The 72,089-nt window shown below is 36.4% G+C and overlaps 2 protein-coding genes, 1 long non-coding RNA gene and 1 pseudogene across 4 annotated transcripts; 2 read left to right on the forward strand and 2 right to left on the reverse strand.

The window, feature by feature from the left end:
* The first annotated feature begins 1,686 nt into the window (after positions 1–1,686).
* On the forward strand, positions 1,687–31,169 carry LOC141836958 (fatty acid amide hydrolase-like). The gene is made up of 5 exons (XM_074724443.1): positions 1,687–1,751; positions 6,971–7,035; positions 8,845–8,906; positions 13,537–13,632; positions 30,894–31,169. The coding sequence occupies exons 1-5, from the start codon at positions 1,693–1,695 to the stop codon at positions 30,966–30,968; spliced, it is 357 nt and encodes a 118-aa protein (XP_074580544.1). The 5' UTR covers positions 1,687–1,692; the 3' UTR covers positions 30,969–31,169.
* Positions 31,170–40,207: 9,038 nt separating this feature from the next.
* LOC141842208 (UPF0481 protein At3g47200-like) lies at positions 40,208–41,708 on the reverse strand. Its single transcript, XM_074730431.1, has one exon. The coding sequence runs from the start codon at positions 41,690–41,692 to the stop codon at positions 40,247–40,249; it is 1,446 nt and encodes a 481-aa protein (XP_074586532.1). The 5' UTR covers positions 41,693–41,708; the 3' UTR covers positions 40,208–40,246.
* Positions 41,709–46,045: 4,337 nt separating this feature from the next.
* LOC141840981 (uncharacterized) lies at positions 46,046–48,074 on the forward strand. 2 transcript variants are annotated; one of them, XR_012602767.1, is made up of 3 exons: positions 46,046–46,345; positions 46,436–46,857; positions 47,856–48,074. It is a non-coding gene; the product is annotated as an uncharacterized LOC141840981 (long non-coding RNA). The 2 variants fall into 2 exon arrangements; XR_012602768.1 differs by lacking the exon at positions 47,856–48,074 and having other exon boundaries at positions 46,436–46,603; positions 46,707–47,821.
* A 19,216-nt stretch (positions 48,075–67,290) lies between these two features.
* LOC141837030 (UPF0481 protein At3g47200-like) lies at positions 67,291–69,072 on the reverse strand (annotated as a pseudogene).
* Positions 69,073–72,089: the final 3,017 nt, after the last annotated feature.

Here is a 72,089-nt window from a genome sequence, read left to right on the forward strand (position 1 = left end):
AAGGTGGCGGAGGAGGAAAAAAACTATGGCTCTGATACCATGTAAAATAATATGGAATCTTATTTTATTACAAGAGATAAACTCTTATTTATACACGAATATAGGGACCTATTCTAGGAGAATTATTCTATAAAGAAAAACAGAATATTTATCCCTAACAGAATATTTATCCCTAAATATTCTAATAGTATTGATGGGAAGTGATAGATAAAATAGAAGAGATGACCTAAACATCACCTAGTATATTACTTTGGTTTATATTTAAAAAATATTCTAGGACTTATAAACTCCTATTATAATCCTACATGGGCATACAAACTAATATGATACCAAATTTATATTTAATTATTCACAATTTTGTATATGGGGCTAACTTAAGGTATGGTCTAAAATCTTGTACTAAATCAGGGTTAGAATGAGATAGTCATGTGTTGTATTGGAGTGTACTGAGATACAATGATGGAATCATCTAGGAGAAGGAGGAGAAAAGGGGGAAAGAGAGTAAGAGAGGGAAGGAGAGGAGAAAGGGAAATAAGAGGAGAATAAAGCAGATTACCTTGTGATGACTATGATCACTCAAAGTGAGGGCAAGGAGCGATAGGTGGAACTCTATGCACGTATATGGTTACCTGCAACGTTGGAGCATGTATGAGAATTGGATGGCAACATCAAGGTGTGCATGAAAGTTTGGGCGGCGCTTCAAAATTGATCCCAGTTTGAACCCATGTGATCTTAATCATCTACTCGACTCCTAAAACTTAATTTGTCACATTAGCTCAACTCAAATAGTCATTAAAAAAAATTGAAAATGTAAAAAAAGTTAAATTTGATAAAAATTTAGTATCTAACAATATTCTTCCATGTGGACCAAATTAGAGATTCTAAAATTTACTTCTTCCTGAAAACCAATTGCAATAATATCCTAACATGCATGATGAGAAAGTAGAAAAGACAATGTTCATTGGTACGTACCTAAACTGCATACATAGAAATTGTTAATCACAAAATACTTGTGGAAAAGGTAAATGTATTTAAACATGTTTTTTCGAAAGAAAGAAACAGATATTACAGTGAGACATAACCACTATCAATGAATAACAAATTATTGTAGTTTTAGAAAGAAAAAACTTCAAAATTGTTTCAGAAACTACAAAAGTTTAATAACCATAACAGTTCTCAATTTCAATTTCTGGAAAATAAACTTTTTAAAGAAAAAGACAGGAGGTCTGTAGTGCACATTAAACAATCAAATATGGGTATGAAATGTAGTGCACTACTGACCATACGAATATTAAAAATTAATTATCATTGTTAATTAAAGCCTATATTGAATTTTAATCAAGTATTTGACAATTTATATTAACCAACAATTATTGATATTTTTATAAATATGTAAACATAAATCTTTTATTGGTTCTTGGTAATATTAATTACCATATATATTGGAACTGTATTGTATCATATGAGAAATATATATTATTTTAATATTAAAAGATATATTAATGTATTTTCCCTTTTCTATTTTTTCTTGGAAGTTTTTATTTCCTGATTCTGATCGACCGATTTGATACAACCAACTCAGTACCAAGTTAAACCCTGGATTTTGTCTTTCGTTGAATAGAAATATAATTTTTTTAATAGATGATTTATCTGCTACATTTTTGTTTATTTGACAAATGCAGGAGAAGGAGCATGCACTATTTCTTGGAAGCTTTCAAGAAAGTTGACATAATAGTCACTCCTACAACTGGGTATTATTCTTTAGTTTATGTTGAACTTCCTACGTTTATTTTGAGCTTATTTTTCCCATGCACAACCTCTAGTGATTTTACTTTTGAAAAAAGATTTGAGTGAACCAGGAAAGTCCACTCATATATATATATATATATATATATATATATATATATATATAGCACGCTACAGAAGTCTATTTGAACTACAATGATAGCACAGCCTTGAAATATCTCAGCACAAAAGGAGTTAATCAGTGCTGCAGTGAGTTGTCCAATTCTAGCATGTAGTTTTGACCTGAATTTTAATGAGCACTCTAACTCTCGACAACAAGAGAATATTCACCCAAATTTGCAAGGAATCAATTGGATCAGCCTGGAGGATGCTCCTGCACCAATGTGCAGAGGGTGCTCCTGGGGGACGTTTCAGCTTGTCACACTTAAATCTCTGTTGTTAACTGATCAGGCCTAGGTAAGATGCACTCAGATAAATCTTCCTCCAGCCTGTGATGAGCCCAGGGCAAAATAAGAGAAAGTGCACCATAGTTTCCTCCTCAAATCTGGAACAAATAACACAACAGTCCCAGATTGGAGCCCATTTTCTACATAGCACATTGTGCATATTTAATTACCATGTAACTATTGTCAACTGAAGAGCTTGACTTTGATGGTTGCAAAGGGCTTCCATATAATGTCATTCCAGTAATTTATGTGACTGTCATGTATCAACATTTGATATGCTGATCTACTAGTACATTTTCCTGCCGAATCCCATCTCCATTGAGCAGCAAGGACCACTGGGGAATCTGTTAAAGTGCTTGCTACTCGGTGCAATTCCAGCATTTCCCTACTTCTAATAAGATGTCTAAACGTGATACTGAGTGTAGGAGAGGCAATGCCAAGCTGTCACATCTAAATACCCTGAACATCACAGATTGAGAATAGATGAGGGAGCTGCCATCTTAGAATAAAATTACCATTCTAGCTGCTGTGCTAAAAAGAAGCATCAGGATTACTACTTGCTGTAATGCTTATTCAAAGATCTCTTAAATACCAAATGTCTTTCCTAGTAGAAGATCACATCCGGTTTGGAGAAGCTTCCCAAGGCCTTGCAATGAAATATGCATTTTGTACTATAGGTCTTCATAGTGCTCCCGAGTGCATGATGAAAAGCCATAATCAATGACAAAGAAGAGCCAAGTTGTAGTGTTTCAAGCTAATAATTCCATGACCACCCACAGATGTAGGTTATATACCAAATTCCAGGAAGCCAAGTGTTGAATCATGGGAGAGCTAGTGTCGTGACCACAATGCCAAAAGAAGCTCCTAAGAAAATCCAGTCTTGAAATAACCCAAGCTGGTAAATGGTATACAAAGCAAGGGTATACACATGAGAGAAGTTAGGATGCTGTTGACTAGGGTCAATCTGTTGAAAGCCATGCTCACTATCAAGGATGTAATCTGTCTGTGATTTGAGCAATCAACTTCTCCCAATAAGATCTATTCACTTGGCCAATGCCAAGTTGAAAACCTAAGCAATTGCAAGGAAGCTCTACAAGGGAACCTTTTAATATACTAGAGAGAAGTGGTCCTCGATCGTTGAACTGATCAGCACATACTAGAGAGTCTTAGATAGGTTAAGCTTTAGACCCATTAATACAAGGCACCAATAATGATCCTCAAATTCAGTATAAACTCATATTTAGCTCGCAAACAAAGTCGTTTGCATATTGTAGAACATCAAAACTTGGGGAATACTCTCTAGCCAACCCCTGAATAAGACCTTTGGATTGAGCTCGAGCAAGAATATAGTACTAGGCATCAATCAAAATAATGAAGAGATGGGGGATAAAGGGTTGCCATGCCATAGTTCTTTTCTACATTTGAACCACTATCCTACTTGGCCATTCACAATAACTCCTTGAGCGCTGGATACTAGGCTTATGATCACAATAGCTAAGGGAAGCCCCTAATGTAGAGAACATATGCAAGCACATCCCATCACAACTCCTTTCAAAAGGCTTGTCATAGTCAAGTTTGAGCACCACAAATTCTCTTGCTTCACACTATTTTAATGTCTTCAGAGACACATATAGTAATCTTTAGCAATTGTATTCTTTACAAAGGTAAACTGAAGCTCACTTAAGTTGGAAATATATTACTGGAGCCTAACCGCCAACACTTTAGAGATCAACTTGACCAATCAGTGTTCTAGGGCAATAGGCCAATAGTTATCTGGCTTTGATGCTCCCTTTATCTTTGATACCAAGGTGATATAGAAATAGTTGATGCTCCCATGCAAAGAATTCTAGCATAGAATTCCCAAGAGATTTACAGGGTCTACCTTGATGAGATCCCACATGCCAATAGGAATTCTTTGTTGAAGTTGTTTGGCCATGGGCTTTTTAGTTTCCAAGACCCAGAAGAGCATCATGAATCAATGAAAGGTGAGAAAGGCTTGTGATGGAAGGATCAAATAGCATGAATGAGTTAGTGTTGGATTACCCATTCACTTCAAAATGTGCTCTTAGAAATCTAATAGTATATGATTGGTATCTTGAAGTTAAAAATCCTGACTCTAAGTCTTTAAGAGTTTGTTCTCTAAAAAATGAAAAAGTAAAAAATAAGTGAATATAAATCAAAGATAGGTTTTCATTTTTCTATCCCATCACTTTTTCATGCTATGAAGAAATGTACCTTGAGTGAATGAAATTGAAAAAAAAAAATATTGATCCCAATGTTTCAAGTGCCAAGCCATGTTGGTTGGCACTAGTGGAATTTACCATTCGGTTCATCGATTGGCATGCAAAATGCTCGACGCTAGTCAAAACTTCAACAACAACAACAACAACAATAATCTTTTTATGCTATTGGACTATATCCTCTACTATATTATATCTATACTTAAATAAAATTTATCTTGTTTTATTATTGCTAACTAAGTTTTTTTTTGTCTTCCTCTTCCTCGTTTGATGTGTGTATTTGTCATAGTTTCACATCACCTAATTGGAGCATTTATTGGTTGTCTAAATACATGTCCGTACTATCTTAAATGTGTCTTTCGAAGTTTTCTCTCAATAGATGCAATTTCGACTTTCTCTCTAATGCTCTCATTTTTTATTCTGTCTATTCTTGTATGTCTACACATCTATCTTAACATCTTTATCTCTGCAACTCTCATCTTTTGCTCATGTGCTCGAGTCATAGGCTAACATATAGTGCCATATAATATAGCAGATCTAACAACTGTTTTGTAGAACTTCCCTTTAAGTTTTAAAGATACTTTACGATCACATAAAACACTCGACGCTCTCTTCTATTTCAATCATCCTGCTTGTATTTTATGTAAGACATCTCTCTCAGTCCCTCCATCATCTTACAAAAATGATATTAAATACTTAAAGCTCTCAGTTTCAGACAGTTCATCATCTCCTATCTTAACAATTGTCTCATTATGTCTAATATAACTGAACTTAAATTCTATATATTTTGTCTTTTTTCTATTAAGTCTAAAACCTTTCACTTCTAGTATTTCCCATTAAGATTTTAGTTTAGCATTTACTCCTTCACATGTTTTATCTACTAAAACAATATCATCTGCAAATAGTATTGTACCTTGAATGTGTCCAGTGAGTTCGTTCATGATTAATGTAAAAAGATAAGGATTTAGAGTTGATTCTTAATGGAACCCTATGCTTATTGGAAATGCTTCAGTTAATCCGCCTGAAATTTCACTCTGGTCATTACATTCTCATACATATCCTTAATTAGTTCAATATATGCTATGCTAATACCTTTCTTTTCTAGAATTCTCTATATAATTTCTCTTGAGACTGTATCATTAGTTTTTTCTAAGTCAATGAATACCATGTGTAGATCTTGCTTTAGCTCCCGATATTTTTTTAATTACTTGTCTGAGAAGATGTATAACTTTTATTATTAATCTTCTAGTCATGAATCCAAATTGATTTTCGGTTACTGTGGTCTCCTTAATTTTTTTTCAATTATTCTTTCTCAAAGTTTCATGGTATGACTCATTAATTTAATACGCTTATAGTTTGCACAATTTTGTACGTTTCCCTTATTCTTATATTAGGGTACTAGAGTACTTACCCTCTATTAATTAGATATTTTTTTCGTTTGCAATATCATATTAAATAATTTTGTAAGTTATTTAATACCTTTTTCCCTAGGTACTTCCATACCTCTATTGGAATATCATCTAGTCCAACGATTTTTCCATTTTGCATCCCATTTAAAGTTTGTTCTACATCTAAAGTTTGAATTTTACGATAAAAATTTAAATTTCTATACTCATTTGACCTACTTAAATTATCTAAGTTAAGTTGATCACCTAAATCTTCATTAAAAAGTTGATGAAAATAACTCTTCCATTGCTCTTTTATTTCTCCATCATTTACTAATACTTTATTGCAATCATCTTTAAATTTAAATTTAAATTTCTATACTCATTTGACTTATTTAAATTATCTAAGTTAAGTTGATCACCTAAATCTTCATTAAAAAGTTGATGAAAATAACTCTTCCATCGCTCTTTTATTTCTCCATCATTTACTAATACTTTATTGCAATCATTTTTAAATTTAAATTTAAATTTACTAATACTTTATTGCAATCATCATTTTACGATAAAAATTTAAATTTCTATACTCATTTGACCTACTTAAATTATCTAAGTTAAGTTGATCACCTAATCTTCATTAAAAAGTTGATGAAAATAACTCTTCCATCGCTCTTTTATTTCTCCATCATTTACTAATACTTTATTGCATGGTATAATAAGATACCGAAACTATATCGTTCCGGTCCGGGATCGAAACCTCGACACAGCTCGATATTTTAAACCTTGTAATTGATAGTCCATAATCTCTACCATTGATAATATTTGGTTGTGCAATTTGTTATGTATAATGAATTTGGTGAGGTACCAAGGTTAACAAGATTGTGGGGGTGAGTTAGTAACCTTAGAGCAATCACGTCTTTTTTTGTTTGGAAATTATTTTGTTGATGTGCCAGAATATTTTATGTATCATGAATTGAGATTTTAAATTATATTTATATGGATGGCTGATAGTTGTGGAACTGCCTAATGAATGAGATCCAAGCAAACAATTTCATATAGTCAAATAATTTGTATCTACCACATAGTAAGTAAACTTATTATTTGAACTCACATAAGACTTCTTTTCTGTACCTAATCAATTTTCTCATTGTAATAGTATCACAGGTCCAGTGATAGCACCCAGTTCTCTCAAATTTGGGGAATCAAATTATGAGGTCCAAGGTAAGCTGAAAATTTCTTATAATTGCTTTAATAAATGCAATGCCTCTTTCCTTTGTTCAATAACTGATAAATTTACCTATCTTATGTAACAAGAGTAGGGAGAGAGAGAATACATGCGAGACTATGGGGGATGGGGGAGGATTAGGGGAGGAGAGGTTAAGTTGTGAGATGAGAGAATCAGGGAATGGTGTGAGAGTATAACAAGATGAAGTGAAATCTATGAAAACGGATAAAAAGAGAATAGGTAAATATAACTAAAAGGTTTTCATTTTTAAAAGCTACTTTATAATGGATAATTGATAAATTCATTATACTTGTTTTTTTATTATTATGGTTCTTGTTAGAGGTACCTCCACATTCTTACATTTAAGTTTAAGGTCTTTTATGAGTATATATGCTCATGTGATAAACTATCTCATAAAGAAGCAATATGTTATTTTGCTTTTTGTCAAATTCTCTTTTCAGGATTAGGTTTTCAAAGAGATATTCCACTGATGGAAGGTCTACCTCCTCCTCCTTCAATCCTTTATCTTCCCCTATGTCTCTTGTCTATGCAAGGCTATTGTCTTTGTTGTCGAACATGCATTGTGCTCGCTTATGACACCTAAACACCACCTTGTATAAGCCCTCCTTTGTGCACGAAGTGTTCTTCCTGATATGAAGCCATTGCCTTGTTACATCGTGAGACTGAGTAGAGTAGTGAAGGAATCATGTTGACGGAGATTGCAAGATTTCTTTTAGCGAGCGTTCGATCTCCTTTGCACATAATTCCTTTATATGATTGGTTTGGCTGCTAGTGATTTGATGTTACTATTCACGATCAAATCTAGCCGTTCAAAACATAGAGACCTCCTTTTCATGGCTCCTTCCTCACATGAGCATCATGCGAGCCTGCAAACATCTCCTTTGTGTAAGCACCTTGATAAGGAGAATGTCCTGTTCTCATGTGACTAAGTCATGCAAATGGTCAAGTTGCATTATATGTTGATCCATCCATCCATCCCTCTCTAAGAGCCTCAATGTTTGGTTGTGCACTTATTTAAGCTCGTAGGAATTATCAAGTCTTTGCTCCATTGGCTCACTAAGTTCTTTTTTGTTATGTGAGTGGTATCCTTTTATGTTTATTAGAGTTTCTAGCTTATGCAACAAGTTAGACATAGTTAATATCTATGCACTAACTTTGAAGAGAAGTCTTAGAGCAATTTAAGAATGATTATTTTTTACTTTTTCAAAATTCTACAATCCCAATACATGGATATAATGATTGGTCATGTCAGAATTCCAATGCCCACTCCCATATTATATAGCTAATGCAAAAGTCTTTCTTTTTTATTTTTTTGAAAAAGAAACTGGTAGAACATGTGTCCACCCAGTATTTGCTAAATAATCAACAATGACAAACATTTAGCTAGTCATTTGTGACTTTTCGAGACGATTAACTGTCCGATTATACTATGAAATATTTACTCCACGCATTCTTTATATTACAATGCTAAGAACTTTAGATTGGCTTGCTCTGCTCAAAATTCTAACCAAAGACTAACAGCCAAAATGCTTTGCTTGGCAACCTACATGTCTAATTTGTAATATCCTAATGGAGCTATCAAGTGACTCCTTTTTGCTAGTCCAACTTAAGTTAAAGATTATATTATTTCTGATCCACTAAACAACATAAACAAGAAACAAGAAAACAAGGAGAAGCAAGAGTTTTATTTAATGTTATGTTTGGCAGAATAAAAAAGTTTAAAAATTATTTTCTATTCAATATACTATTAATTGGTTGATATCATGACTCATTTTGTTATGCAGCATACCTCATGCGGTTTGTAATAGCAGGAAATCTCCTTGGGCTCCCAGCTATATCAGTGCCAGTAAGTCAACATTTTTAAAATTTTTTTTTTATAATCTCAATCATGAAATTTCTCCTTACACTTAGGTTGATCAACTTTTGAAATTAACAGTGAAGTCAATTATTATTGGAGTTGCATCCAATCAATACATGACATAAAAAATACATTTTTTTAATAAATAAAATATTTGATTTTTAAGTATGATGCTAATGATTATCCTAAGCAGATACAATAGTGAAATGTAGATTGCCTATTTGTAGGAGAACTTCCCTTTGATATGAAGACCTGTAATTATGAAATAAAAATACCTTGGAGCACTCTTGCGGTAAGCACACAATGGTCATGCCATATAGTAGTATCTATCGGTTTGGTGCTTAGCATGCTAACCTTCTTGAGCATCACTTGAGGTTATACTAAGTGATATTTGAGATGAAAAGAATAAAATTTCTTTTATTGAAAGATGGAGTATATTTATATACAAGACTAAAAATCGATCTTAGGAAACTATTTAAAATTATGTTAGCTAATTAACAGCTAACATAATTGATGCTAATAGACATATACTACTATATATATATACAACTAATATGGTATCATATATATACAATTAATACTCCTCCTCAAGTTGGAGCATAGATATTAATCATGCCTAACTTGTTACAAAAGATAAGCAATTCGAATTTCATTTAAAGTTTTTGTGAAGATGCCCTCTAGTTGTTCACCAGTCTTCACATATCCTGTAGAAATCAAGTTTTGTTGATTTTTTTTATGAATAAAATGACAATCAATCTCAATGTGCTTAATTCGCTCATGAAACACAGAATTTGATGCAATATGAAGAGTAACTTGATTATCACACCATAGTTTTGTTGGTATTGAAAGCTTAAGTCCTACTTCAGTTAAGAGTTGATATATCCATATTATCTCAGATACAGACTGTGCTATAGTCCTATATTCTGATTCTGCACTAGATCGTGACATAACATTTTGCTTCTTACTTTTCCATGAGACTAAATTTCCTTCAACAAAGATACAATAACTTGAAATAGATCTTCTATTCATTTTGGAACCTGCCCAATCTGCATGTGAAAAACCTTCAATATGAGTGTGTCCATGATTTGCATACATGATACCTCGTCTAGGTGCTCCTTTCAAGTAACACAAAATTTGCTTTACCACTGCCCAATGATGAACGATTGGAGATGACATAAACTGACTTACAATACTAATCAGATATACAATATCTGGACGAGTTACTATAAGATAATTTAACTTCCTAACCAATCTTCGATATCTCTCAGTTATTCTATTGCTTCAATACTTGAGGCGTATATACAACATCACTAACTTATAGGTAGTTAAATTTTTTTTTCAAGAATGACCTTCTAATCTTTACAAATCTTTCTATCATTATTCTTAATTATAAGAAAGTCAATTTACGATTTATTATTCTCATTTTTTAACGTGACTAAGTGTTCTTCTCTTTTTTTAAAAAATATATTAGCTAGTATAAGGTCATATGCTATTGTAAAATCCAATATAGTTTTCCTTTCTTTATTTTTTGTTTCAAACCTATAACCCCATGCATCCTATCATATTCATTATTTTTCACTCCTACGTGTCTTTTTAAATCTCCTATTAAAATCATTCGGTTTGTAGAATGTTTTGTAATACCTCATTTAGATCATCCCAAAATCTAGATTTAGTGTATTCATCTAATTCTACTTGAGGTGTATATAAATTAATTATATTAATAGTTTCTTTCATCACAATTATCTTAAGAGGTATAATTCTATCTCCTTTCTAATTACTATTTTATCCTTTAGTGAACTATCAACAGTAGTACCTACTCTTTTTTTCTCCTTCCTATATACCATAACTTAAAACCCAAATTTTCTATCATCTTTGCTTTCTTTCCTACCCATTTTGTCTCTTGTACACATAAGATATTAATTCTTTTCCTAATCATCGCATTTGCTACCTCCATTATTTTACTAGTAAGCATTCCTTGATTTCATATTCCAAATTTTAGACAATTAATTTTCCTTTAATATTTGTGCTTACCCAATTTATGGTGTAATAACTCTTGCATATTTAACACTACACTCAAGTTCTCATAGAGATGTAGTGGTCCTTGCCGAGACATTACAATCAGATCTTGCAACGCATTTATTTCGGGGAACATCCTAGCATATTAACAAAATAGTTTGATGAATCCATTCATTGAAATTTGCCTGAAAGCCCACGCTAGCTGACAATTTAACGCGCAACTCTCGTCCTTTTTCATCTGGGCTTGGGATCGACATTGACGGGTTTTCATGCCCTAGCCTAATATAAGCAATTACAAAAACATCTTCTAACATAGTTGGTTACTGCAAGACAGCAAAAGAAATCTATTCATGTCTTAACCTTTCCTATTTGTTGATGATTAGGGACTGTCTTGTCCGGTATCTAGAGAATATGCCTTTTGTAGATGATTATAGATCATCCTGCCCTATATCTAGAGATATGCTTTATTCGACGTGGATAACTCCTTTGATGCAGTGGAATCTGAATGCTTCACAAAAACCCATTGTCAAACACATTTTCCTTTTGTGCACCATAAACCTATTTTCTTCCATAAAACATCCACCCCATAAACCTATTTTCTTCCATAAAACATGTGCCACTTCCTTTTCCCTACTCCTAAGCCTTACTCTTTCGTGACAAACCAAGCACCTAGGTGTTACTGTTGCTTTTGCTAAATCCACTTTGTCCCCAATGGTAGCATTGAGTTACCCAACCCTTTCTAATCGGGATCGTCACTGCTTACAATGCTTGGGGCTTACTAGAATCCTGAAGCTTTTCCAAGTTCATGCTTGAGAGCAAGCACACTTTTCTGTGGTGACTGATATTATGTGCTACTTCTCTGACAACAACAATTAATTGGGTTCCATATCAGCAAAAAATTATATTTGTTCTTAGTCATATATTAGATTCATTATAATTTTAATTAGTTTAAATAGGGAGGCAATCATCATGGATCAAATTACCACAACTAATTTTATTTATAATTAACTTTTTGATAGAATTCCACCAAATTAGTTGTATTGTAGACCAAATTTATTGGAGCTGCACAATTTCAAGTCTGATTGTATGTCTGTAAAAGATCAACAATGGAATCAAGCAAGTTTGATTTCAAATATTTATCACTCTCCTTCCTCCTCTAAGAAGATCCAAATTCTCCCCTCGATGAATCCATAGAGATTTGGCATTCTTCCCGTCCCAATCAATACTAGCTACTTTCATTCTTGGTTTATAATAATGCGATTCTTAACTATCATTTAAAATTAAGAAATGAAGCCAGCTAAATCACATGAATCTTTGACATACCTCATCAGCATATTTCATCATCTCATGACTATAAACATATACAAAATGGCTTCCGTCCTTCAAAAGACCAGAAGTATTACTCATTTGTTCCTATTACAAACATTAATGGTGAACTATGAAATCAGTTAAAATTTTGACAACAAACCTCAAATCCCAGAAGAACAGTCAAAGAAGAGTTTAGCTGACTGAAACTCATTCTTGTAGCATGCCAATTTGAGGGGAGGATGGAGGTAAATCAAGGAAGAATGTCAGAAGAGAAGTTGGGAAGGGAGAGGGAAGAAGAGTTTTTCTTTGTTTTGTCTACTTGGAATGAGAAGAAAAAATAGAAAATGACCCTATCTTGGCCATCTTTATGGCGTATTTATTTGATGGGCGGAAGAAGGGAAAGAAAGGAAGAGTGCTGGAAAGGGAAGAAGTGAAGGAAGAGGTTTTCTTTGTTTTGCCTTCTTGAAAAGAGAGGAAAGAAGGAAAAAAATGAGAGAAAATGATAAAATTAGACTTTTCATTTTGTTTTTCTCAAGTTATGGAATTAATGTTTCCATCACTGTTCCTCCTTTCTTCTTCTCTTCCCCCCAATTTTGGACAACCAAAAATGAGGAATGGAGCTCTAAATTGCTCTCTTTTTTCCCCTGACTTTGCTGTTGTACCGAAATAGACAAAGGAATTGACTCGTCTCCTATTTGGGTTCCTTTCCTCTTAAGTAGTCAATCCTTTAGTCACTGTTGACACCAATAGATCTGCTGTCACTTGCCATCCTTCAGTCACACACCTCTACACAATCCAATTTTACAACAAATCAACCAACAATACCATTGAAGCATGAGTTTGATCTCAATCCAATTTTACCTTGAAATGGAAATATTTCACCTGAGATCAGATAAGTTTGATCTCCACTCTAGCTCTATTGATTGCTTTACTTTTGTGTTGTGACCTCTTCCTTTGGCAGTCAAGTCTGATCCAAGCCTAAAAAATTCAACCAAGTCATAAACAAATTTCTTGGTCTAATTTAAGCAAAAGGATGTCAATTAGTGTCTCATTAATTTCTAGGTCATAATAGAAACTTCTTGGTGCAATGAAAATTTAAAGGATGCTATGACTGAGCCGACTGAGAGCATAATTTAAAGGATGCACCTGCTATAATGGATGTAAATGAATAACCTTGTGGATGCAATGAAAGTTGGAAACAGTTCAAACATTCTGCTTATATATATATATATATATATATATATATCCATTTTCTTGTTATCTGGATGCATGTATTGGCCACTTGATTTTGCAGATTGGACATGATAAAGAAGGACTTCCTATTGGATTGCAACTGATAGGACGCCCATGGAATGAAGCCACCATTCTCAGAGTAGCTGCTGCAGTGGAGGTATAACCTTGACAATACTGATGCTTTAAAATTATTAACTTATATATATTTATCTCAATTTGTTATTTGATTTTGCCCGGACGCTCATCTAAAACAGAATGGCTATTGTTGACTTGCATAATTCTCAACTTCATTGAAAGCTTCCATTGTGGGTTCGGATAATTCAAAATCCATTAGGATCATTGTGGTTTCTAGAGATGCAATGCAGTGTCTGTTAGGCAAATGCACTAGTCTTTAAAATAATTTGACTCATATAATGAAATTTAGTGTTGACATATATAGATGATTTGAGAACTATCATTCATATAATAGGTTGGACATTTCCAAAGTACTTGCAATATGTTTGTAATTTGCACACGTTACTGATGAAAGTTCCTTTGGTATTTTAAATATTAAGGATTAATCTCCGTTTCCAAATGAACATCCTGAAATAAACTAGACAAAAGACAAGTAAAACAGCAATAAAAGGAAGAAAAATATAAAGTAGATCCAGGAAACCAGTTAACTATGAGAATTGAGAAACTAAGTGGAAGAGAATGTAAAACAAACAGTGTCCTGTGCCTCAGATTGCATATTCTTACCCGTTAATACAAGATTTTCTCTCTCTCTTCTGTCCTTTCCCATGAATGCATGATTTGTGCAATATTTTATTATCTGTTTTGATCAAATCTGAACCTATATTCATGTTCATCTTCATATTTTTAACTCAAATTCATGTTAAAGAATAAAGCAGGTTCAAGAATTGGTACATGCTCCTTCAAGTTGGTAAATGCTAAGTTCATGTTCTAGTTTGATAGTTGATAGGTTTTTGAATTCTTTGTCATTTATAGCTTGAACATCCAGTTCTGAAAATCCATGATTTACATTACCAATAATCTTATATTCCATAAGCACACTTAAGGATATAGACAGATTTTTTACCTTAGCGATTTTGCTTTCTCAAAGAAGATTATGACTCAGTCAAATCTCTGCCAATGAATAAATTGTTGATAACTTCACTTTGCACTTCAGAGTTTTTAGTTTCGTTAAGCATTATAATAAGAGCTAGTGCAGTTCATTACTAAATTGCTAGACTAATTTAATTGAGTTGCTTAATGGGCTAGCTAGCTTCTTCTCTCTCACTCTCACACACACATGTTTCTCATGTCATAGTCATAGTATTTTGAAAATTTCAAACTTGCTAATCGCTCAAGTATGCTTTTCATCTGCTTTGTCAAGACTTGTACTTGAATTGGCAACATCATCAGTACATTATAATTGTTCTAGTGCAAGTCTAACATGTTGTTGAATCTACAGCAGCCTTTGGTAGATATTGCTTTTGCATTTTCAGTGGATGAACTTATTAGCCATATTTAAAATAAACTTTGACGATAATTGTTACTTTTTCACAAAAGTAGTCTGATAAATGTTTAAATTAGTGTATTAAAAGTGGGGAAAATCTGTAAATTTTGTATTTATGTTAAAGGGAGGTGGGATTTGATTTGATATATAAATTGTCTATAATGAGAGAACTAAGGGTATTTAAAATAATAGACAATATTTATGAGTAAGAGCTTTTATACATCTTGACTATGTTATACTAAAATTAGAGAAAAAATTGTTTACAAAATGAACTATATATCTAGGGTTAAGTAAGAATTTGTTGCTAGTTAGTGGGTGGAAGGATATACAAAAACCCTCAACATTATAGCTGAGATGCGAGCTATCATATCCCAAATAACTCTTTTGTCGTAGATGAGATGAGTACCGCTAGTCATTGGACAATTCCATTAGTGTCGCACCCAGAGTTGTAATTTCCATGTATTAGAAGGTACACCACTTAGTGAATGTGATAAAAGGGAATTAAGAGCCATACAAACAATTACTAATTCAAAATAATCAAAAAGCTCAACAATATAGATGTGTATTCAATTTTTCTACAAATATAATGAAACTATACAATGAAAAAAGATCATATAAATTTGCCAAGTCAGAATATAATGAAACCAAAGTCGGAATCACTAGGTCGAGATCTCAGATCAACTATAAGTACTAGTTGAAACCAACTGTAATCTCAAAATGATACCTTTGCCTACAAAATTGAAGCCTATGAAAAAACAAAAATTAAGTACAAATTTGCTAAATTGGTAAATAAGATCTTAATTAAGAGATCAACATAAATCATGCAAGTTAAAATTATATATGTATATATAACTATTATTTTTCTTCATTTCAATTATTCATCAACATTTACAGTTACAATTGTTTCTCTAAATTATCATTCTTTTAATAAAAATATATTTTTTAATTATCACCATTTAATCATCCCTTGTAAATCTATCACTAATAATATATCTCTGATAAATCCAAAAACATTATGTATGGGTTAAAGTTCTCATGCTTATATACAACAATATAACACCCTCATACAAATAAATACTAACCGTGGGCTACCACTTGCAATCAAGACAATCATGTACTTTGGTACGAGGCTAGATTCATAAGTTTAAATATCTTCATTTCATTTTAATTCTTTACGCTACAGTTATTCTTCTCTAAATTTACATCTTATTAGTTTGTTGAACAACTAACCTAAATCAACATTTTAACATGAGGTACACTAATTTATTATATATTAGTATGTGGTCTCTAGGTTTGAGGCAAGATTTAAAATATTGAGCCTGCTGAGATTTCGGTCTCAGACCAGAATGATGTAGTTTCGGTATCGTATCTTACAGTATCGGTATAGTTTTGATATTTTTAAAATATAGAATATATTAACTAAAATAAAAAACTTAATCTAAATATTTAAAAATAAAAAATAAAATATTTTTTTAAAAAATAATAGGATAATTTTACGAGGCTTTAATTAAGCCTATTTAAATTATTCCCAACAATAGCTAGGAGTTGATTATTAAAATCTTATAAAACCTAAGTTAAGAAAAAAAAATAATAAAAAGCCGACCGCAACGTGCGACCAAGGGGCGTGCATCGCTTGAGCGACCGAGGGCGCGCGTGCCCGCACAACCCTCCGGAGGCGTCGCTAAATCCGGGTGACACCTCCGAACGGTATCCCGCCCGAAACGCTTGTGTCGGTGTCGGTTCGCTAGTGGAATGAAATTTTTCACCGATATTGCGCGATACCGTTCGAAATTTCATTCCTTAGTTTGAGGTATACAACTTAAAAATGCAAGTATTAATATCCAAGTGAATAAGTAGTAGAAAGGTAAAGTAGTTCTAATGACAAGTATCAAGTGAAGAGTAGATGAGAGTATCCATTTTAAATTTTAAAACAAACTCTTCACATATTAATCCCCATATGAAACCATACATAAACATGAAAGATTATCAAGTTATTTAACTCCCAATGGTTTAATTCATTTAAAAGCCCATTTCACTATTTTAAATATCCTTTTAATTTTGCTTTTTTGAAAAAATAGTTATAGAAGCACATAAAATTCATTTTATCTATTTATTCATGTATAAGAAAATATGTATACAAGTCAAAAATAATTTACCCACGTCAATATACAATAAAATAATCTAAGTATCATGCTCCACTCGAATTTGTATCTACAAATACAATTAAAAAATAACTCAAAAAATTCAAAATAAATTTATATAATGATAATCATAGAAATTTCCAAAAATTAACTAAATTCTAACTTGATGGATCCAATCTTGATCTCGCTAGCTCGATATAATCCTAATTTCTAAACAAGATACCTACTACCATCAAATAATAATTTATTTTTCCATTCCTAAATTAGATAAGCTAGCCTAAAATAGTAATATAATAAAATAAAATATTTATCTTTCCCTTGATCGGCGAAACTAGATAGGTGTTTTGTTGACATGAAAAGCTCGAGTCAATTGAACCTTAATACATATTCTGATTAGTCTAAAATAATCAATCATTTCCCAATGCCAACCATAAAATTATTCACAAATTTTTTACCTTTATTTGGCTAGTGTGCAATTAGGAAAAGTGATAGAAAAAATTAAGGAAGGAGACTAAGGTGATTGAAAATCAATTTGAATTCATACTTGAAAGGGCAACAATAGAGCCTATACATCTTCTTAGACAATTGATTGAAAAGTATCGTGAAAAGAAACAAGAATTACATATGGTATTTATTGACTTAGAAAAAGCTTATGATCGAGACTTGAGAGAAATTATATGAAGATTTTAAAAAAAGAAAGGTATTAGCATAGTGTATATTAAGACAAATAAGGATATGTTTAATGATGTAATGACAAGAATAAAGACTCGTAGATTAACTAAAGTGCTTCCTATAAAAATAGAATTACATCAAGGATCAGTTCCAAGTCCATATCTTTTTACACTAATTATGCATGAACTCATTGGATACATCCAAGATAAGTTACTATGTATATGTTGTTTGCAGATGAATTATTTTAGTCGATGAGACTTGTGAAGGAGTAAATACTAAAGTTGAATCTTGATCGGAGACACTGGAAGCTAAAAGTTTTAAGCTTAGTAGAGTAAAAATAAAATATATGAAATTTAAATTTAGTATGTTATGAAGCGAGCACATAAATAGAAGATGAGAGTCGCAGAGATGAGAATGCTAACATGAATCTACGGACATATGAAGATGGATTGGATAAGAAATGAGAATATTAAAAAAATTGAGGTTGCACGTATTGAGGAAAAATTCTGAGAGACACGCTTAAGATAGTATGCACATATATATAGACGACCAATAAATGTCCTAGTTAGGTAATGTGAGACCGTGAGAAATACACACATTAATTGAGGAAGAAAGAGACCAAAGAAGATTTGTTAGCAATGAAAATTATAGATATATAGTAGAGGATCGAGCCGAATGACGTAGGAGGATCATATAGCTGACACTACTTAGTAGGATAAAGACTTGATTGTTGTTGTATTTGGCGAGCATGCAAGCAATAACCTCATTCAAGGATAGTGAAAGGCTTAGAAAATGAGGAAAATGAATAGTTCCTCATAGTTCCGACAAAAGTAACAAGGGTCGCGGGCATTGAAAAATGAGAGAGGGGAAGAGGGTGGCTATGGACACTAAGAAAAATAAGAGAGAGAAAGGGAAGAGAAGAAATTTTATTAAAAAATTAACGAAATTTTATTAAGAGATTTTGTTAAGATAATAACAAAATTTAGTTAAGGAAATTTATTAAAGAAACTAACAAAATCTTATCAAGAGATTTTTTAGATTTTTTCTAACTAAATCTGGATAAGAAAAGTTTGTTAGATTCTTTCTAAATTTTCTAATGACAAAGCTATATAAGGGGAGGAGAGGGAGAGACAAAAGAAGAACTTAATCCTTGTTTCAAAACCTCTAAAGGTCGGCTTCTTCCCATCCTTCCTCCCTTCCTTCCTTGCTAGGGCCGGCGCCCATAGCAAGGATCCTTCCTCCCTTCCTTCCTTGCTAGGGCCGTCACCCATAGTGGAGAGGAAGAAGAAGGGGAAGAAGAGAAGGAAGAAGAAGGAGAAGAGGAAGAGGAAGAAGAAGAAGAAGAAGGGTTTCTTATCTTTTCCTCTTTGGCCGATTCTCTTTAAAGTCTCTTTCTTCTCCTAGCTTTAGGTGGTGCCACCTTTAAAGGATTCTTTCCTTTGATGGGGCCGGCACCCAAAGAAGAGAGGAGAGGATAGGAAGAGAAGAAGAGAAAGAAGAAGAGGAAGAAGGAAATAACTTCTCCCTTGAGTTCTTGCCATCGGATTGGAAGAAAGGATTAGAAGAACTTGAAAGAAATGACTTGAGGGAATGATATTCTCTTCTATTGAGACTGTATTTATAATAATTTACAGCATAATTACAGCCCAATATCAGGATTAGAATCACTGATTTAGAGGGAAGAAATCACAGAAAAGATAGACATAAATCATCCTATAACAAGACTTGCTAAGAATAACCAAGACTTGCTAAGAATAACCAAGACAGCTAGCTGGTACAAATTTGCATAATTTACACCTCAGAGCTTTCCTAAATAATCTGTATTCTCAACACTCCCCCTCAAGTTGGTTTAAAGATATCTTCCATACCCAGCTTGCTTACTAAACATTCAAATTGTCTCTTGTGTAGCCCCTTTATAAGTAGATCAGCTACCTGTTCAATGGTAGGGATATAGTCCACACTAATCACACGATTGTCTATTTTTTCTTTGATGAAGTGCTTGTCGACTTCCACGTGCTTTGTGCGATCATGAAGTATTGGATTGTGTGCAATCGAAATTGTTGCTTTGTTGTCACAGTGCATCTTTATTGGCGTCGACTCTGATATGTCTCTTGATCCACAAAACTTCACATATCCTATGAGCTAAGGCTCTAAACTCAGCCTTTGCGCTGCTTCGAGCTACCACATTTTGTTTCTTGCCACGCCAAGTGACCAAATTACCACCCACAAACGAGCAATATCCCAAAGTAGACCTTCTATTAGTTAGACTTCTTGCCCAGTCTGCATCAGTGTAGGCTTCAACTTGTAGATGTCCCCGAGTTTTAAACAGAAGGCCTTTACCGGGTGTTCTCTTTAGATACCTTAGGATCCGATACACAGCGTCGAAATGTTCAAACCCAGGCGAGTGCATGAATTGGCTAACTACACTTACCGGAAATGCTATACTAGGTCTAGTGTGTGATAGATAAATCAGTCTCCCGACAAGTCTTTGATAGCACTCCCTTTCCTTTACTGATTCTGCCGCTGCTGGTTGCAGTTTGACGTAAGGCTCTATAGGCGTCTCAACTGGCTTGCATCCGAGCATACCAGTTTCGATCAGCAAGTCAAGGACATATTTTCGTTGGTTGACAAATATACCTTTCTTGGATCTTGCGAACTCCATTCCAAGAAAGTATTTTAACACTCCCAAGTCCTTGATTTCGAATTCTTTTGCAAGCTTTCCTTTAAGTTCTTCAAGTTCCTTGTAGTCACTCCCTGTTAGGATGATATCATCAACATACACAATCAGCACAGCTGTTTTACCTTCCTTTGAGTGTTTGTAAAATATGGTGTGATCAGCTTGACTTTGAACATAACCAAGTCGCTTCACAACCTTGCCAAAGCGTTCAAACCATGCCCTTGGGGACTGCTTCAGACCATTCAAGGCCTTCTTCAGTTTACACACCTTTCCGACTCCGAACTTTCTTTCAAAACCCGGAGGGAGACTCATAAGTACTTCTTCATCTAGATCTCCATTTAGGAAGGCATTTTTAACATCCAGTTGATACAAGGGCCATTTGAGATTGACTGCAAGTGACAGAAGAACTCGAATTGAGTTAATTTTTGCGACAGGAGCAAATGTTTCTTGGTAATCTATTCCATATGTCTACGTAAAGCCCTTTGCTACAAGCCTTGCCTTATATCTCTCTACACTCCCATCTGGTTTACTCTTTATAGTGAAGAGTCATCTGCACCCTACTATCTTTTGATCCTTAGGTGCTTCAACAATTTCCCAAGTACCATTTTTCTTTAAGGCATTCATTTCTTCAAACACTGCTAATCTCCAATCCTTGTCCCCCAGTGCTTTCTGAATGTTTCTAGGTACAACAAGTTTTGAAATATTAATAGTAAATGCCTTATGTGTTTCGGATAAATGGTCATGGGTTATGTATCTGGAAATGGGATGTTTGGTACAGGTTCGGGTACCTTTTCGAAGGGCAATGGGAAGGTCAAGGTCATTTTCTTGTGGTACAATTGAGGTTGGACTAGAAGGCTCAAGAATAATAGGTAAAGTGGAGTTTTTATGTGAGTTAGGAAAAAGAGAGGTACCTGGAGTATCCAGAGTTCCTTTGCCCGGGGCTTCCAATGAGGCTTGTGCTGGAATGGTTAATTCATCTCTACTTCTTCCAAGGACATTTCTCCTAGAATAAACCAAAGGTTCAAGGATATTTCGATTTTTTCCATTCGAAATAGATCAATTTCATGGTTGACAATTGTGGGTTCGGACTCCCCATTATTTTCATTTTGGAATTCATTTTGAGATTTTGGAGGCTGGTCAATAACTAAATTTGGAAGAGTTTTAGTTATTTCCCAAAACCTAGTATTGGTCTTCTTCCTCTTCTCTTCTACCTTGGCCGAACCTAATATTGTGGCTAGCACCACGATCTGGTTCCTCTTCATCTCAGTATTCGTGTGTATACCGTAGAGGCGCGAACACACTGATCGTGCTGAGATCCGTCAACCTTTGAAGGCAAGAGTTGCTGTCGGGATTGCGAAGGGCTCGCATCGAAGGTAACCTCGATTCTAGTAGATAGAATCGGTAAAACGAATATGGTTTCGCATGGATCTTCTGGAGTGATCCCTTTTCCGCTGCGTTTTATGTGGCTAAAATTGTTTTTAGGCGCATGCAGATCCCTACACTTCAACAGTCCTTTCTTGTTGGTTTGGCTGCGACATCTCCTCTTCTTGTTCATGCTCAGTTGGGGCATCCTGGTCTTGATAAGTTGAAACAATTACATCATAGTCTTTCCTACTTAAGAGTCTGTCTTGTAAATTATGTCAATTAGGAAAGTATATTCATAGTTCTTTTTCTCCTTGTACTATGAGTCGGGCTACGTCACCTTTTGCTTTGGTTCATTCCGATGTTTGGAGTCCGAGTCGTATTTCTTCTACATTGGGGTCACGATATTTTGTTACCTTTATAGACGATTTTTTCCGTTGCATTTGGTTATATCTGATGAAGGATCGTTCGAAGTTGTTTTCTCTTTTTCAATCTTTTTTCTATGAAATTAAAACTCAATTTGGTATTTTCTTTGAACATTGTAGAGTGATAATGCACGTGAGTATCTATCTACTCTGTTTCAGACCTTCATGGCGTCTCATGGTGTGTTGCATCGGACATCTTGTCCTCATACCCCTCAACAGAATGGAGTTGCCGAACGCAAGAATCGTCATCTTCTTGAGATCACCCGAACTCTTCTCCATTTTCATATTCCTCTTTAGTTTTGGGGTGACGCTGTACTTACTGCGTGTTATCTCATCAATCCATGCCTTCTTCCACTTTACAAGGTCAAATACCTCATCATGTTCTTTATCCTCATCAGTCTCTTCATCCTTTACCACATAAGGTCTTTGGTTCTATATGTTTTGCTCATGCTCTCGATCCTAACATTGACAAACTCTCTTTCCGGTGTCATAAATGTATCTTCCTTGGTTACCCACGGTCTCAAAAAGGGTGCAAGTGCTATTCTCCTACTCTCCGTTGGTACTTCATCTCTGCTGATGTCATGTTCTTTGATTCGGTTTTATTTTTTGGGTCTAATGGATCTCCGTCCGAGTTTGCTCCTTCTACGTCTGCACCAATAGCTATCTTTTATCCTCCGGAGGATTCTTTGTCATCTCTGGAGACATCTCCTCTGTAGGTTTATCAGCGTCGTCCTCGTCCTGCTTTGCCATCGCCCACCACTGACGCTACCATGGACTCATCTTTGGAGCCAAGTCTTTCGCCTCGTCCTCCGGTCCCATCTCTTGAGTCTGATATTCCCATTGTACTTCAAAAAGATATGTATTCCACTCGTAATCCTTCTCCTCATTATGTATCTTTGAGTTATCATCGTATTTCGCCTTCCTATTTTTCTTGTCTTTCCTCCTTGTCATCTGTTTCTCTTTCGAAGACTGCTAGTGATACCTTTGCCCATCCAGGATGGAAATAGGCTATGCTCGATGAAATGTGTGTCTTACAGAGTAGTGAGATTTGGGACCTCGTTCCTCTACCACCAGGGAAGTCAGTTGTTGGTTGTCGATGGGTATATACGGTGAAGGTTGGTCTAGACGGAAAGGTTGATCGGCTTAAGGCTTGCCTCGTTACTAAAGGATATACTCAGATCTTCGAATTGGATTATGGGGACACTTTTTCTCATGTTACCAAGTTGTCCTCTGTGCGCTTATTCTTGTCCATTGCTACCATTCGACATTGACCTCTTTATCAGTTAGACATTAAAAATGTTTTCTTACATGGTAACCTGCTCGAGGAAGTCTACATGGAGCAACCTCTGTATTTTGTTGCTCAGAGAGAGTCTTCTAGTCTTGTCTGTCGTTTGCGAAAATCTTTATATGGTTTCAAGTAGTCTCCTAGAGCATGATTCGGTAGATTTAGTACTGTAATTCAATAATTTGACATGACTGTAAGGCTGACCATTCTATTTTTTATCGTCATTTATCAATTGGTTACATCTACTTAGTAGTTTATGTCGATGATATTGTTATCACAGGTAGTGATCATTTCAGGATTTTACAGGTAAAACATCTTTTCAAACATTTCTAGACAAAAGATCTTGACAAACTCAAATATTTTTTGGAGATAGAAGTAGCATAGTCCAAAGATGAGATTATCATATCACAAAGGAAGTATGCAATAGATATTCTAGAATAAACAGACATGTTAAACTCAAAGACAGTTGATGTTAGTAGAAGCCCTAGAGCCAATTATGTGATGATTGACTAAGGACTTTTTGTATCATATTCTATTATTAATAAAGACATGGTTTTTGGTTATTATACTTACTTTGTATTAGCGCCAAATAACTAAGTATAATAATGTCTTTGGGTAGCTAGTTCTAATCTATATCATATTGATTGTTTGAATCGATAGTGAGATGATATAGAGAACACTACTCTTAATCATTCCTAGTCAAGCATTAATATTCAGGGACGATGTTAATGCGTTGAGACTAGCATGTAGGTCAACTGGATGACTTGATCTCACAAGTCATGGATATGGGATATCGAGTTGACACATGGGTATACATTAGAGAATGTATATTGAATTGACCCGCCATGAGAAAGTTTTATGGATCATTATATGAGTGTCATAAACTTTCTCATGTGACTATTGGTATGAATAGTCCTTAGACTTGAAGTCACTACGGTTCCTTACATAAGGAGTTATGTACTTTGGTATCGTCAAACGTCACCCGTAACAGGGTGGACTATAAAGGTGATCACTGGGTATGTAACAAATTATGCGGAGGGATGTGAGTGATGTAGATGAGATCTATCCCTCCCATATAACGGGAGTGATATCTTACGACCTCTTGATAGAGTAGGACCACGAAATGCATGATCATGCTCAAATGAGTCAATATGAGATATTGAGCTCATTTGCTTGAGTGAGTCTACTTGGGGATCAAGAAACATAAAGATTGATAAGAGGATGACACGGTCTATGCCTCATTGATCAATCTAGATATCGAGGATAGAAGGACATGGTCATACATTATCATAGTCACGAAGGTTATGTCGGATCTCGACATTCTTGTCACTTGGGTAGCAATGATGCATTGCTAGATGCCGCTCATTGCTTATGTTTCTAAAATAAGATTTTAGAAACATTGCCAACGTTACAAGAACCTATTGGGTCACACACAAATAACACTCTATTTGGAGATGAGTTCATTTTAGTTTGACTAAAAGAACAATTAAGCTCATTGGATGACCTAGACTTGAGTTAGACTCAAGTTGGTTGAATTTGAGTTAGACTCAAATTAAACCAAGATGAATTTTGATTCATCATGCATGATTAATGTGGATTAATCATGCAATTAAGAAGAGGAAGTTACATGCATGGAAGTTATCATGCATGAGTTGAATTTGAGTTAGACTCAAATCAAGCCAAATTGGATTTTGATTTATCATGCATGATTAATGTGGATTAATCATGCAATGAAGAGGAGGAGGTTACATGCATGAGAGTTATCATGCTTGATTAATAGGATTAATCATGCATTGATAAGGAATACCAAAAGCCTAAAAACCCTTGGTATTCATGGCATGAGTATAAAAGAGTTTTCTCTTGCAAAACTCTTGGGTTGTTCATTTTTCTTCCTTCTTCCCTCACTTGGCACGAAATTCCTCTTCCCCCTCTTGGCCGAAATCCACAAAGGTTGCTAGCACAACCACCTTTCTCCAAAAGTGAGTGTTCGTGTGGATACGCATAGAGGCACGGACACTTGAACGTGCTAGAGATCCGACGACCTTTGGACGAGCGGAATAAGCGAAGGGCACGCATCAAAGGTAAAATCTATTAGATAGATTTTTTTATAGTTTTAATTTGTATGAGTTTTCGCATGGATCGCTCGAGGGATCCTATTTTTGCTGCGATTTTTTATTTTTATCGCATAGGATTCCCAACAGTACTCCCCATGCAAAGAACATTGGGATGTTATGACTCGCATTATTCGATATATCAAAGGCGCTCTAGGAAAGGGTATTTTGTACGAAAACAAAGGACATACTCGAGTCGTAGGGTATTCTGATACAGATTGGGCAGGATCTCCCATTGATAGGAAATTTACTTTTGGTTTTTGTATATTTGTTGAAGATAACCTTATTTTTTAGAAAAACAAAAAGCAGAATGTTGTGGCAAGATCCAATGCAGAGGTAGAATATCGAGCTATAACCATAGCCAATCATAAGCTTATATGACTAAAACAGTTGCTTCAAGAGCTAAGATTTGGAAAAGTTACACAAATGTCACTTATATGTGACAATCAAGCCGCCATGCATATCGCCTCGAATCCAGTTTTTCATGAGAGGACAAAGCATATTGAAGTTGACTGTCATTTTGTCAGAGAGAAAGTCATATCTGATGAAATATCTACTAGTTTTATTAACTCACATGATCAACTAGCAGATATATTTACCAAGTTACTAAGAGGTCCTCGAATTGACTACATATGTAACAAGCTGGGTGCATATGATTTATATTCTCCAACTTGAGAGGGAGTGTTAGAATATTTAGGGATAAATATATTTTTATAGAATAGTTCTTCTAAAATAGGTCCCTATGTTTGTGTATAAATAGGGAATTATTTCTTATAATAAAATAAGATCTATGATATTATTTTACAGATTCCACTAAATTGAAGCGATCCTTTGATAAAAACAATGACAAAATGATCTAGGTTCTCTAGAAGTACTTAGTTCATTAAATCCATAAATACAACACGGATATTAATGAAACTTAAAGGGAACTCATAATGCCTATCACGTTCGAAAAGTAATCTTTTTGGATATCTTGTTTTCTAATTCTAAGCTATGCTAACTATATTCTATATTGATCTTAGAGTAGACACTACTGCCTTAAGTTGAACGAACAGGTCGTCTATTTGAGATAGAGGATACTTGTTTTCGATTATCACAACATTCAATCGAGAATACTCAATTTGCAGTCTCGTGGTTCACATTCAAAAAGTAGTCTTGATATCCTCTTTTCTGACTCTTAAGTGATGATAACAAGATTTCATATTAATCTTAGAATAGAAACTAGTGCCTTTAAGCTGATCGAACAAATTCTCTATCAATGTGCAGTCTTGTAGATCCAATCTAGCTAACAAAGAGAATGAACCCTTTATCCAAGAGTTCCTGCAGCTGAAATTTAAGTTCCTCTAGCTCCTCCAATGTCATACAATAGGGTGCCTTACAAATTGATGTAATTCCCAATTGTATCTCAATAGTAAAATCAGTTTGTCATTGAGGAGAAAACCTAAGGGAAAAAGGGTATTTATAAACCACATAAATATCAATTAAATAAGGCATTGTTTACCCGGAAGGGTGGATGGAGAACGGAAAAGGATCAAGGGTGGAAAAGGATCGCGAATAGAAAAGGAAAGGAGGGAGGAAGAGTTGGAAGGAGGAAGGGGGAAAGAAAAGAGAAAAGGGAGGAACTCGAGGTTAGGTTGTGAGCTTGCAACGGATTGACCATGAGCTTGTGGTCAGGCTGCGTCCACTAGCTCGCCGAGCTATTGGTCCATGGCTCTCCTAATTTTACACCAAGTAAACAAAGGAAAGTATCTTGACTCTTCCTTTCCTTTTGTCCGTCCTTTAGGATAAATAGGGCATTGATTGTCTCAAGCAGTTGCAGTCTTTCCTCAATATCTGTTGCATTGTAAAGCAGAAATCAAAGATATAAACTACTCACAAATTCTGGCAAATTCCAAAGGATATGAGTCCAGATAGCAAAAAGTTATCACCGTCTTTTGACAATCCACCTTGGCATGCTTGGCAGATGACCAATCCATGACACATTATGTTGAACTCGATGAAACTCAACAGTAGGTCTGCAAGAGAATTCTTTCACCAAATTCTAACGTGCAGTTCTTAAGTTCCATACTAGAATATAATACTTCTCTAGAAGGGGCAATCAGATCTATATCAAAATAACTAGGTATGTTATATTCTCAATTTCTCAGCAAAAGTTGGTGTGATAACTAAATGGATACTATCAGTATCGATCAAAGCATGAGCACAAATGTCATAAATAGTAATCATACCTTGGGCTATTGGATCATCTGCATTTTGAGTCTCTTGCTGGGTTTGGGTAAATACTTGGTCGACTGGTATCTTACGAGTTCATTGCTGTTGCAACTTCAGCTGACTTTGGTGTGGCTCAGTTTGCTGCTGCTGTGACTACTGTTGGACTTGAGGTGAAATGCTATATTATGCCCTCAATTAAAAATCTATTGCTTTGTGCCTCAGCACCTTCTTACAGTAGAAGTTAATATAGTAAGGGTACACTCACAAGATATGCCCCAAAGCACCACATTTGTTGGTCTTAAAATTGATTTGCTAACCACTCAGCCTAAAAACTTAGCTATTAAGAAAAGGATCAATTGATATTTATATGGTAACACTCCTGCATGTGTGGGTGTTGCTCCCTCTTCTTTTGTGGGTAGGGTGCTTTACTTGATTGATCTAACCTCTCAACATATGAATTGGTTAGATTTTTGACATGGGTAGGATTCAAACTCCAGATCTTCTACTCTAATACCATAGATTAAAGTTGATTGGCTAACCACCTATTCTAAAAACTTGATTTCTTTGGGAAGTGACCAATGTATAGTTTTATGTTAATAATAACAATATGTCCTCTTTGACTTGCTGATGATGCAATTATGCTCTGAGTCTAAGATGGTCCTCTATTCTGATCTACTTTAGCCTTCTTTGGATAGGATCAATTAGGTTTGCGTTTCTGTTTAAACTCTGTCCACTAATCTGATTCTTACCACTATGCTGTTGTGATGGTGTCAGATGATTTTGCCTTTGTTTTCCTTTAGAAATCTGATTCCTCATTGTCTCTATCTCCATAGCCAAAGTTATTGCTTGATAATAAGTGGCAGTTTTACAATTGCTGGACGGTCCTAAATAATAAAATCAAGCTCTTGAATAAAAATGTGCTCGCTTTGAATGTTCCGTGGCAACCAACTTATGTGTTGTATAATCAGTTTGTTTGTACGAGTGAATTTGACATTAAGAGTTTTGATCCACATATAACGGAAACAAGAGAGGAGGGTCTAACTGTTCCTACCTAAATCACAATGAAAAAGAAGCTGGACAGTGGTTTCCTCCACTAGAGAGAGAGAGAGGTGTTACTAAGTGCACAACGCGGATCCACCTGTAGCAATCCTTTACTAACAAGCTTTTGGTGTTGATCATATTGTGAACAATCAACCAGGTGAAAACGTAAGCTTTAATTAATGCATAGAAGACCAAATCAATAAATGAAACATCCATCCCACTTCTATAGCAGAGTTGAGTAGGCATAACCAACTGTGGAGCTAGATTCCATTGTGCTCTGATTTCTATAGAAGCAAAGGTTGAAAAGTTTATTTAGTACCTACTAAGCCACTGGGAAAAGATCCTGAAAATTAATAAGATTTCTCGGATGAGTATAGGAGAGGCCTGATGGAAAACTGGAGGGGAGAGATCATGAACGGCTATATATCTTCATGAATCATTGTGTGACAATCAGATAAATTAGAAAACTGTCATTGTGTGATGCCACTGCACCATCTCCGTTCCTGAATGAGACCTCACAGGTTTTCAGTAAGGATTTCTCAAGGCTAAGAGCATAGGAGGTTCTGAGCTGGAAGATACCTTTCAGTGTGTAGGACCAACAATGGATTGAATTTGCATGATCTAGTGTATCCAACGAAATTAGAGATGATGAACCACAAATCACATGGGGTGCATGAGGATAAGAAGGTCCACCAACACTTAGAAAGGGAAGCTAGCTTGTGAAGTCTCAAATTAAGGTAAGGCATATAAGTCTGATGAGCATGCACCCTATCTTAGGAGGTAAGATATCCAACGGGAGTCACTTGAGAACAACCATATTGCCAAAAGAAGTTCTTTCTGAGTTGATCTTGCTTGTGAATCGCCCAAGTAGAATTGAGGTAAACTCTTAACTGGTGCGAAGTCATCGAGGACAGAATGGTGTTCACCATGTGCAATGCTTGCTAAATAATACAAACGCTTTTTTCCATGTTCAAATTTGCTTACCATCTTGTTAGTTGCACGTCCTAGTAACTCTATTACGTACTGTGGCCCCTAACTGAAACCCAATATGTAAAGATTAGCTATGTCATTGTTACATGCTTAATACATTTACTAGAAAACATACTAGGAAATTGTAAAGAGACGATATGTGTTGATCTTGTCGGTTAAGAAATATTGGCCTAGTGACGACAAGGGTGCTTCATCAATATGCAAGGTTGCTATGAAATATTATTGTTATCAGAAAATGTTTATGGTCATTGATCAATAATGAATAAGAAAGCAAGCTGAGATACTATGATTATATTCAATGGAAAGCCGTAAATGAAATGTTATGATTGATTAAATACAAACTAGGATATATTGTGCAACCAGACAGAACTTGGAAGACTTTTCTGTTTGGTTGGACACACAAATTGGTACAAGTCCTACTTAATCGATTCTTGATAAGTTGACCAACTAATGGATTACATTTTTGTCCTCAAGTGCCGACGTTTTTTATCAGCAATAGTAGTTGTGTCAGAGAATGAGCAATGTACCATGTGCATGCAAACTGCAATAAATGCCAGCTTAATGCACGCTGGAGCTGTACTACTAGACATGATCACTCAGAAAGTTACTTTTTAAGCATTTCCTAGTTTCGTCAATAAATATGGAAGTTAATAAGATATTAAAGATTCATCTGTTTATAAGCTTATGCAGTATTCTGTCAAGGATGATTGCGGAAAACATCGAGTTAAATTACAATTCAGCTTACGTTATCAATTGTAATTTATTATCTTAAGATAGTTTTGTACGAGTTCTTGTTAGACTCCTATATTTATTTTCCTTTGCTTAGTTTCTCTTCTTGGTCGAAGCGAAATGTTATGGCCTTTGCCCATTTTTCTAAAGGGGAAAAAAAACAATAAATACGTAGATTACAACTGTCCAAATTGCTGTATATTTTTTTTGTAAATATGTATAGTTAATTCCATTTTGAACTGCAGTCTAATCTAACAGTTGTTATCACCCTTTCAGGAACTTTGTTCCGGTTCTAGGAGGAGGCCTTCTCAGTTCTACGACATTCTTAATCAAGCTCGAATGGCATCATAGACCTGAAAGTGAACAAAGCTTCTACCCATATCTTTGACAGTTTAGAATTTTGCTTCAAGTACTCCTCGACGCATATCTGTTTCATTTGTGAAAACTTCGACTAAGTCTTTGTAATCAACAAAAAACTCACAACAATTGTTTTTTACTTTCATGTGAAAATTTACTCGCACAAACAACGGGATTGAAGTAACACTTTTCTTCCACCTTCTCTCCATTCATAATTAACGTCATTGCTCGATGCTAACATGCACATGTGCTTTTCAATTATAAAGGCAGGCCGTGGACTTCTACAGAAGGAAAAAGATGCAGCTAATTTCCAAAACCAGCCTGACAAAGGCGGTGGATTGTGCTGGCACAAGGAAATGAAGTTATTGTTGAACGGCTAAGTGGCAGGAAGGAAGTAGGAAGAGAGAGAGAGAGAGAGAGAGAGAGAGAGGTTGTAGAAAGCAGCTGTCTTCTGCTGAGTCAGTCAGTAAGCCGCAGAAGATAAGACAAGCTCCCACCCTGCAGCATCACCAACGCATGCTCCTTTCCTTATCCACTCAGTACTGCGGTTCCAACCCATGGAGGTATTATTATTAGGGTTAAAAAAAGTGTCTTTTTTTTCTAAATCGCAAGGAACGTCTAATTTTAATTTTTTTATTAAAAAATTACATTCCATTAGCAGTCGCATAATTATCTAATTATTCTCAGATTATTATTATTATTATTATTATTATTATTATTATATCTTTCATTTAAATTTTAAATTGAGATTGTGTTATAGAAATTATGTTATAATAACTATGATTTTATAATTATTATAATATAAATATTAAATAAATAAATTAAATTCGTAATTATTATAATATGAATGATAAATAAATATATTTGAATTTGTATTATAATAGTTATAAAATGATAATTATTATAATGAGACATTGTATAATTTTTATAACGTGTGTGATCGTTATAATTTTGTATTTATTTAAATTTAGATATTGAAAGATAAATGACTAATTTATTGAAAAAAAAAAAAGTCCCTCGTGATGCTAAAACATAAGAACGACCGTTTCGCTTTTATCCTGATTATTATTATTAGATTGGTTCGTACCATAACATTTTGTGGTGAGTACGGAACGGGGACTGGTGCAGTACGTAACAAATGTAGCCATTACCAAACAAGCGCCGAATCAAGTGGCAGGCCCCAGGCGGTAGGTGACCACAGATGTGTCTCTTGTAAGATATATCTTCATTTGTTTTTGTTTTTTTATTTTTACTAGATTATTAAAGGAACGTTATATTTCCGTTTATTATTAGAAGTCTACTTTATTAAAAAAATTAGTTTTTAAATTTATTCTTTTCAATCCACCAAATTGATGAACACTCATTCGTCTATAAAAAAAATTAAAATTAAAATCCTAACCCAGATCACCGTAATTTAATTATTGCCATCTATTTTTTAAAATTATTATATATATAATTTAGATGTTCGAATTTTATTCCATTAATTTTAAGAATAATTATCTTTCTTTTAATGCCGATTATTAAAATATTTATTTTATTTAGAATTTAAATTATAATTCTCTTATTTATTTCTTTAAGCGCTTTATTATTAGTCCCAGTGTAAGAGCTTTTAAAAGTCCCTTTCACTCGCTTACTCAGTTATGGTTTCATTTATTATTAAAAAGTATTTTAATTAATTTTTAATTTTTAGTCTATCCTCCACTAAATCAGTGCACACTCACTGGTCCCTTAAAAAAAAAAACCTGAAAGTTCTTAAGGACTAAATTGCAAGGAATATCTGGTCATTCGTTGATGACAAACTTGAAGTATTTTATAATTCAGATTAAAACATAGATCCAAACAGGTTCAAAATCATCATTTGACAGTTCGAAATCTTTAATTTGATAGTTCATGAAATGTTGATCCTTAATTTAATTGTCTAAGATGATTACAGTTCACGATTTATAACCACTACAAGATAAAAGTAAATAGACAATAGAAAGACAACATTTTTTGTTAAAATTATTATCTTTTTTTATTTAATAACGTTTTTAGTCAAAAACGTTGTCTTTTAAAAATCAAAGACAATGTTTTTTCAGAAAACGTTGTCTATTAGTAGTTTTTTTTGTCAAAGACAATATTTTTTCAGAAAGCATTGTCTATTAATATTTTTTTATTGGTCAAAGACAACGATTTTTTAAAAAATATTATCATTGAGGATAATCTTTAAAAATATTATTATTATTTTAAAAAAATATTTAAAATTATAAATTTATTAAAAAAATGAATCGTCGAAATTGATCCATTCACTTAGCTATCAGTCAGGGTCAAAGTCTATATATATATATATATATCATATAAATTATATCTATTAATTAATTTTATTATTAAATAAATTATATTTCTTTTTTATATAAATTATTATTCAATTAAGTAGTTTTTATCATATAAGTTATTAATAGTTTTTATAAATTCAATATTAAATGAATAAGATAACATCATTGAATAATTAAGAGAATTAAATAAGATTAATAAATTTAATAAATTAAAATAGAATAATTTTGCATCAAATAATTTAAGATAAATTATAAAATTAATTTTAATACAAAGATAGAATAATTCCACATAAAAAATTCAAGATAAATAGATTAAAAAAATTATTTTAAATAAAAAATATAATAGTCTCATTTTAAAAAATTCAAAGTAAATAGGTAAAAAATTAATTTAAATAGAAAGATATAATATGTTAATTAATATTGAACCACATCATTAATATTATTTAAATATTATAAATATATTAAATAAAAAATAAAAAAAAATTTAATGAAATGGTAGCTAAACTATCGGTTCGTCGATTAATTGGGAGCCCAATCCATAATTGACCTTTCTAGAGATGGACCAATTACAGATTGAACTTGTTGAAGTAGATCAATGGGTAACCAACCTATTGACCCGCTTACCAAGCTGAATTTGATTCGAATCCGACTTGAGGTTAGGTCTAGTTTTACGTCACAATCAGTGCTAAAGTTGATGCTCTCATGATCTATTCAGTTTTAGAGTTTATTTTATTTGAAGCTTAAATAGTCATCCCATTATTTAATCCCCAAAAGACAATCCATTTATAGTTGTTACTTTTAGCTAAAATTGTACATAACTCCATACAACCCAAACCTCAAATATATATCGATACAGAGGAAGTCCTAAGCTACCATGTGGCCCTAGATGTGGAATGACGTGGATCTATTAGGCAAGATCAAGGAGGATTAGATAAAACTCAAAGGGTAGTCAGTTGGCAAACTCAACCTCGAGTCCGAACCTTGGTGTCTACTAGATCTCATACGTCGATCTCATCCCACCCAATCTCAACCTCTACTTGATCTCGGATCCTGACCTCGGCGCCTATTAGATCTTATATGATGACCTCTATAGGGATTTCTATGTGATAAACAATAACATTCACAGCGGAAATAGGATCCCAAAGAGTAATCCATGCGAAAGAAAAACTCGTATGAAGTTTGATTTATCTATCTAATAGATCTATACCTTTGTTGCGTGCCCTTCGCTTATCCCGCTTGTCCTCGGTTCGTCAGATCTCTTGCACGTTTAAGTCTCCGTGCCTCTATGCGTATCCACACGAACACGATCTCAAGCTTCGGAGAAGAATCACCTTTTGTGGTGCTAGCCAAACAAGGTAATTCGGCCAAAACAAGGAGGAGGAAGAAAAGGGGTGTTAGGCCAAGAGGAAGAAAATAGCTCAAATGACTTGTCTTCATTCAAAAAATGCAAGAAAAACCTTTTATATTCATCTCATGAATATGAAGAGTTTTTGCCTCTTTAGCTTCCCTACATTAAAGTCAATTAAAACCCAAATAAAGCACATATTTCTCAAGTTGGCTCTTCATCTTCTCTTTATCCAATGAAGAAAAAAATCCTTGGTCTTCCTCTATAATTAATTCATTAAATATTTTAATGAATTAATATCTCATTCAAATTTGGTTAAGTCTAATCTAAATAAGTCTAACTCAAATTAGACTCAATCTCATAATCCAATTGGATTCATTTGAGTCTAACTTAATTAATCCAATTCGAATCATATTTTAGTCAAACTAAAATCAATCAATCTCCGAAGCATCGTGTCCTTGTGTGTGACCCAATAGGTTTTCGTAACGTTGGTAATGTGTCTAATCACTTTAGACACATAAGCAATGAGCAGCATCTAGCAATGCATCATTACTACCCAAGCGACGAGAAAGTCGAGATCTAACTAATCTTTTCGTGACTACTATAATATATGATCTTGTCCTTGTATCTTCGATATCTAGATTGATCAATGAGGCATAGACCGTGTCATCTTCGATATCAATCTTTGTGTTTCTTGATCCCCAAGTAGACTCACTCAAGCAAATGAGCTCAATATCTCATATTGACTCATTTGAACATGACCATGCATTTCGTGGTCCTACTTTATCATGAGGTCGCAAGATATCACTCCCATTATATGAGAGGGATAGATCTCATATATATCATTCACATCCCTTCGCATAATTTATTACATACCTAGTGATCGCCTTTATAGTCCACCCTGTTACGGGTGACGTTTGACGACACCAAAGTACATAACTCCTTATGTAGGGAACCATAGTGATTTCAGGTCTAAGGACTATTCATACCAATAGTCACACGAGAAAGTTTATGACACTCATATAACGATCCATGAAACTTTCTCATAGCGGATCAATTCAGTATACATTCTCTAATGTATACCCATGTGTCAACTCGATATCGCATATCCATGACTTGTGAGATCAAGTCATCCAGTTGGTCTACATGCTAGTCTCAACGCATTAATATCGTCCCTGAATATTAATGCTTGACTAGGAATGATTAAGAGTAGTGTTCTCTACATCATCTCACTATCGACTCAAACAATCAATATAGTGTAGATTATAACTAGCTACCCAAGGACATTATTATACTTAATTATTTGACACAAACATAAAGTAAGTATAATAATAAAAAATCTTGTCTTTTTTAATAATAGAATATGATACAAAAGTTCCTAATCAATCATCACATAATTGGCTCTAAAGCTATTACTAACAATCTCCCACTAGCGCTAGTGCCAATCATTGTAATATTTAATACCCAGTGACCTAGTGTGACCATCATGCTTTCTTTGTGCCAAAGTCTTGGTCAAGGGATCTGCGATGTTAGCATCCGTCGGTACTCTACATATCCTCACATCTCCTCTATCGATGATCTCTTTAATGAGATGGAAGTGCCGTAGTATGTGTTTGGTCCACTGATGAGAGCGATGATCCTTAGCCTGTGCAACAACCCCATTATTGTCACAATAGAGGTCTATAGGGTTCGCTATGCTAGGAACCACCCCAAGTTCAGTGATAAATTTACGGATCCAAACAACCTCCTTTGTTGCATCAGACGAAGCAATATACTCGGCTTCTGTTGTCGAATCTGCGACTGTGTCCTGCTTCGAACTCTTCCATCTCACAACACCACTATTCAGGCAAAACACATACCCTACCTGTGAGATGAAATCATCCCTGTCGATTTGAAAGCTTGCATCACTGTAATCCTTTATAGCTAGCTCCTCATTGTTGGATCGGGTTGGACCGACTAGAGGGGGTGAATAGACGATTAAGAAGAATAACACTCGTCTTTTTAAAAAAGAAACTTGGTTGCAACTGGATTGTTGTTTCCAAGGCGCGCGGTTAATGCTCAATCAAAACTCCTTTAGGTGGAGAAGTCTTTACAGTTGTAGCACAGAGACTTAGAGAGAAAATTACAAAGTAATTGATGATCTGACTTCTAAAACTCTAAGTCTTATTTATAGCCTAAGAGAATAGATCTAGATCGTTAATCGTAGATGAACTTTCTCTTGACCATTGATCCATTGATGCGATCCTAACCGTTGATCGGAGATAGACTTTGATCATAGCCATTGATTAAATAAAGACAAACTTTATCTTTAATAAAAGATAAAGAGAATTATCCATAATAAAAATTAAGTATTTATCTTTTATATGATAAAAGATAAAATTGATCAAATCTTATCTTATCTTTTTTTTTTCAAAAGTCACGTCCAAAAGGTCCAAGTCTATGTCTTTTACACTGGTCAAAGTCAATGGTCAAAAGTCAACATATTTGACTTTTAATTTGTAGAATTATTGGTTGGGTGATTTCTACCCAATCGGAGTTAGGCTCACCTGAACTGTCATGCCCCGGAGGTATCATTCTCGCACACCGGGAGGTATCTCACTTGTTGACAATATAATAAGGAACCAGTACAATAAAAGAGACATAATATACCAGAAGCTAAAGTAAACCAAACTGAAACGCAGCATGTCAGGGTCTCTGAGCAACTCTAAAGAAACTGAACCAAGGTAGTATTAAATCTGTGCCTGTAAATCTGGAAGCCAAAGAATGTAGGTAGTTAGCCAAAGACTAAGTGGGTAATCAGAAAAGATGTGCATGAATTTAATCTTATTTAAGAAGCCAAGGAAAATATAGTAGATCATATTTTATTATCTCAATTTCATGTTATATCTTCATATCGTTTACCATTTATACATAATATATATGTATATATATGTATCTCTGTATTTATCAATAACTTTCCTTATTATTGTCTGAAATCAAGTATCATCATTATTAAATATCATCACCAGTATAATCTCACGATCAAATATTTTAAACTGTATCTACATGTATATAATTAATTAAAAGTGGACAATATGAGCCAATATCATCAGAGTAGAAAAATCTCATAATAAAAAATCTCATGCTCTAGGCTATCAGCCTCTTCAGAATATATCGTCGCATACGGGCTCTCTAGCCCTCACCGATGGAAGACAGATAAACACTGACCGCGACCTCTGCCCTACTACAACGATATGTCGCTGGCCACGTACTCTAGATCGAGGCTACGTCTCACACCATTTCTCAAGTGTACGGTCCAGTACTCTGGTATATAACTCTGGTATCAAAACTAGGCTCATAGTTAACACCTTTCAATATTTATCAATTTTTTTTATCTCATTTCACGTTATATCTTTTTCATCAATTATCATCATTGTTACATTCTCAGTATGTATCTTCATCGATTTGGGTCTAAACGACCAACTCAACCAAATTAAATATTATTCATTCATTTAGGTATCACAATCAAGTTTTGCAGGTAAGGATAAGTATCAACCAGATGTAATATCAACAACATAAGAAATAAAAGGTCAAACAGTATAAAAAGACAAGTATCAATAACAGAGTAAATGAGAATATCTATTTGAATTTTAGAAAACACCCTTTACCATTTTAAATCCCCCAGATGAACTCATGTGCGAACAGGAAATAAATCAATTATTTACCCTTTAATAATTTAATTATTTTAACCCTGTTTCAATATTTTAAAGATCATTTTAATCCCCTTTTAAAACAATTATACACATATAAATATACATATATCAATTTAATATTTATTTATTCATGCATAGGATATTACAGAGTCAAAGGACAGAAGGTACCCACCTTTGGTGTCTACCAAACTCTGAGTGTCAGCAAATCAACGTGCTCCACTCAAACCAGTATCTATACATAATATTAAAATAATTCAAATAATCAGAATATTACCCAATACGAATAATACCACTAAAATCTCAACATTATTTACAACTCTAGATCGAATAATCGTCCTTGAACTTAGATGCCTCCCCTATTTTACTAGGAACAGACAACCTATAAATTTAACGATCTTAATAATCTACAACAGCAACCTACCGAACAACTAGATGAAAAGGATAAATCAAATTATCCAGGTTGCCCACTTCGAAACAAGGTCAGCTCATGAGCCATAACAGCCTACCCAAGATCAATAACGAACAAGACGGAATAAGAAGGAAACCTAACGTTTCCAGGAAATGAGGTCTCAAACCCTAGCTTCACAGGTAAACAGATTCCATAGCACAAAAATCGAAAAGGGAAGATAAGAGATCGGGAAAACCTAGCAGGCAGAAATCAGGCGAAGGCAGGTGGCGTCACGGGTGTCGGCAGCAGTGTCACGGAGCAGGGACGTCATGAGCACGGAGGCGTCGGGACCCACGGTTGTCGGCAATGGTGTCACGGACGGAAGGTGGCGTTGCTGATGGAAGGCAGAGACGTTGCAATGGGAAGCAGCATCGCGTTAGGGTAGGCGGCAGATGCTGTGGGAGGAGGAGGCGATAGGAGAGGGGTTTAGGGCTTGGGTTCCGCCGCTCGCCTCCTTATATCGCGAATCTCGCGATTTCCTCTCCGAGAAAAATGGAGTTTGCGAATTTTCTCTGTTCATTTTTTTTTACCGATTATAACATGAACTCGACTCCGGCCTTTTGCCCCTTGAGCGTGCTTCCTCTGAGCTTCTCGTTCTTCGGATGTCGCGCACGTCCTTCTTGCTCCACTAGCGTACTCTTCCGCAGCTTCCGTGCTCCTCGGATTGCACCAAGCCCGTCGGCTCACTTCCCCGCACAATCCTTTTTGTCCGCTATATCTTACGCTTGACTTCCTCCGTACCTAAGTTCCTGCCAACTTACCAGAGAGATCAGAACAACACAGGACCTAACTTAACCTAGTTGATCACATCCAAACTAATCGGGGCACCAACAATCTCCCCCTTTTTTATATGCATCAACCCAGGTTCAATTAGGGTTAAACCAAAAAATAATAAAAATAATAAAACTAAGTTAAACAATTAAGTATGGAAATAATTTTGTATTTCAAAACTATAACCTCCCCCTGAACCTCGCTTACTCTCCTCCTTTGATCACAGCAAAAATAGGATAAATAGAAGTAGGGAAGGAAAAGGAAAAAATCATGCAAAAAAATTAGAAAAAAATCTTTATAAGTGTTTAACTAAAGCATAAAAGTTCCTAAAAAATTTAGTCTTCAAAAAAGTTAGAAAAAATCTTGCCAAGGATTTTTCAAATTTGGAAATGGCATTTTTACTTAAAAATTTCTAAAAAAATAATTACATTAACAAAAAAAATTTTCGGAGTTAATTAATTTTTCTGTGTTTGAAAAAAAAATCAAGAACTTATAAATTAAAAAATTTGAAATTCAATTTTTCTGAATTTATAGAATTTAGGAAATTAATATCCCTTTATTCACCAACAACACATATCTTCGTACACATACATATGATACGTCGTCCTAATTCATAAGCAACAAAACAAAGTTTCTAAACAACAAGCTAGCATTCCCTCGTACGTTCTGACTAACAATCTACTTTTAAGTGAGGAAGCTAGCTAGTTTGACGATCGAAAATAACTCAGAATAGTAAACGTGGTTTGTGTCACAGTAAGAACAAATAGTGCAAGAACACCAAATAATGAGATAGCTGCCCAAGGATTACTAAAGTAATCGCGATTCAACCTTGCGCGCCATTTGTTGCATCTAGTGTCGCGGTGCTTCCTCATGGCAGTGTAGACGCTCAGAAGGTAGGAACCATATCGGTCAATGAAAACGTTCGTGCCAATTTTGTTAAATAGAGTGGCAATTTGTTGGGTGTCCCCTAAGTCGTTAATAATGATTTCTGGTTGTTGAAGCAATTCGACATCTGCTGCCGTATCGATGAGACAATCCATAAGCACCACATAGGATGTAACAAGGAACTGGGAATCCTTTGAACATTGCTCGTACGCGACAAGATTTCTCAATAGCGAGTTGGTGTGGTCCTCTATTCGAAGTTGGGGAATCTCCAACTTGCCGTTATGAAATGTAATGTCCAGGAAACTCTTGCCTCTCTTTTTTCTTACGAAGTGAATTCCAGCTTCATTGCATACTGTAGCACTGGGAATCCACGGTGTGTCATGGAGATCCTCCTCGGGGTTAAAATCTCGAACAGTGCATTTCTTGTTCACCTGCGATAACAAAAACGAGTGCAGCTTTGATGGCAACGATACGAATACTGTTTTAACTAGCTTAGAGATAGAGTTGCAGAGGAAGCCAAATGTGGAAGACTGATTGTCATTGCCAATGCTATGGTTTGTTGTCGGATCAATGCAAGAAAGAAAAAGATGAATTACGTGGTGATATGTCTCAATATTGTCGAAGGAACGTTTCAATTTTGTTGAGAAATGCATGCGGATGAACTTGAATGTTAGCATTCGAAAGGAAGGATTGGGAGGAAATGCAGATTCGTACAAAGTTTCAAGAAGAAAGAAAGGAAGCTGGTTTTCGAGCATGAAGATATCTCGAGCTACTATATATGGAGTCAACGAGGAGGCACTCTCCATCCAGGTACTCTCTTCTGAATTCATCGTCTCGGTGCGCTTCATTATTGTAAGCATCAGAAAACATCCGTCTAGCAACATCATTTCCACAAAACTGTTGCTGTCCATCTCCACCTCCTCCGAATAGGCATCGCGTGCTCGCGTTTCCAGCTCCTTGATTCGATCCACATAGTCCTCCAAGACCATATCATGTCTCTGCCCAAGGACATACTTGAGGCACTTCCATTTGAGCTGATTCATGGCCTGTAGATGAGGTTTTTTGCGGTGGTAGGGGCCGATCGAGACGAGCAATGGCTCATAGGCTTGGGGGTCGACACTTTTCAAGAAATCCGGGACTCTGTAGATTGTTGGCTTTGTGCTTCTCTCACAAAATTTTGTGTCTGACACCCTCTTCTTCAATGAGACTACCCAGTCCATGTCCAGTGATCTCTGAATCCCCTCATCTTCTGTGTTTGTCATCTTTGATCTGAAAGGATTTGCCCTTGAGGATTACAATGATTCAAGTAGTTAGCTATAAATGCATCAATCTAACAGAGGAAGGAAATAGCACAAGGAAAGGAAAATAAAATAGCACAAAGGAGTTTTCCTTGAAGATTATAATGACAGAGGAAGGAAATAGCACAAAGGAAAGGAAATTAAGGAAGGAAAATGGATCAGGTGACTGATAAAAATTAAAACCAACCTTAGAAAGCTTTTCGCCAGGCTAAAGTAGCTCTATATATCTTTCAGCTGCTGCCTCATACTTTTCTCATACAAAGCAAGGTCCTATATAGGCGAAGACGGTTGAGATGATAATTATTTACATCAAAGTTTGATTGTACAGATCAAAGTTTTACACTTTCCTTTTGTCCATCAAATAATTTTGATTGAACAGGTCAATTCATGGCAGAGCGGACTAACCTATTAAAAATTCATCATATTGCGGAGCGAGATAGGCCAACCCACTAATTTGACGGTTTGAAAAATCTTCAATCCAATCCAATCCAACATGAATTGCGAGGTAGACAGGTCAACCTACGAACTTATCAAAAAAATAAAAAAATATTACAAATTTTAAATTTGGATTACAGTTCAAATTATCGAGATAAAATTTTTAAACTTCAATTGTTGATTTAAACAGATCTACTAATACATTAAGTTTTCTATTTTAATTTTAAAATTTAAAATATATAAATAAACTTTTTCAACACTTGGGTCGCGGACCTGAACGAGTTAACCATTTGAACTCATCTTAAAATTAATTGATAAAATTTCAATTCAACTCATCTAAATTATTTGATGGAACTGACCAACCCGATAAATCCAATCTAAATTTTAATATTTATTTTAGTATTTTTGTATACAAATGACACGTACAATTTATAATTTATTTTAATAAAATTAACAACATGAAATAAAAAGAAACCCTAAACCCAAAAATAATTGCAAACATGACCTCAGAATAAATCAACAAATTAATCAGGCTTGTATCGCCTTCAGCGGTAGCGTACCCCACCGACTGTAGCCAGCAGTAGAGCTCGTGACTCCCCTGGCCCCAGAATGCTAGCTAGGCCGTGGGGTATCATTTCGCCGACCAGAAATTAATGTCAAGGACTATTGGTCAGGCAAGTTGGCAGCAAAGACAAGCTTTTCTATTGACTTATTTTCCAAATAACTCTGATCATCGATCGATCATTCATTCATTTGGTTGGTGTACTCAATTAAAGCTCATCAGCCAGACACATGCTTCAAATCATGTAGTGAACAGTTAACTCTCTGAATTTGTGAGGAAATTATAACAAGCAATAAATGAGACTTGTGGGCGACAAAGAATTGAAGTGATCGATGTCCCATGAACAAACGCTTTCACTCTTCTTGTATTAAAGGTGGCATCCGTTGTTCCAGTAATCTCACACGATCGATTTTATGATCATCTATGAAAAAGTAAATCGAGAAATTACAGTTGACCGTGACGAAGAAAGATATTATCTCGACTTCGTCGAAACAAATTGCTTCACTCTTCAATTGGTAACTAAATTGCTTAATTCCTCTTGTAAAATACGTTCTCATGTGATACGGTAAAATCTTTAAGTGATCAAGTGTTCATCACGCGATGACTCAAGAACAAACATAATCTTTTTAAACTGGAATAGGTATCTTGAAATATTTCCTAAACATATATTAATATTTCAGAGATCAACTATTATAAAAAAATTATTCATATCCATGACTATAGGTACGCACACATTAATCATAATTTTTTTAAATCATTAAATTTCTTTCTCATGTAAAATTTTAATTTAAGTGTTTAAATAATTTGTCGGGATCCATTTCGACACCATTTTAACTTTCTTTTTAAATATTTTTAAATATTTTTTTTAATCTTTTTCCATAGTTATCTTTCCTGAACGATGAATCTAGCTACATGTCAATAATTAATCCATGATGTATTGGTGCAAACGTCATGCATGCATGCATACTTTCATCGACTGGGACACCACCACTGTTCTCATGCATGGCCCTGATCAGGAAGGAATCGACATAAGTCCCAGGGGCCATGAACTTGAATACAGGTTTGGGAGAGGCACTGAACACTACAAAAAAAAATAAAAGGAAATAGCGACGGATCATTTCCGTCGCTATTCGATTGCTAATCGAGGTTAATGATTGATTAGCGATGAAAATCGACCGTCGCATAAAATTCGATCGCTGACGTCACTTTAGCGACCGAAAAAAAATTCTGTCACTAAAATTAGCGACAGTCTAATATTTCCGTCGCTAATTAATAGCGATGAAAATTATAATTCCGTCGCTATTTAGCGACAGTATATATACATTCCGTCGCTAATTAATTAGCGACGGAATTTATAATTTCATCGCTATTAATTTATCAACAATTAAAAAAATTAACGTTGATTAGCGACGGAATTTATAATTCCGTCGCTATTAATTTATCAACAATTAAAAAAATTAACGTTGATTAGCGACGGAATTTATTCCGTTGCTAATTAGCGACGGAAGTTATAATTCCGTCGCTAAATTTTAAGAAAAAATTAAAAAAAAATCATTTATTAGCGACGGAATGATAAATTCCGTTGCTAATAATTTATTTATTTTAGATAATTTATTTTGTTTTTCTGAATTTCCTGTTTATATATCAAAATCTCTAGATACAATAATACAATCACATTAATCTCTAGATACAACATATCAAAATACACCACATATCAAAATACACCACATATCAAAATACATCACATTAATCTGAATACATCACAAATCAAAATATCTGAATACAACATTAATACAATCTGAATACAATAATATCTGAATACAACACAAATCTCTAGATATACTGATACTGTATCTAATGTCAAAATACAATAATATATGAAAAAATTATCTAAACGAGCCCAGCCAAAAGAGAAGATCCTAAAAAAGACAATAAAAATAAGTTAGTAATAATTTAATTATAACAACCTATTTGAAAAATGAATGCTTACGAGTAAAAACTTTTAAAAAATTAAAAGTAATAGAAATGCTAACCTACCTTGCAGACAGCTACTGATCAGGAGCATTAGGGTTCTGAGTCTCCGTATCAGGATCCGCACCTTGCATCACAGCTCGCAGCGCATCAAAAGCAGGTTGCGATGGCGTATGGCCAAAGGCCTCCATGAAGGCCGCCTTCTGCCGCCCAAGTTGAGCTTGACTTTCTGCCTGCGCCTCTAATACGGCGAGTCGATCTTGCTGCCCCTCTAATACGGCGAGTCGATCCTTTAATTCTTGATTTTCTTTTTGTAGGGCTTCTATCGCAGAATCTGATCTGCTGGGACGACCCCTGGCTCTAGGGGCCATCACACGATCATATACGACTCTCGCCTGGGACCCTAGACCATAGAGGGTGGAGCTCTTCTTACTTCTACCGACCACATCATAGTAGATTTCATTCAACTGGTCGGTTGAGAGCTCTTGCCTCTCTCCTCCCTCAACTGCAGACGCAGACGCCTGTGCAACTCTAGCAAAATATTCAGCCTGTTTAAAATTAAATTATTATAAAATTTAAGATTAGAAAAAATAATTACATGGCGATAATGTGAAATAAATTAAAAAATTATTTTCTTATGTCTAAGGCCTGCGAGCCAGCATCAATAAAAGTGTCATCCTTGGACTTGTGTGTCTTTGTAAAAATCTCCCAACAAGTAGAAGGACGCTATAACTGGTGCTACTGAAAAATCAAAAATACAATTAAATAAAAATAATGACATTACTAAATAATTAAAAATATATTAATTGTAAACTTACTAAGTCCAAGGTATTGTCCACAATGGAGCGGGATCCAGTTGTATGTTTTGTGGATTCGTTGATAGGGCCAGCTAGCTCGGCCTTTCTGTTAGACCGAGCTGTCGCTGCACTTGTCTGCCATCTTTCTGCTTGCCATACAGCTTGCCATGCAGCCCAGATGTCCTCTGGGATCCAAGATGGTCTGGTGCCCTGTAAAATACCGAAAAATTTCACTATAGATATGAAAAGATTCATCTCACGAAGACGAACCAAACAAAATTTGTTTGGACCAAATCGGAGGTCGTTTGACCCCTGAACCAAGCGAACCAAACTCAAAACTGGTTTGCTATACCGGTTTATCTGGGTTGGTTTAGTCGGGTTAGGATTCAGGGTATCCGGTTTGGGTTGGCTGGTTTGGGCTGGTTGGACCGGTTCACAGGATATGATTAAAGGGTTACTGGATCTTCATTAATCCTACCCGTTAATCTAAAAACCATCCTATAAGAAACCTACAGTAACCCCAAATCGCGACACCCTCTCCCGAACGCGCTCTGCCTTCGCCGACACCGAGTGCTCTCCTTCTCCATCGCGCCCTAGCCGTAACATCCCACGCGACGCCGCCGCGTGGAGGTGAAGCCGACGCACACCTCTTCCTTTCTTTCCCCTCTCTGCCGTTGACGCCGCCCTCCTCTCCTCCTCCTTCTGCCAAACCGAAGTCTCTCGGGTGGAAGGGAGTTTAGCTAACGCTGAAGCTTGAGGGAGGGAGAAGCCAGCGGCCGGAAACTCAACTGGGAAAGGGGTAGATCTGTGATCGACGGCGGCTGTAATCGGCAGGAACCGGAGAATCAATCGGTGAGTTGGAGTTCTAGGTTTTGGGTTTCATTTGGTTTCTCAAGTTGAATGCCATTAGCATGTCTTTGAATCCTCCTTGATTCTGATCAGTACTTATCCATAGTCGGATTTGGATGTGGCTGGCGGTGGAATTGGTGTTGTTCAGTGTCAAGCCCTTACCCTGATTCCTTGCTGCCGTTGAGGTTCATAAGCAGGGAATAGATTGAGGGTTGGCTGTTGAGCTGTGGGTTTCGGCTGCAAGCAGGAGGAAGAAGGAAGGTAAGCTGGAATTGGTTGGTGCTAGGGTTCGATCTTGAGGTAAGTTTTGGAACCGATGTGGTGCTGTAAATTTGGTTGGATTGATGGATTTGTTGTTCTACAGCTTACTTAACCGATTGGAATTTAAGGAAAATCCCAACAGCAAGCTAAGAAGGAAAATAGGAGTTTCTTATTGATTCTAAGGATTTTGATCCGATTATTGTTCGGTTGCGATTATTTGGGTTTCTCTACGATTCCACGCAACCAATCGGAAGGCGGGTATCTTGTCTCTGACTTATCTATTTATAGATATGCCATGTTTAGACATGTATTTAATTCTAGCTACCAGTGTTATTATATTTTCAGTGTATACATATTTTGTTTGATACATATGATCTAGTTACTTACCAGATATTCATTTGACTGTATATCATGTGATGCTTTCCATATACTACTGATTGATTGTGATACATCATATTTTCCGATGCACATGCTAGACATATGACTTTATACCACTTTAGTATTAGGGTAGTGTGCATTATAGATTGGATGTGGTTACATGTACTAGGGTTAGATACCATGTTTATATAGTGACATGCTGGCCAGCATACTGTCCATTCGGTCACGCATTAGCGATGACGTCAGAGTGCACAGCGGTTATACCCCTACCCATATGACCTCACATACCAGTGCTGGATCTGACGAGCATATTTAGTTCCCACGCGACCTCACCTAGCGGTGATGGATCTGACGAGCATATTTAGTTCCCACGCGATCTCACCTATCGGTGATGGATCTGACGGGCATATTCAGTTCCCACGCGACCTCACCATTCGAGTGTGATGGATCTGACGGGCATAGTTCCCACGCAACCTCACATCTCGGTGATGGATCTGACGGACATTTATCATTGAGGACCCACGCGACCTCACTTTGGTATATAAGGATCAGATGGGTAGCAGGGGTGACCAGGATAGGTTTTTTTACTTATGCATGATATAGGGCTTCTTTGGTGATATTGTTGCATTCAGGTTATTTGCATATGTTGGATATGTATATACAGGGATCGTATGGATTTGTTAGGGATCATGTTACCTATGATTATATCGTTAGCATGTTCTGGTGAGTATATATACACATGAGTTCAGATTTTCATTCCTGTCATTCTTCTACCGGTATTTCCATTACTGTCTGCTAGCTATTGAATACATGTCTACTTGATACCCGCTGAGTTCGTTTGAACTCACTCCGTTTACCCGTATGTCTATTTTAGGTTGATGCCGTTTGGAGAGCTGCACTGCTAGTCCCTGGAGATCTATTTGCTTTCTTTATATTTCCCATATTATCCGTTTCTCGGACTTATTCTGACTTCTCTTATGCTAGTTGTAATTCTGGAGTTTCGAGTTTTGGAATGTCTGGCAGATATTTCGGAATTGTTTTGATTTGGATATATGTTTGATGTGGATCGTATTATATCTTCGTGGTTGTGTTTGTTTTCGCTGCAGTGATGGGGGTAATGATCTTGTGGATTGCCATGTGTTGGATATATGTGCATATGGCTCGGTTTATCACTTTTATTTATTTAATTATGTCATTACATATCCATAGCCTGTTATGGATATATATATCATGTATGTATTCAGGGAAAGTCAATTGTTACAGGGGAGATGCTGCCGAAATCCCTCGGAAAGCTGTCTCCCGGGGCGTAACATGCCCTTACTTCTGCATTTATATAGCAGATCTTTATATAATTTGCCAGCAGCAGCATTCCAGGCGTCTTGAAACTTCCGCTCATGTCCTGGCTCAAAAGTATACTTTTTCTGCAAGAAAAAAAAAATTAGTGAAAATAAAAACAACTTCATTATAAGGTGTTTAAACAGACTTACCACAAACTCGGCGTAGTAGAAGGTGCGCATGCCCTGGTCGACATGCCTCCAAGTATGCCCTGAACGACATACTCGCTCACGAAACTTATTAGAAATATATCCTGCAACTTTATGACCCTCTGGTGTAAAATTGTACTATAAACCATGTAAATGTTAGACATATGTTATAAAACAAATTATGAATTAAAAAGTACTAATAACACCAATACTAGTATTTACCATCCGCCAACAACTCTCAAAACAGTCCAGCCAGCTAGTGCTGCTGCCTGATCAGACATATTTGTATCTGCAAATAATATTATAACACAAAGAATGTTCGAAATAAAAATGCTACTACATTCAGATAATAAAAAAATATATAATTGGCTAACGATCTATAATTGGCTAACCATATATTCTAATAACTTGAGCTTTTGGGATAAGTGGCTAACCATACATTCAGTTTTTTTTTCATCAGTCGACTGGTTTTACATTGACAGTTGACTGATCTTATTTTAGTCGACTGGTTTTACCATGACAGTCGATTGATTTTATCTCAGTCGACTGATGTGGATGATCAGTCGAGTCATTTAAGCTTCTGTTCGCTGATAGTCGACTGAAGCAAAATCTCAGTCGAGTCGATTCTCTTCTGCCTGCTTCTGAGACAACCTCAGTCGACTGATCTCCAACCTCAGTCGACTGATCATGGAATCCGACTCGACTGTCATATGTTTCAGTCAACTAACGCAGCGTACTAGGCGTGCCAGTCGACTGACCTTACCGAATCAGTCGACTGGCTTCATCTGGCAGACCTAAAAGCAATTTATCTAAACTTCTTCCTCTCTTCTCCAACTTTCTATTTTCCTTTGTTTGTTTCGATCGAGTTTTCCTAATTCACAAGATAGAATGTAGATAAAAGCATTATGTCAAAAGTTCGATCTGTTAGGAAAGGGACGGATCTTCATATCACTTTTGGTTCACACATTATAAATAACATTTCTCTAAATCTAGGTAAGTGCATAAGTAACTCCCAAGATAACATGTAATGAATGACAATATAACTTCTCAATTAACTTCATGGCACAAAACATGCCTAGATAATTATAGAAATAACCAATTGATTATTTGCTTTGTCCTAACAATCTTCATAAACTTTTCACAACCGAATAATTTTCAATTCCATTGCAGGATCTGTTTACAAATTCATTGACTTTGGTCTTAAGATTTTTAATTGGATTATCTAGGTGTTTGTTTTTGTAGCGGCTGAGTATGAGACACCACAGAATGCCTTGAATCAGGTGAACCTAGTGTTATTTACATATTGTAGTTTGTTACCGTTACAACTTCAGTAATGGTGTTTTCTTTCCTTGTTTTAATTTCTTTTGTGACATGTAGACTGAAATCATGCAATCGTGCGTTATGATCAAAATTTTGTAGCTGGATTAAATACTGTTAATTATCGACTCTGACACTGCTCATATCTTGATACATCTCTTGACTTTTCTCACAGTTGTCTAGGCAGTGATGTGCCATCATGTGAGATGTTCATTATTGAATCACTAGTCGTCACATATCTGTTTGTTTTCATCTTTTTTCTTTATTCATGAAGTTGAAACTGTATGGCTACCAAGGATAGTCATTTGAATATCACTTCATCAAATTCACATGTTTTCTTGATGGGCGGCTAATCTCATTGCCTGTCATGTAAAAGGACAAAAAAGTGACTTATAGATGTTTGCTTTGGAAAGTAATCCCACTCTATCTACTCAAGGATTATTATATACTTGATATCATATAATCAAATTCACGTGTTTTTCTTGATGGGTAGGTAATCTGATCACCTCTTAGAAGATCCAAAAACTGAGAGATATTTTCTTTGGAAAGTTGTCCCCCACTATCGACTTAGAGTAACACTTATTATTCTTGAAACAATTATATATTCCTTGAAGGAAACCTAATATATACGTTTATTCTCAATATGCTTATTGAGGCAATGAAATATGACAAGGTAAATTAGCTGTGATTCATGATCTGCTCATTTGCTTCAAATGCTTGTTTACTTTCAACAGAATTGGGAAAGATAAGACACATGTTAGCTTAGTTATTCCCTTTTACGAGTAGTGTGGAGGCTTTGATGTATCTAGAATCAGTTAATGAATTGGGAAAGAACTTTGCTAGTTCTTTGCTAGTTTATATATTTCAGTTAATGAATTATACACAAAGAAATGGTATTTTGCAATAAAGAAATACCATTCAGTTTATAAAATTCAGTTAATGAATTATATAATTCATGGATTCAATCCTGTGGTTATGATGGGAATAAAGAAATAGTATTTTGCAATACCTTATGATGCGTATTTTAATAAGGAAATTATGTCAAATTTTATGAATTATACTCTGTAAAGACTACTGAGTAATCAAATTATATGAAACCAAGAGCAAATAAATGTCACATGGTATCACGTGGTAATATAAAATACATAAAATAATAAACCCTAAATATACTTTAATAATGTTCATTATCTAATTACTAGCTCAACAAATTTGATATGTATCATGTAAGTTCTTACTCACTCAAAATATTAATCATAACAAAAAATTTAACCCTAAATATTAACCATAACAAAATTATTAACCCTAAATATTATTCATACCAAAAATTTTAACCCTAAATATTAACCTTAACATAAATATTATCCCTAATTATTAACCATCAACTATCAATATTAACCATAATAAAATTATTAACCATAAAAATTTAAAAATATTAACTCTAAAAGCTGAATGGTTTACCGGAGGGGAAGCTTTGCCGGAGAAGAACAACGCCGGAGCAGCGTTCACCGGAGGTAGGAAGTCACCGTGCGAGGAGAGAACGCCGGAGGAGACAACGCCGGCCATGGGAGTGTGCGCCGCGAGCAGCCGCGGACCGACTGCACTGGAGCAGAGTTCACCGGAGGTAGGATGTCGCCGGAGGAGAGTGCGCGAGAGAGTGCTGGAGGGAGGAGAGTACGCCAGAGGGAGGAGAGAACGCCGGAGGAGAAAACGAAAAAATGCACGCGCATGAAGAAAAGGGTCGGCGGAGCCCTAAAATCGCGACTTTAGCGACGGATTTTAATTCCGTCGCTAATTAGCGACGGAATTAAAATTCGTCACTAATTAGAGATGGAATATTAATTTCCATCGCTATTTATAGCAACGGAATTAAATTCCGTCGTTAATTCCATCGCTATTTCATGAGTTTCTTGTAGTAAAAGCGAAGTTTAACTTTTATATTGTTTAAATTTATTTGATAAATTAATTGAATCAAATCACTTTTAAATAAATTAAATCATTGAAAACTGGACTTGATTTTTTTAATGACTTTTAACTTCTTAATTCAAATTTAAATTGAGTTTGTTTCGTTGTTGCTTGAAATAATTATATTTTTAAATTTATTTGACCGATAAATAATTCTAATATTATAAATTTATTTATAATATTAAAAAAATTAACACTAAAAGTGCTACGAGACTTGCATGGTAAATTCATGCAATTAGAGAAAAATATTATAATATATTTTGGTGATATTACAAAGTTGAAATCCTATGTTTTAATTACCGATAAACAAACTCAAAGTTTGCCATTTCTAGTTGGAATTGCAAGTGCATAATAGGCATCATCATCTATATTTCTCCCTTCAACATTAAAAATATTACCTTGTGATTATTCGAGAACGAAGAATAGACAAATTAAAAATCAAAACAACTTCGTATTATATAATATAAAAAACTTAGTTAATTGACATAAAACTTTATGTTATAAATTAAAAAATATTTCAAATATTTGACATAATATAACCTAAATATATAAATGGATTGACATGATTTAACATATTTACAAAGATAATTAATTTTAGAAATATTAATCTTTTATATTATATAATTCAACCTTTTTAAAATACCATCTTAATTTTATATATGCCTTATAGAATTATTTCATAAAAAGATATATTTATTTTAGTATTTTTGTATCCAAGCGACACGATTTATTTTTAATAAAATCAACAAACACAAAATTGAAACAAATCGACCAAAAAATAATTGCAAAATACTCTCATCTCTCAAATTTTAATCTACCAAAATTTATCCATAAAAAAGTTACCTAATTAACATCCTCAACAAATTAATCAGGCATTTATAATTTTTCCCAACAGGAATAGCAACAACTACTCAACAGCAGCAGCAGTAGACGCCATGGCCAACCAATTAATCAGGCATTTATTTTTCCTCACTGTGGTAGTGGCAGACTAGTCCTTGTGTAGCTTTTCATAACTGAGGCCAGACATTTACAGTGAAGAATAGATTTGTTGATCCTTTTGAGGTGAATCTAGCTGATGTCAATTATAGATTCAAGGAGGGAAGAAACAACAAACGGCCAACCAAAGGAAAGCAAAGCCCAGAAAATTAAGCTTCTAAGTTTTAATGAAACATCTCACTAGTTTTCTAAATTATTTCAATTACCGTTCAGCTTCATTTTCTTTCTTTTTTAAATAAAAAATAGTATATTAGATTACTTAAGAATCATCATAAAGTATTTCAGTCCTCGTCGACTGAGCAAAATATATAATTGAGAGATCACTCAATTATATATTTAATGTTTTTTATCTTGGGAATAAGGTTGTAAAGTAAAGTTAAATTTTGTAATGTTTAAATTTATTTGATAAATTAATGGAGCTAAGTTAATTTAAATAAATTAAGTCATTGAAATAGTTGTTCATGTTTAACTTAACTTTTTACGAGTTTTAACTTGGTTCAAATTTAATTTAAACTTAGTTGATTTAAATATTTAAATGTTACTGAACTTTGAAATAAAACTTCTTTATCTATTTATAAGTTGAATAAAATATTTATTAAATAATATAATTTTATTCATGAACATTATTCATAAATAGTTCACACTATTCAGCATTAATGAATTGAATATATATATATATTCAGACTCATTTATTTAATTAATTATATATATTAAACAAATATAAAAAAAATTTGCCAAATCAAATACTAAACCTACTTATGAACATTTAGTTCATTTACAAATCAAATACATTATTTGGTTTATTGAAATAAAAAAAACTTTTATTTCAATGAAAAAAATATTCATTGAAAGAATAAAATCATGCAACCATATATATATTAACATATAGAGAGAAGCCAAGTCAGCAAGGAAAGATCTCTTACGAAATAAATTGATAAATCTACGAATGATGGAAGGAGAAACAGTAGCAGAACTTCATGCCAAAATCAAGGAACTAATCTCCGGACTCTCTCAACTTGGCGAATCGGTAAGTAATCGTGACTCAATTCGATACGCCCTCAACGCCTTCCCAAGAACCTCGGTGTGGAGCTCGATCGTCGACGCATTCTATATTTCAAAAGATTTAGAGGTAAGTACGTTAGATGAATTATTTTCTACTTTCGAATTACACGAATCTCGATGGACAGGATCTAGAAAGACAGACAATCTAGCCCTAAACACAAGGACAACGGAGAAGGAATTAGAATCCTCGACGGACGACGAGACAACGCAAATGGTAAGCTCATTTAAAAGTTTTTTTAAAGCTAATAAGTTTTCGAGGACGCAGAAGAAGAGACGGTCTCCAAAGAAAAGAACTGTTCGATGCTACAACTGCAAAGAGGAGGGACATCTAAAAGACCAGTGTCCCAAGTTCAAGAACCAGTCAAAGAAGAAGAAAGCATTGAAGGCCACCTGGGACGAAACCTCGTCGGACGAATCGGAAGTTCAAGAGTACGCAGGACTTGCGCTGATGGCAAGTCATCAAGAAGGGAGCACTGATGAAGGGGGAGCGACGTCAGAAGAAAGCGACGACGAAGGGGGAACCTCGCTTTTCGAAAGCGATCCGGTAAGTGAGGTTTGTTTTCTTCCCCATGATCAGTTGTACGCTGGTGTTAAAGCCTTGCTCAAATCTAATGGTAGACTAGAAAAAGAAAATTCTAAACTAAAAATTGAAAACACTGATTTGAAAAATTTAGTCGAAAAACTAGAACGTGATATTACTTGTCTGCGATACAAGAAAAATAGTTTTCCTGAAAACTTAAATTGGTACTTTAAAAATCACAAGGGTCAATTTAGAAAAGTGCCTAAGAATTATATTCCGTCAAAATTTTTAATTAACCCTGTAGATAGGAACCTCTTTTGGGTTCCTAAATCTATCTTGAACTAATCATTTTTTTGCATTTAATTGGCTGACATATTTCTGCTTAGTATTATTAGAATTATGTTCATTCATATTTTACTGAAAAAAAATTATTTTCATTCTTTGTTGATGCATAATTTGGCTATCTAATTGCTGGAAATTTTTCAAAATTTTTTATAATGTTTTTTAATTTTTATGAATTTTCATTTGAAATATAAATTTTAATTTTTAAAAAAAATTATAGAAAATGAAGTTATTCTTCTTTATATGATTTTCTAATTTTTATGATTTCTTTATATGAAATCTAATTTTGAATTTTAAACTACTAAATCTGAAAATATTTTGTTTTTAAAACACACAAATAAAAAGTTAACTTTTAAGATATTATTTTCTACAATTTGTATAATCTTTTCTATAATTTTTCAATTTTTTTCTTCCCTAATGTTAATATACCCCGTTTTTGCTGTGATCAAAGGGGGAGAGTAGGTTGAGATTTAGGGGGAGGTTAAAATTCTAACATGAATTTTTTTTTTCATGCTTAACATATTTTATTATTGTTCTTATTTTTGGTTTAACCCTAACTGAATCTGGGTTGATGCACATCAAAAAGGGGGAGATTGTTGGTGCCCTAGTTAGTTTTGATGTGATCGACCAGGTTAAGTTAGGTCCTGTGTTTTGCTAATCCCTCTGCTAAGAGCGCAGGAGCTTAGGTACAGAGGAAGTCGAGCGTAAGACGTAGCGGACGAGAAGGATTGTGCGGGGAAGTGAGCCGACGGGCTCGGTGCAATCCGAGGGACGCAGAAGCTATGGAAGAGTACGCCGGTGGAGCGAGAAGGACGTGTGCGACGTCCGAAGGACGAGAAGCCGGGAGGAAGCACGCTCGAAGGGCGAAAGGCCGGAGTCGGGTTCGGGTGAGCCTAACTCCGGTTGGCCAGAAATCACCCAACCGACGATTCTACAAAAAGTCAACAAAAGTCAATCTGTTGACTTTGACCGTTGACTTTGACCAGAGAAAAGACTTTGACTTGGATGTGACGTTTGAAGAGAAAAAAAAGGGGAGAAAATATAATTAAGTTTTTATCATTTATTATACAAAGGATAAATACTTAATTATTACTAAGGATAATTATCTTTATCTTTTATTAAAGATAAAGTTTATCTTTATTTAATCAATGGTTATAATCAAAGCCTATCTCTGATCAATGGTTAGGATTGCATCAACGGATCAACGGCCAAGAGAAAGTTCATCTATGATCAACGATTTAGGTTTATTCTCTTGGGCTATAAATAGACTTAGAGTTTTAAAGTATAGACATTCATTGAATTATAATATCTCTTTCTCTCTAAGTTGTTGAGTTCTCAGTTGTAAGGCTTCTCCGCCATAAGGAGTATTCATTAGTTGAGCATCATTGTTTTGGAAGCAACGATCTGTTGCAACCAAGTTTTTTTTAAGAGACGAGTGCATTCCGCTTCAATTTTCTAACCGTCTATTCAACCCCCCTTCTAGCCGGTCAACTCGATCCTACAAGTACGTCCAAGGCCTAATCACGGGAGGCGCCCGTCCACTATTGGTCTCCTTTCCGAACGTCGTTCGGAGGCGGAGGAACCCGTCTTACAGTCCAAAGATAGCAATACAAAATTAATAACACAAGAGCAGGTAAGAAAGAATTAACCAAACAACGAACAGCCGATCTGGAAGTTCGAGCACCGCGTACTCCTCCTGGATCTTCCCCGGTAGCACGTGCCTGGTCTCGTTCGCGTTCGGTAGCAGTTCTGGTTGGAAGGCGGATGGTAGAATCGTTAATCTCTGGCTGCTGCTCGAAGGCTTCTTTTATAGCCCGCCTAAGTCGACTCAGATCCTTATCTGGGTCGACTCTAGATGATGTGGCATATAAAGTTCTATCGCCTTCGCCCGCTATCCTCTCTGAGTCGACTCATCTTGACTCCTGGGTCGACTCCAGCTTGTGTGGCGTCAGCGGCGATAAGATCTTGACTCTGCGTCAGCCTGAGTCGACTCAAAACCTGATCTGAGTCGACTCCAGTGCCGAGTCGACTCAAAACTCGATCTGAGTCGACTCAACTCTGGTTTGACCAGAGTTGACTTTGAGCTTGACTTTGCGTTGACTTTACTCGCTTCACTTCTGCTTTTTCCTCTCGCTTCCAGTTCCTGGTTCCTGCAAGACAAGCATACAAGCAAGCAAATACAACGACCTAAAGTCTTACCTAGTGGGTCGTCTAACTTCAGATTTCTATCCAAAATCTTGGGTTAGCCTAACCCACTCCATTCTGGAGAATTCATGCCAACCAAGTCCTCCAGACTTGTTGGACTTGTGCTCGGCTCTGTCGTTGCCCCCCAGGACTTGGAATGCAACTGATCCTCCTGATCAGTCCATTCTTCTGCTGCAACTTGGTCCTCCTGACCAAATCCAGCCTTCTGCAACTTGGTCCTCCTAACCAAGTCCAGACTTCTGTCTAGTGCACGTTGACTCTGCCAAGACTTCATGCCTAATCCTCCAAATCAGGACTTCCCTTTGCCTAGCCTACAACTAGGACTTTCCCTTGCCCAGCTTCACTCACCAGGACTTTCCTTGCCTAATCTTTCAGATTAGGACTTCCATTGCCCAGCCTAACCGACCAGGCCTTCTCGCTCACTTCCACACATCCAAACATCAAGTCCTGTTTGGATCAACCCTTGGTCAAACTGACCAGACTTAGGTGTATTGTCAAACATCGAAACTCTTAGGCAAGATCTTAGTGCATCTTGCACCAACAGGTAAGGCTTTAGGTTATTTTATTTGCTTGCTTGTTTGCTTGTCTTGCAGGAACCAGGAGCTGGAAGCAAGAGGGAAAAGCAGAGGTGAAGCAAGTAAAGTCAACTCAAAGTCAAGCTCGAAGTTAACTCAAGTCAAACCTGAGTTGAGTCGACTCAACCGGAGACTTGAGTCGACTCGGCAGTGGAGTCGACTCAGATAAGGTTTTGAGTCGACTCAGGATGACGCAGAGTCAAGACTTATCGTAGTTGACGCCACATCAACTAGAGTCGACTCAGAAGGCAACTGGAGTCGACTCAGACAGGATAACAGGCGGAAGCGATAAAAGTTGATCTGCCACGTCGGATGGAGTCGACCCAGATGGGCATCTGAGTCGACTCAGGAGCAGTATATAAGGAGACTTCGACCAGCAGCTGAACACAACAATTTCACACGCCTTCCTTCCGACAAGAGCCGCTACTGAACGCAACCGAGGCCAACTTCTTGCAACCGGGGAAGATCCAGAAGGGGTGTGCGGCGCTCAGGACTTTCGGATCGGCAACAAGAGTTTGCTTTTAATTTATTGTTCTTGTTTTCTGGTCTTGATTTATTTGATTGTTTATCGGACTGTAAGACGGGTTTCTCCGCCTTCGAACAAGGTTCGGAAAGGAGACCACTAGTGGACGGGCGCCTCCCAAATTAGGCCTTGGGCGTACTAACCCTGAGGGATTAGGAACCAAGTAAATCCGTGTGTCCTCTTTATTGTTGTTTAACATTCTGCTGTGAGTTTTGATAGAACAAAAGATTTTAAAAAAGTAACTATGCGTTATTCACCCCCCCTCTAGCGCGTACACAATCCTACAGTCTGCACTTAGTACACCCCAACAGAACGGTGTAGCAAAGTGAAGGAATAGGACTCTTATGGAAATGATTAGATCGATGATGAGTTATTTTGAATTACCAACTTCATTTTAAGGATATGCTCTGGAAACGACATCGTACATTCTGAACTTGGTACCTTCTAAATTAGTACCTTCTACTCCCACCGAATTGTGGACTGGGAGTAAGCCTAGTTTGAAACACATTCAGATTTGGGGTAGTCCAGCACATGTGCTGAAGAAAGATGTTGATAAGTTGGAACCTCGTACGAAAGTTCGGTCGTTTGTGGGCTATCCTAGGGGAACGAAGGGTGGTTTGTTTTATAATCCTAAAGATCAGAAGGTCATTGTTAGCACCAATGCTCGATTTTTAGAAGAGGACTATATAATAAACCACAATCCCATAAGTAAGATTGTTCTTGAGAAAACAAGTGGGGACATGTCTATTTCAGTACCAACGGTACAAGATGAGATACCATAAGTGACTGCACCGCGTGTCATAAATGATACACAGTTATAGGTAGTGCCTCGTCATAGTGGGAGGGTTGTTAGACAGCTTGACAGATTCATGTTTTTGGGAGAATCTTCGGACTTGGTCCCTGGTGAACATGAACCTGATCCCTGGACATATGATGAAGCACTCCAAGATAAAGATGCAGTAACTTGGCAAAAGGCAATGAAATCAGAAATAGAATCTATGGATTCTAATCAAGTCTGGGAGCATGTAAAACCACCAAATGGTGTAAAAGTCATTGGATGCAAATGGGTCTACAAAAGAAAAAGAGGAATAGACAGAAAGGTGGAAACCTTCAAAGCAAGGCTTATTGCGAAAGGGCATTCTCAGAAAGAGTGAATCGATTATGAGGAAATCTTTTTGCCGATAGTCATGCTTAAGTCTATTCGGATTCTTTTATCTATTGCTGCCCATATAGACTATGAGGTTTGGCAAATGGATGTCAAGACAGCTTTCCTTAACGAAAGTCTTAAAGAAAACATCTATATGCAGCAACCAGAGGGATTCATTGCAAAGGGCAAAGAGCATCTTGTATGTAAGCTTAATCGATCCATTTATAGACTGAAGCAAGCTTCAAGATCTTAGAACATCCGGTTTAATGAGGTAATCCAGCCTTATGATTTATCAAATGTCCGGATGAGTCTTGTGTATACAAGAAGTGTGACAGAAATGTGGTGATATTTTTTGTATTATACGTAGATGACATTTTGCTCATTGACAACAGTGTCAAAGTGTTGTCAGACGTAAGGGTATGGTTGTCCAAGCAGTTTGATATGAAGGACTTGGGAGAATGCGCACATATTCTTGGGATCAAAGTTATAAGGGATCGTAAGAAAAGGATGTTGTGCTTATCTCAAGCTTCGTATATCGATACTATCCTTGCTCGTTTTAGCATGCAGAACTCCAAGAAAGGTTTTCTACCTTTCAGGCATGGAGTACCTCTATCTAAAAAGATGTGTCCTAAGACACCAAAGGAGATAGAGGAAATGAAGGCAGTTCCTTATGCTTCGGCTGTAGGAAGCCTGATGTATGCAATGCTATGTACGAGACCAGATATCTATTTTGACCGTTGGCATATTTACCAGATATCAAAATAACCCAGGACAGGGACATTGGACTGCGGTAAAGCATATATTGAAGTACCTGGAAAGGACTCAAGATTATATGCTGGTTTACCAAGTAGATCAATTACTCCTTGTGGGTTACACGGATTCTGACTTCCAATCAGATAGGGACTTAATCAGGCTTGGCTCTCCTTCAGCGGTAGCGTACCCCCATCGACTGTAGCCAGCAGTAGAGCTCGTGACTCCCCAGGCCCCAGAATGCTAAGCCAGTCGGTATTATTTCGCCGACCATAAATTAATGTCAAGGACTATTGGTCAGGCAAGTTGGCAGCAAAGACAAGCTTTTCTTTTGACTTATTTTCCAATAACTCTGAGCATCGATCGATTAAAGCTCATCAGCCAGACACAGGCTTCAAATCCTGTAGTGAACAGTAAACTCTGAATCTGGAGGCAATTATAACAAGCAATTAATGAGACTGGTACTGATTGTACTAGTGTTTCAGTGCATGTCCTGGGCGACAAATAATTGAAGTCGATCGATGTCCTATGAACAAACGTTTTCCGTCTTCAATCCATCACTCCAACAACGATTTCGATCAATTTCATGACAATTATTAAAAGATAAATTAAAAAATTATAATTAATTATAATGAAAAAAAATATTATCTTATCTTTATCTTTGTTGAAATAAATTACTTTCACTCTTCGATCAGTAACTAAATTGTTTAATTACTCTGATAAAATATATTCTCATGTGATAAGATAAAATCTGTAAGTGATCAAGTGTTTGTCAATGCGATGACCCAAGAATAAATAAAATCTTTCTAAACTGAAATAGGTATCTTGAAACATTTTCTATATAAATATTAATATTTTAGAAATCAACTATTATAAAAAAGTTATTCATATTCATGAATGTATTTGCGTACACATCATGTTATATTTGGCGCGCAACGCACCTAGCCGATCCCAACACATCAATCCTAATCTTTTCAAATCATTAAACTTCTTTCTCATATAAAATATTAATTTAAACATCCAAATAATTTATCGGAATCTATTTCAACACCATTCTAATTCTTTTTTTAAATATTTTTTAAATTTTATCATCTTTTTCAATAGTTAACGACGAACGTATATGTCAATAATTCTTAAACTGATGACTTAATCCATGACGTATTGATCGAAACGTCATGCATTCATGCATGCTTTCATCGGCTGGGACACCACCACTGTTCTCGTGCATGCCCCTGATCAGAAGGAATCGACTTCAAGTCCCACGGATCAGAAGGCATTTATTTTTCCTTACTGTGTAGTTGCAGAGTCAATTGGGAATTTTTCCTTACAATTAAGTTAACAAATGGCAGCGATTTGGGAATTTTAATTACAAACTGTAATATAATTAAAATGGGTAAAGCCGGCCAAACTAAAAACAAATTAACAAAAAGATAGTTTGACTAAAGTCATGCATGGCAAGATGGTACAATATATTAGGATGGTAATTAAGTGAGGGTGGATGGAGTACTGAAATTAAAGGCAAACAATATAATTGAACTATATATGGTTGTTGTTTCAACAGTAACACTGACTATTTGGAAGAGCAATCCAGGAGTTTGCTAGTTGGAAATTAAGAGCTTAATTACGATGGATGCTTATTATTAAGATTGACAAATATCAAAGAGAAAATGACAACTAGAAAGCACTTCCATTGTGGGAACTCTAGCTCAAATGCTCGCTTTCTCACTTAACGTACATCTTTGAGGTATTGGAATATATATTAATTAATGGTTGAAGTGGGCTTGCTAAACAAGTTGCAATAAAGGAATGTGTTCCTGTTGAGATCCGCTTTTGGATGCGCCGCCTCTTCTCCACACCACACTTGGGCGAGCTTGAGCGAAGGGGAGAACAGAGAGCCTCTAGAACTTGCACTCACAAGGATCGTGAGAAGGAAGGTCAGGAGTTGCCCCGGCGTGACCACTCCGATGCTTAAGTTAGTTCGTGGAGGAAGAAGAAAAACGAGAGTGAAAAGTGAGAGCTGTGAGATTACATACCTCCCTCTAGTACAGAATTAACCTTATATATGAGTCTGGAGAGTCACGTCTCATCATGAGTATGATGGGGGTTCCATCACCGGTATGAATGTGTCAGAAAGATATGGTATAGTCAAAGCATATGTCCCATCATTGACTTATATTTGAAAGGTCGTGCCATGTACGTCTGTCAGAGCATTGATTGGTTGCAGAGGTGGCATGAAAACATTCATAACCGTATGATGGTGGAGTGGTCCTTCAAATGACAGGACAGGGAGAGTTGAAGGGAGCCGACTCAGCCCAGGCGGATAAAAGAGGATGCCGAGTCGAGTCAGTTTGGGAGATCCAATCCCAGCTGTTTTGGTCCGATCCGAGAGGGCAGGTCCGAGTCGAGGATTCGAATCGGGCAGTGATAGAAAAGATAACGGAGAGCTGAGTCGACTCGGAAGATGCGCTCCCCGACGACAAGATTCGGCTCGGGAGGGTGACGTCCGTGTGAAGCCGAACAAACCTGAAGAGGCCTATCTCCTTACGAATCTGGCTCGGTCCCTGCATTGACTTAACCGATTCGGCGCGGAAACCCAAGGGGATTCGGTTCTGAGTGTTCGAAAGCATGAGGCGAGTGTCGATTCGTCTTGAGAGTTCGGGGAGGTTAGACTGGACTTAGCCTCGGATGCGTTGAGGGGTCAACATGAAGATGAGGAGTCGGCTCGGTCACTACGAATCGTGCTGTTGAGAAAGATAGTTACTTTCGGACTTGGCTAACCGCGACCCACTCCTTACGACCGTAACAGAACGTATCTAATATAATGAAGTCTCATAATCTACACTACAAAAATTACTGAGAATAGCGACAGACTATTTCCGTCGCTATTCGGTCGCTAATCGTGATTAGCGACCGATTAGCGACGGAAACAGCTCGTCGCGTGTTTTTCGATCGCTGACGTCACTTTAGCAACGGATTAAAAAATTCCCTCGCTAATTAGCGACGGAATTTTTTAATCTGTCGCTAATTAATTAGCGACGGAATTTAAATTCTGTCGCAACAAACAGCGACGGAAATTAAATTCTGTCGCAAAAAATAGCGACGAAATATTAAATTCAGTCGCTATTTTTGCGACGGAATTTAAATTCCGTCGCTATTTTGTTAAAAAAATAATAACAAATTTATTTATTTTTAGGGTTTATTGCCGACAGAATTTAGAATTCCGTCGCTAAATTTTAAAAAAAAAATTTTAAAAACGTTTATTAGCGACGGAATTTAAAATTCCGTCGCTAATAATATAATTTTTTATTATAATTTAATTTATTTTCTGAATTTCCCTGTTTACACGACAACAAAACACGACATAATATAACAGAAATACACAAACATGCCAATAATGGTAAAACACAACACATCAAAATACTCTGATATTACAATCTGAATACAATAACATAATTACAAATATCTGGATACAATGTAGAATACAAATGTCAGAATACAAGAACTGATCAAAATTATATCTAAACCAGCCAAGGCAAAATAGAAGATCCTGCAAAAAACCAATAAGATAGGTTAGTAATACAACAACATATTTGAAAAATGCATGCTTACAAGTAATAACGTAAAAAAAAATTAAAAGTAATAGAAATGCTAACCTACCTTGCAGACAGCTACTGATCAGGAGCATTAGGGTCCTGAGTCTCCGTATCAGGGTCCGCACCTCGCATCGCAGCTCGCAGCGCATCAAAAGCAGGCTGCGAGGGCGTCTGGCCGAAGGCCTCCATCCAGGCCGCCATCTGGCGCCCAAGCCGAGCTTGACTTTCTGCCTACGCCTCTAATGCAGCAAGTCGATCTTGCTGCCCCGCGAGTCGATCCTTTAATTCTTGATTTTCTTTTTGTAGGGCTTCTATCGCTGAATCTGATCCGCTGGGACGACCCCTGGCTCTAGGGGCCATCACACGATCATATACGACTCGAGCCTGGGACCCTAGACCGTAGAGGGTGGAGCTCTTCTTCCTTCCACCGATCACATCATAGTAGATCTCATTCAACTGGTCGGTTGAGAGCTCCTGCCTCTCTCCTCCCTCAACTGCAGGCGCAGATGCCTGTGCAACTCTAGTTGAATATTCAATCTATTTAAAAATAAATTATTATAAAATTTAAGATTAGAAAAAATAATTACATGCCGGTAATGTAAAATAAATAAAAAAATTAATTTCTTACGTCTATGGCCTGCGAGCGAGCATCAATAAAAGTGTCATCCTTAGACTTGTGTGTCTTTGTAAAAATCTCCCAACAAGTAGGAGGACGCTGTAACTGGTGCTCCTGAAAAATCAAAAATACAATTAAATAAAAATAATGACATTAATAATTAATTAAAATATATTAATTGTAAACTTACCAAGTCTAAGGTATGCTCCACAATGGAGCGGGATCCAGCTGTATGTTTTGTGGATCCGGTGCTAGGGCCAGCTATCTCGGTTTTTCTGTTGGACCGAGCTATCTCTGCATTTGTTTGCCATCTTTCTGCATGCCATACTGCTTGTCATGCAGCCCAGATGTCCTCTGGGATCCAAGATGGTCTGCTGCCCTTACTTCTAACTTTATATAGCATATCTTTATATAATTTGCCAGCAGCAGCATTCCAGGCATCTTGAAACTCCCGCTCATGTCCTGGCTCAAAAGTATATTTTTGGATGACTCTTAGCAAAGTTTACAAACTCTTCGACTCCAGCATAAAATTCAACTCGGATAAATCCATCATCTAATCTATTATACATCCAAGCTTTATTCATATACATTGTAAACTCCTGGAAAAATAAATGTTCATTTAATAGAAATAATTTATTAAATTTAATATACACATAACTTAATTTGCATTAAATAGAAATAATATATTAAATTTAATTTGCATTTAATATAAATAATATATTAAATTTAACGCACACATAACTTAATTTGCATTGCTGCGAACAGTGATGTATATGACATCTCAGGATCTTTTGTAGTGAATCTGATCTTAAGCTCAACTTAAGAAGCAATAGGGGCCTTCATTGGTGTTTTCTTTTATCTTAATTTCTATGTTTATTTTTATTTTCTCAAAATTTTGAGTAATCTTGAGTATCAATTTTCCATGTAACAAGCCAATCTTGAGTGTGACAGCTATATATGCCTCTAACCATGGGGCATAACTATCCTATTTTACAGTCTAAAATTAAAAGCTTAACTAAATTACCATCCTATTTTACAGTCCTATGATTTACATGAACTAATTTAGGGATGTAAGCATCAATAATACCATGGGGCAGCTATGCCTTTAACCATGCAACCCTAATGTGACAATTAGAGCTAGCCCTAATTAACCATGCCTTTAACCATACAACCAACCAATGTGACAGTTAGAGCTAGCACTAATTAAAATTTTCCATTCAACCCTAATTAAAATTTAGAGCTAGCCCTAATTAACCATGCCTTTAACCATACAACCAAACCAATGTGACAGTTAGAGCTAGCCCTAATTAAAATTTTCCATGCAACCCTAATTAAAATTTTACCCTAATTAAAATTTTACCACCGTAGGAGAGGTTCTACGTACGAGCTGGAGCTGGAGCCGGAGGAGAAGTTCGACGCGCGTGGGAGCCGAGGAGATGTTCGGTGCGGTAGAAGTCGACGGATTAGGGAGCTGAAGGAGAAGTTCGGTGTGCGTGGGAGGCGGAGCCGAAGCCGGAGGAGTAGTTCCGTCGGGGAGGAGAAGTTGACGGAGGAGAGGTTGCCGGGGGAGAGATCGCCGGAGGAGATGTTGCCGGGGAAGAGATCGCCGGGGGAGGAGAGGACGTGAGAGTCGGAGACGGAGGAGAAAAATCGAGCTCGTGCAGGCAGGCGGAGAAAAAAAAAGGTCGAGTAAAAATGTCGATATTAGCGACAAAAAATCGTTCGTCAGAAATTAATTAGCGACGGATAATTATTTCCGTCGCTAATTAGCGACGGATAATTAATTTCCGTCGCTGTTTAACAACGGAATAAATTTCCGTCGCTATTCTAGGGTTCCGGACGGATTTAAAAAAATTTATTCGGATTTGCGACGGAAATAAATTTCCGTCGTTAATTAGCGACGGATAATTATTATCCGTCGCTAATTAACGACGGGAAATTATAATATTTGTCGTTAAATAGCGACGGAAAATCGGTTAGTGTAAATAATCTGTTGTTGTATTACGGTTCCGTCGTGTTAACGACGCATTGCGACGGAAAATTATAATTCCGTCGCTAAAATTAGCGACGGAATAATATTTCGTCGGTAATTCTGTCGGTAAATCCAGCTTTTTTTGTAGTGAGAGGATTTAGTGGTGATGGGAGACTAATGTTATGTTTTCCCATGAAAAGGTGCGTGGTAGAGCTCCTGCTGATGCTCGACTTAATGAGATTTAAGGCGAAACGGACACTCTGTCTAATTTGATCTAACAAATCTCTACCATCCGAGTATCAACTCGGCTGCGTCAAGTGGAAGCCCTAACCTTCTCAACAAAAAAATGATAAAGTCTAGTCAGAGTCATGGACTCAATCCCTGGGAGTGGTCGGTCCAGTCCCACGGAATTTTCCCACCGACCACCAGGGTAAATCGGGAAGCGCATACGGTGGCCAATCCAGATGCCCAGCATCCTTTGATTGCGTTCCCTATTTGAAAAAAAATTCTTGCAAATACGCCGTAGCTGGGGACCTCCTAGCTCCCTTTTCCTCATCCTCCTCAGCCTCAAAATGAGTGCTCGATCTTGAGGTAGACTCAGATAAACTGACCTCTGCAATCATGCAGAGCATGTGGCAATGCACATGGAGAGCTGGCTGCTGCAGTCTTCATAGATCTCCTCCTCTCAACTGTTGCAGTTTGTATTTGGAAAATGATGAGTTGGAAGAATTTCAGACTTGATTATATATGTGAATTATATATATATTTTAATGCACTAGCTCACAACCTGTTTAAGTTATCTAATCTATCTATCTATCTATCTGCTGTGAAGCAACGTAACAATCAGAATGGATGTGACTTAGTTGTCTTCCAATTGTGAAGTCAGAGTAAAGGTCAGAGCTAAGAGCATGAGGTGTCATCCGGCTGAGATCGAACCTCGGGTCCCTGGGTTACAACCCGGGATCTGTCCTACCGTTTACGCCATTGCCCCGGGGACACCCTAACCTTCTCAACATGCTCCTTGATAGGATGGATAACATGAAAAGAAACAACGTAACCTAGACATCTGTATTTATAGAATTTAGGAAATTAATAATATCCCTTTATTCACCAACAACGCATATCTTCATACACATGCATATGATACGTCCTTCATAGGCAACAAAACTTAGTTTCTAAACAACAAGAAGCTAGCTAGCATTCCCTCGTTCTGACTGACAATCTACTTTTAAGTGAGGAAGCTAGCTAGTTTGGACGATTGAAAATAGCTCGGAACAGTAACGTGGTTTGTATCAAGTAAGAATAAATTGCAAGAGCACCAAATAATGAGATAGCTGACCAAGGATTACTAAAGTAATCGCGATTCAATCTTGCGCGCCATTTGTTGCATCTAGTGTCGCAGCGCTTCCTCATGGCAGTGATGACGACGTCCTCAAGGTAGAAATCATCACGGTTAAAGCAGACATTCGTGCCAAGTTTGTTAAATAGAGTGGCAATTTGTTGGGTGCTCCCTAAGTCATTAATAATGATTTCATGTTGTTGAAGCAATTCGACATCTGCTGCCGTATTGATGAGGGAATCCATAAACACCACATAGGATGTAACATGGAACTTGGAATCCGTTGAACATTGCTCGTACGCGATAAGATTTCTCAAGAGCGAGTTGGTGTGGTCCCCTATTCGAAGTTGGGGAATCTCCAACTTGCCGTTATGAAATGTAATGTCCAGGAAACTCTTTGTCTCTTTTTTCTTACGAAGGGAATTCCAGCTTCATTGCATACTGTAGCACTGGGAATCCATGGTGAGTCATGGAGATCCTCCTCGGGGTTAACATCTCGAACAATTTGACAAAGACACCAGAGATACGAATACTGTTTTAACTTAAAGTTGCAGAGGAAGCCAAATGTGGAGGACTCATTGCCATTGCCAATGTCATGGATTGTTGTCGGATCGATGCAAGAAAGCAAAAGATGAATTATGTGGTGATATGTCTCAATATTGTCGGAGGAAAGTTCCAATTTTGTTGAGAAATGCATGCGGGAATGAAGTTGAATGTTAACTTTCGAAAGGAAGGGTCGGGAGGAAATGCAGATTCGTACAAAGTTTCAAGAAGAAAGAAAGGAAGCTGGTTTTCGAGCACGTAGATATCTCGTGCTACTAAATATGGAGTCAACGAGGAGGCACTCTCCATCCAGGTAATCTCTTTTGAAATCTCAATATCGGTCCACTTCATTATTGCAAGCATCAGAAAGCATCCGTCCAGCAACATCATTTGCACAAAACTGTTGCTGTCCATCTCCACTTCCTCCGAATAGGCATCGCGTGCTCGTGTTTCCAGCTTCTTGATCGATCCAGATAGTCCTCCAAGACCATATCAGATCTCTTCTCGAGGACATACTTGAGGCACTTCCATTTGAGCTGATTCATGGCCTGGAGATGAGGTTTGTCGCGGTGGTAGGGGCCGAGCGAGACGAGCAATGGCTCATAGGCTTGGGAGTCGACCTTTTTCAAGATATCCGGGACTCTGTATATTGTTGGCTCTGTGCCTCTGTCACTAAATTTTGTGTCTGACACCCTCTCCTTCAATGAGACTACCCAGTCCATGTCCAGTGATGTCTCAATCCCCTCATCTTCTGTGTTATTCATCTTTGATTCCAAAGGATTTGCCCTTGAGGATTGCAATGATTCAAGTAGTTAGCTATAAATGCAGCGATCTAACAGAGGAAGGTCCAAATGTCCCAATCCCCCCATCTTCTGTGTTATTCATCGTGATTCCAAAGGATCTGCCCATTTTTGGCTTGGTGCCTCTGTCACTTAAGGAAAATAAAATAGCACAAGGATTTCCCCTTGAAGATTATAATGACAGAGGAAGGAAATAGCACAAAGGAAAGGAAATTAAGGAAAATGGATCAGGTGACTGATAAAAATTAAAACCAACCTTAGAAAGCTTTTCGCCAGGCTAAAGTAGCTCTATATATATTTCAGCTGCTGCCTCATACTTTTGTCCGAACAATCTCAAGCTTGCTTATGGATTGCTACTTAATTTCTCATACAAAGCAAGGTCCTATATAGGCGAAGACGGTTGAGATGATAATTATTTACATCAAAGTTTGATGGTACAGATCAAAGTTTTACACTTTTCTTTTGTCCATCAAATAATTTTGATTGAACGGGTCAATCATGGGAGCGGACCAATCTATTAAAAATTCATCATATTATATGGCGAGATAGGCCGGCCCACTAATTTAACAAGTTTGAAAAACCTCCAACCCAATCCAATCAATTCTGAGGTAGGCGGGCCAACCTACGAACTTATCAAAAAATAAAAAAATATTAAAAATTTTAAATTTGGATTACAATTTAAATTGATCGAGTTAAAAATTTTAAACTTGAATTATGATTTAGACATCACTAATCCATTAAATTTTCTATTTTAATTTTAAAATTTAAAATATATAAATAAACTTTTTCAATACGTGGAGAAAATCACGGACCTAGGCGAGTTAACTTATTTGAATTCATTTTAAAATTAATTGATAAAATTTTAATTCAACTTATCTAAATTATTTGATGAAATGGACATAGATCCAATCTAAATTTTAATATTTATTTTAGTATTTTTGTATCCAAATGACACGTACAATTTATAATTTATTTTAATAAAATTAACAACATGAAATAAAAACAAACCCTAAACCCAAAAATAATTGCAAACATGACCTCAGAATAAATCAACAAATTAATCAGGCTTGGCTCTCCTTCAGCGGTAGCGTACCCCATCGACTGCAGCCAGCAGTAGAGCTCGTGACTCCCCTGGCCCCAGAATGCTAGGCCGTGGGGTATCATTTCGCCGACCATAAATTAATGTCAAGGACTATTGGTCAGGCAAGTTGGCAGCAAAGACCTTTTCTATTGACTTATTTTCCAATAACTCTGAGCATCGATCGATCATTTGGTCAGACTAAATTCTTCACTCCAGTTGTTTCACATAATCAGTTTTACGATTATCTATATATAAAAATTAAAATAAATCAAGAAGCGACAGTTGATCGTGACAAAGAAGATATTATCTTAGCTTTATCAAAATAAATTGCTTTCACTCTTCGATCGGTAACTAAATTGTTTATTCCTATGGTAAAATATGTTATTCAAGTGTTATTCAATGTAGATGTGACTCATTTGAAGGAATTTTAACTTAGAACTCTTTTCTGTTGGTGTCAACTATGATGGGCGTTCCGCAAGTATACGGAATGTCGTCAAGTAATAAAAGATATCGAATCCACAGGGACCGTGGAATTGATCACTAAACTAGTACAATAAGAGTGGAGAGATCACTTATGTTGAATTGGTGTGGGGAAGAGAGAGTGTTCGAGCTCCTAAAACCTCAAATAGAGAGAAATCAACTATGACAGATGTGTGGAAACGATCCTAGGACTTCGGATTCCTCGAGATTATGTTTGATTGACTATGGATCCTTTACCATTCCTCAATACATGCACATTTGCAGGGATTCTAACCAATGTATCCAATTAGACCTCGTCAGGTTTCCTCGGAATAAATCAATGGTGTTCTAGCGTTATGATTGTCAGTTTGAGATGACACCAGTTAGCCTGGTTATGGCTCTCCCGCTGTCACCCGGGCACCCCAGCATACTACCAATGTCCTACCCTCTGTCACAGGGTATCCATTTAAGGACCTCTCCCTAACAACCAATAACCATTAGATATCCCTCATAAAGATTCATTGTAGCCTAAAGATTTCCTCGGAAGGTCCGGTTAAAGGTTAACCTTCTGTCACAAGGCACCCCGGTCATACGATCCTAAGAATCCTCAAAACCACAATAAATCCTTATCCTCATAGATTCAATACCATTCACAGACATATTATCAATCAATCACAAGGCACAAATCCATAAAGCAACATGTATATATATATCACTGAACATGGTAAATAACAAATCCACAAGTTCAATCATCCATACACCTCGATTCCTCCTAATCCTAGAATCTAGAGAACTACTCCATAACGGAGAGATTACAACTCGAAGAAGATGTCAAATAATACATTCTAAATCCAAGAAAGGAAATAAAACTTATCGATGAAGGTCTTCTTCTCCGCGTTGCTTTCTCCTCGTTGACGGTGGACGGAGGCGATGGAGTAATCCCGGTCGGATGGATGGATCGTCGATTCCTGCTCCGGAATGTGGCTTCGGTGGCTCAAAACACTCCTAGGGTCTCTCCCAAGGTCTCCCCCCTTTCTTAGGGGTCTTAAGGAGGCTATTTATATGACCCCTGCCCTTTCGACAGACACGCCCCCGTCACACGGCCGTGTCTGGGAGGCACGGCCGTGTGCTGCCGCTCCTCTGTGGAATAGGCACGGCCGTGCCTAGGGGGCACGACCATGGGACGTCGATGCACTGGAAATGTGGCACGGCCGTGCCTGGTGGGCACGGCCAGGGGCAGACGAGGCTCTGGAGACATGGCACGGCCGTGCCTGTGGGGCACGGCCAAAGGCAGTCGTCGCTCTGGAAATGTGGCACGGCCGTGCCTGTGAGGCACGACCATGCGCTGGCTGTGTGCTGAAGCGAAGGCACGGCCGTGCCTGTTTGGCACGGCCCCTGGCAGCTGCTCCTCTGTTGTGAAGACACGGTCGTGCCTGGTGGGCACGGCCAGGGGCTGGTTCTGCCTGTGAAGAAGCACGGCCGTGCCCTGTGGGGCACGGTCCCTGGAGGAATGAGACACGGCCGTGCCTGGGAGGCACGACCCTGTCTAGCCTTGTCTTCAATTGCTTCTCCGTTTAGCCTTTTCGCTCCATTTCCGTCCTGCAAATACATAAAAATACGAGCAGATCTCCGAACTAGGAAAAGGAGAAAATCATGCCTAATGCACAGATAAAGGATGCAATGAACGTAGGAAATATCGTGAAATACAGAAAGATGTACGATTAAAGCATAAGAAACATATGTATACCCTACGCACATCAGCTTGAATTATGATTTAGACAGATCAAGTCTACTAATTCATTGAGTTTTCTATTTTAATTTT

This window comes from Curcuma longa, chromosome 11 (assembly GCF_044706935.1).
Source record: "Curcuma longa cultivar G26 ecotype Majalengka, Jawa Barat chromosome 11, ITB_CL_G26_1.1, whole genome shotgun sequence".
NCBI classification, from domain to species: domain Eukaryota; kingdom Viridiplantae; phylum Streptophyta; class Magnoliopsida; order Zingiberales; family Zingiberaceae; genus Curcuma; species Curcuma longa.

Coding starts and splice junctions, on each gene's coding strand:
- LOC141836958 (XM_074724443.1), top strand. CDS start 1,693: ATGCACTATTTCTTGGAAGCTTTCAAGAAAGTTGACATAATAGTCACT. Junction 7,036..8,844: donor ATCAAATTATGAGGTCCAAG/GTAAGCTGAAAA, acceptor TTTGTTATGCAG/CATACCTCATGCGGTTTGTA. Junction 8,907..13,536: donor TCCCAGCTATATCAGTGCCA/GTAAGTCAACAT, acceptor TTGATTTTGCAG/ATTGGACATGATAAAGAAGG.
- LOC141842208 (XM_074730431.1), bottom strand. CDS start 41,692: ATGACAAACACAGAAGATGAGGGGATTCAGAGATCACTGGACATGGAC.